This window comes from Arvicanthis niloticus, chromosome 18 (genome assembly GCF_011762505.2).
Source record: "Arvicanthis niloticus isolate mArvNil1 chromosome 18, mArvNil1.pat.X, whole genome shotgun sequence".
Taxonomy (NCBI): domain Eukaryota; kingdom Metazoa; phylum Chordata; class Mammalia; order Rodentia; family Muridae; genus Arvicanthis; species Arvicanthis niloticus.
This window is the reverse complement of record NC_047675.1, coordinates 33,223,711-33,295,799: the sequence shown is the minus strand read 5'-3', so window position 1 is coordinate 33,295,799 and position 72,089 is coordinate 33,223,711. Positions and strand designations below refer to the sequence as shown.

At 42.9% G+C, this 72,089-nt stretch overlaps 1 protein-coding gene across 1 annotated transcript; it reads right to left on the bottom strand.

The window, feature by feature from the left end:
• Positions 1 to 28,432: 28,432 nt before the first annotated feature.
• On the bottom strand, positions 28,433 to 64,437 carry Cyb5b (cytochrome b5 type B). Its single transcript, XM_034522696.2, has 5 exons — positions 64,176 to 64,437; positions 44,351 to 44,479; positions 43,870 to 43,899; positions 35,854 to 35,882; positions 28,433 to 32,544 (listed from the first exon to the last, which is right to left on the bottom strand). Exons 1-5 carry the CDS (start codon positions 64,341 to 64,343, stop codon positions 32,454 to 32,456), a joined length of 447 nt encoding a protein of 148 aa, XP_034378587.1. The 5' UTR covers positions 64,344 to 64,437; the 3' UTR covers positions 28,433 to 32,453.
• Positions 64,438 to 72,089: the final 7,652 nt, after the last annotated feature.

The window sequence follows — 72,089 nt, the reverse complement described above, 5'->3', positions numbered from 1 at the left end:
AACACAAGTCTCACCTTGTTCAGTAGTTCTTAAATCTAAGTCCCTTTTGTTTTGTAGTACAACTCCCACTAGGGAGATTATCTGTTGTTGAAGACACTCAAGGCTGTTCGTGTTCAGGCCTTGATCAAGTGGTGTGTCTGGATGTGGGCGACCTGAACCCCACCCCCAGGCACCTAGCAAACTGTGAGGTTGCACCTGATGAGTAGTGAGTAGGGGGTGAAGAAGATTTCTCTTCTCTCTCTCTCTCTCTCTCTCTCTCTCTCTCTCTCTCTCTCTCTCCTTCCCTCGTCTTCTCTCAGTATCTGGGCAAGTTCCTCAAGTTCGTATAGGTGGACCTGCAGGATAATCATTACAGGTTGCAGAAGCTTGCAACAGATGAGTTGATGCAAAGGCCAACAGTTCTTTGACATCAGAGAATGGCAGGGGAGCTAGCAGGAGTTGTTTTGGTAATAGGGGCGTTGGAATAGCATGTATGATGGAATTTACCCCATAAGACAGAGAACAGAGTTCCGGGCAGTGGTGGTGCACGCCTTTAATCCCAGCACTTGGGAGGCAGAGGCAGGCGGATTTCTGAGTTCGAGGCCAGCCTGGTCTACCGAGTGAGTTCCAGGACAGCCAAGGCTATACAGAGAAACCCTGCCTCAAAAAGCCAAAAAAAAAAAAAAAAAAAAAAAAAAGACAGAGAACAGAGGAGTCTCTGCGGGGGTGAGGGGAGATCATGGAGCTTGTAAAAGGGGGATATTGAAGAATTATCTTTTAAGGAGACCTTAACAGGGAAAGCTGAAAGCAATGCTGAGAGAGTGACGTGCAGAAGAAGCATCAAGAGTAGTTAGGGTGTGTCTAAGAGGAAAGAGGTCCTTGGTATATTGGATACATTGTTGCCAAGTCAGGATAGCCTGAATCTCTTGGGCTGCTTGAGTTTCTTGGTACACAATGTGTTGATGGACCAGGACTGGCTGTGGAGCCTGAATAGAGTTGTCAGGAAATGTGGAGATCCACACATGGATCAGGCAAGGTCCTTATAGAACTTGCCAGCCACTCCCGTGCTCCAGTGCTCATCCCAGGGGTCTGGGATGGATGGAGTGTGACTCTCCTGAATTATGTCTGTTTTATGATCCTGCTCTAACTTGCAGGTTCAATAATGGCAGCCTCCATAGGTCTCCACCTGTTGGAGACAGGAGTTCCTGTCTTTCATGTGTCTATATGGAAAACAGATCAAGGGCATGTTATCCCAGCTATAGCAGTTGGATTGTATCTGGAACTGTATGGGTTCTTAGCATCCTTTTAGAGGGCAATCCCTGTTTCTAGAATTTGATTTCTAGCACTGAATGTCTCTATCACAAAGACATGGCAGTGATGAGTGGGGAGTTTAGGTAGTGTGGGAAGCAACTGAGCGGTGGCAGAATTAGAACGGAGGATAGCAAAAACAGCCATGTGACTAGAGGAGAGATAGGCTCCGGTGGCCGTGAGGGGGAGGGGAAAAGGGGAAGAGGCAGCTTGGCATGGCCCAAGGTCATGGATGTCCTTCTAAGAGATCCTGTTACTCCATCAAGGGTGACATTGCCTCCTTCCCCTCTGTTCCTGACATGTCAATGAGAAGCAGCCATCTTTCTTGTCTGCAAAGTAATGTCGGACATTTCTGGCTGGGACCCAGATAGGACTCAGTCCTAAGGAAAACAACAAACAAAACTCCTTCCCGTTGTGAGAAGTGTGTCAGGTCCCTTCCATATTCCACTTAGGGGATTGTGTCATCATACTAAGACAGAAGGGATTGCTCCTGGTGTGCACCCATGGAGGAAAATGGGAGGATATTTGGAGTTCTTGTAGATATTAAATATATTTAGGGTGGCCAGGGCCTTTATCAATTGTATATTTTGGGGGGTAGATGCTCTTTTTTTTTTTTTAAGTTGAGCCTTTAGAATTTGATGTGTTCTTTCTACGATCCCTTGGCCCTGAGGATTGTAAGGAAGCCCCACGTGGTAGGCAATCTCCCTTTGTGAGCAGAAGGCCTTGGATTGGGAGCTAGTGAAGGTGGGGAAACTTGTCAGTCTTTATCTGTTGAGGAATGCCCATGATGGCAAATTCACTATGTGTGGCAAGTTAAGTTCTCTGAGCTGTCTCCTATTTGGGGTGTGGCCCATAAGAAATGAGAATACATGTCAATGAAGGGAGGCAAGGGTCAAGGCTTAAGGGAAGAAAGGGTGAGTTTAAAGGGGCTTATTGACATTAGGGGGATTTCTGGTCCTAGGAATGTGATGGGTGAAATAAGCATCTTCTGAAGAGGATTGTCTGTTCGTAATGTGAGGCCATCCCAGAGTTGTTAATGGGGGTGCCAAAAATTCAAAGCATTGGCAGTCCCGAGGACGGAGGGGAATAGAAAAAGGATTTTAATTTCTATTGCTAGGAGAGGGACGTTGGTGGGGATGACTGAAACGAAGGGCAGCCCCTCTGCAGGGATTCCCAAACCTGCATAGTTTTTATTAATTGCCCTTAAATCTCACAGTGGCTTCCACCCCCGGAGATCTTCACGGCAAACATGAGAGCCTTCCACGGCTTCGGGAGTGGGAATATGGTGGAGGTGGAGCTGTTCTCTTAGCAGTTCTGTGAGGGCTTCAAGTTTCTCCCTTGACAAAGGCTATTGTTCAACCTGGATGGGATCATTAGAAGGCCAGTCAAGGCAGGGGGTATCAAATGTAACCTGGCCCTTAGAGCTGGGGATAACCCTGACGGAGGGTTATTTCTACAGGCCCTTTCATCTATTTTAATACAGTCTCCTTCTGCTATCTTTGTCATAGCAGAAGCGACAATTGTTTCTCCAATGGAAGCCCTTGCAGCATCAGGGGCAGAGTGTCCTGGAGTAGTGGTATCCATGATTGAGGGGGTGGCTTTAGGGCATTCATTTTCAGTGCTTTTGGGGAGGCACACTTAAAGCAAGTGTTGGTTTTGTTTGTTTGTTTGTTTGTTTTGGTTTTTTGAGACAGGGTTTCTCCATGTAGCCCTGGCTATCCTGGAACTCACTCTGTAGACTAGGCTGGCCTCGAACTCAGAAATTCACCTGTCTCTGCCTCCCAAGTGCTGGGATTAAAGGCGTGTGCCACCACCGCCCGGCCAAGTCCTGTATGTTTTTACTGCTGCCTTATAGGATACGGCACCAATATCTTGGGTGGGCAAAATCCATCTATCATAATGTTCATCTTTCAGACCTTGGCAGGCAAGCCTGCATCCAGAAGTCATACCTTCCCAAATGATGTTTTTAAGAAGGAGGTCCCTGGGCTGCTGAATCGGGAAGTTTTCTTTCCAAGCCTGTTTTAGTCCTAAGAGTGGAATCGGAAAGGGGCTCTTCTGGTCTTTGGTGAAGGAAAGGTTGGAGGAGGCATGGTCACAATGGCACATATCCCTCCCTACCTTTCCTTATGTCCCTCCACAACACATGTGCATAGGAGAAAGGCCGGGCCATGTTCTTCTTTCCAGCAGACACTAGCTGAGCATGACTACGTAAAGTTAAAGTTAATTTCAAAGAAATAAATGATCCAGAGCCTCAGTTGCAGTGGTTACATTGCAAGCTCAGTGAGCACACATCACAAGTGCTTATAGGAACGGGTGACAGAGAGAAGACTCCCGTTACCTCAGAAACTGGTCCAGAATGTTCACTTGATGTCAATCATCACTCGAAATTTGAGGTGGCTTCTGGATTCCATCCTGAGCGTTTGTGGATTGTGGCTTAAAAACTGCTTTGAAAGCTCATGTCTTATGCCTCCAGCCATCTGTGGCAAGCTTGACTGTGCGATTCCTTAGCGCCTTTGCTGCGAGCTTTGCATCTGAATCTGATTTCCTTCCCAAAGATAGAGCTAAATGAATGTGTATTAAAAACAACTCTAAATAGGGCTGGAGAGAACTGGGAAGACTTAGCAGCTAGGAGTGCTTGCTACATAAGCATGGAAACCAGAGTTTAGACCCAGCACCGGTACAAAAAGCCAGATGTGGTCCTGCACGAGCCGGTAACCATGGTACTAATGCAGGTAGAGAGTGGGTTGCTGGGCTTCTTGGCGGCCAGCCTGGTGACATAGGGAGAGACCCTGCCACAGAGAAGCAAGAGAGAGGATAATAGAGGAGGAAGCAGGGTATCTTCTTGCTTCTACACATGAGCATGCTTGAACACCACACACACACCTATATAAAAGCCTGGTATGGTGGTCTCTGATACACCTCTATAATACTCCTGGAATTCACAACCCAGTACTTGGACCAAACCCAGAAACTCCAGTTCAGGTCTTTGTTGATGATGGATGGTAGTTGTGTTCAGACACTTTGAGGCCCAAAGGTGGGTCTATCCTCAGAGTCTCTCCTCTTGGATCCGTGTTTGTCAAGGTGTTTTGTCCTTACTATGATACAATGCCTAAGAGAAACAAGGAATAAAGATATACGCAGGCTCACAGTTCAGGGGATACAGGACATCATGATAGCAAAGGCTCGGTGGGAGCTTGAAGGTGGGTGGTTACCATAGCAGTTGGGAAGCAAGATGCTGGGCCTAGATCTGATCAACCTATCACCCTCAAACCCTACCTTTATAATCCTGGTCATCCATTTAGGCTCCATATCTAAAAGACTTCTCTGCCTCCCAAAACAGAGCCACCAACTCAAGGTCCAGTGTTCAAATACACAGGGTGGGACATTTCACATTCAGATCTAATACAGGGGTAGTAATGTGGGGGTGATTTTTTTTGATGTGTACAGTTTCTTTTTGAAGCAATGGGTGTCTAGAATTAGATGGCTATTCTGTAGGTAGACTGCAAACTACTGAGACAACTGCTTTAAAATAGTGTTTGGGATCTGGCCAGATGGCTCAGCAGTGTGTATCCTGCTCTTACAGAGGACCTGGGTTTTTATCCCATATCCTGACTCTGTCAGAAGTAGATGCCAGAACCTCATCCTTGAAAGCCAGATCTGAATGCTTCCACTTCTTCATAACAGACTTTATAAGTCCTACCGAAATGCATTGTGGGAGGTGCTGGATTTGTCAGTCCACCTGAGTTCATTGACTCACACAGCAAAGCTCACACTCTAAGAAGGAAAGGAGGATGGAAGTTAAGAGCCTGCTGAATAGCAGTAGGCAAACTCACTCTCCAGACAGCTCCAGGCACCACAGGGGGAGCACACAGGTATGCCATGTTCTTTGCAACCCTAAGTGGAGCTGCCATTGCTTGGGCCTGAGGGCCAGGCTCTTCCGGTGAACAGTCACTGGGAATGTTGTTCTAGCCCTTTCCTGACACAATTCTGGCCAGCCAGGTCAGGCCAACCTTGCAAACACTACTTGGTTATGGAGTACTCTCAAGGTCTGTGAGGCCTGAGAGATCCCTGAGTGGCACATGCGGTTTTGGCTGCTAGAATGATGGGCCAGCAGTCCTTCCTGCAATCATGGGTACCCCTGCCCCAAGCCTTTGTAGGGATAATTGTCACGGAGATGCAGGGCCAGGTTTTCACTATTTCTTAGAACGTCTGAAGCTGGAGAAATGGCTCAGTAGTCAGGGGACACACTGTTCTTGTAAAGGACTTGAGTTCAGTTCCCAGCACCCATGTTGTGCAGCTCACAACCTGCTGTAACTCTACACCTAGGGCACCCAACACCTCTGGCCTCTGTGGATACTGCACTCATATGCACACACAAACAACGCACACACAATTAAAAATAATGAGAAAAAAATCTTGTTTTGTTTTTGTTTTTTTTTTGAGTCAGGGTTTCTCTGTATTTCCGGTTGTTCTGGAACTCACTCTGTAGACCAGGCTGGCCTCGAACTCAGAAATCTGCCTGCCTCTGCCTCCCAAGTGCTGGGATTAAAGGTGTGTACCACCACCACCCTGCCACGGAATTAAATCTTAACAAAAATAATTTCTACGTCACCAGGATCTTGGTTCCTGGGTGCTCCTCCATGAAACACCCATAGCCACCAACAGTTTCTCGTGTCAAAAGGGCCCAGACAGATGGCATCAGCTCTGCCCTCTGCTCCATACTAATTGAGCTCACCCTAGTTTGCTTATTGCTACATAACAAGTCTATTTATCTCAAGACCCACATTCCCTCTTTCTCCTTTAGATTCATGGGCATTGTTAAATATTGTCTTTTACCGGGAAACCTTACAGAGACACACTCCACCCTGACTATGCTCAGCATACCTTCATAGTTTCAGCAAATCAGAAGACACCCTCCCCACCCCGACCCCCACCAAAGAAGACCACTGTAGCTAAAACCCAGGGAGCCTTGGTGTTGTTAGGGCCTCCCTGATATGCAGAACTGGTCTCGCCCGCCTCAGCTGATGTTGCAAGAATCAGACAGATGTGGGTCCCAGCTCTGTCATCTGTTAGCTGTGTGACTTTGGGCAATGCATCCGCCCTTTCTGGCTGTCAATGCTCGTATCTAAAAAAATGAAAAAACCAAACCAAAGATACAAACTGCAAGGAATGGATCCAAGGCTAGTGGCCAGAGTTTTGTGTAGTTTATTGTAGCATTAAGGGGGGGGGGGATCAAAGGTGTGCAGCTGGCACTTAATACATATTCAGACACGCGTGCGCACACACACCACTGCTACCTGCTATGGATATTGGCACTCTGCAGAGACAAGATGAGCCATGCACTTGCTCCCACTGAGGAGTCCCATCTTTATTTCAATTTTCTGCAAAAGAGCAGAAGCCCACAGCTTGAACAAGAGAGATATAGGGTGGCCACGGGAGGAACAGTATGCAGCCTAGGGATGTAGCTCAGGTGGTAGACTGCTTGCTTGGTGTGCACAAAGCCCTTCAACTGATCCCCAGCGCACTCTGACTAGATATGGGGACATGCATTAGCAGTCCCAGAATTCGGGAGGTAGAGGCAGGAGGATCTGAAGTTTAAGGTTATCGTTGACTACATAGAGAGTTTGGGGCCATCCTGGGCTACATGAGACCCTGTCTCAAAAGAAAAAACTGTGTCAGATGTGGTGGCATGTGCCTATAATTCAGCAATTGGATGGCAAGGCAGATACATCTCTGTGAGTTCAAGGCCAGAGCATTCTACATAAAGAGTTCAGGGATGCCAGGGTTGCAGAACAAGACACTATTTTAAAGTTATGAAGGGAAGAAAGAAAGAAAGAAAGAAAGAAAGAAAGAAAGAGAGAGAGAGATTAAGAGAAAGTCTCTATGAAATTTTATTTGTGAAATAGGATCTCTCTATGTAGTCCTGGTCATACTGGGGCTTATTATGTAGACCAGGCTGGCCTCAAACATACAGAGATCCTACTGCCTCTGCCTCCCAAGTGCTGGGATTAAAAGCATATGCCACCACGTCCTGAACTTTATGGGTTTTAACCACCATGAGTTTGTAATAAATTAGGTACAGGAGGGAAGAGAAACTCTTTTGCACTTTTGCACTATGTATGCCCATGTGAAAAAGAATCCAACAGGTCTTCGCTTGTCTTGCTATCAAAAAGGAGCAAGCTACAATCACCCCTCTCACCCAGATCACTCACCCACCCCGTCTCTAATATCCTCCTCTCTATGAATACACAAACAGCATACTCCTCTCTACTGTCCCCTGCCACGTTGTAATACAAACCCAACTTCTGCTTCCTTGAAAGGCTTACACACGATGTCGCCCTAGCTAACGTCCCAGCTCCTGTCTCCCTTTCCTCACTTGCCCATCTCTAATGTTTCTCTGTTCCTTAAGCAAGTCAACCATTCAAGTCTCAGGGCCTTTGCAACAGCTGTCCCCTCACTCAGCCTGGAGTCCTCTGAGTGGCTACTGTAGTTTGAATGCTGTAGTCCGGGCTCATCCATGGGGGATATGTTGCAAGACCCACAGAGGAAGTCTAAAGCGTCAGATAGCACCAAATCCTGTGTTTTTTTCCTATCTGTCCATGAGGAATAATTCACAAAGAGACTGATAATAACCACTGATAAGACCGAACAATCGTCACAGTGTACTGTGATCAAAACTGCAGAACTGTGGCCTCCCTCAGAGCATCTGCCAAGGGATCAGCAAGTATCCATACAGCATGGGCACATTGTGCAGAAGCGTGGGTCAGGAGCTGGGTGGACAGAGTGGCATTGCGTGACATTTTATCATGTTCCTCAGAATAATACACAATGTAAACATTATAAATTGTCTATTTCTAGAATGTTCCATTTCATTTCTTTCATGGCTGACCTTCAACTGGCTACAGAAAGTGAGATGGAGAGTGGGCAGATAAGTGAGCCCGACGGCGTGTCTCTGTCCCAGTTGTGAATTCTCAGAGACTTTTCTCATCACGTCCCTACCACACTCTGTTGCTTTCATCTTTGTATTTTCTACTTCCTACAATTACCGGCACTTGCGTGTCTCATTACCACATGCCTCTAGGTGCCAAGAACACAGCCTGGTGCACAGCAGGTACACAACCCTGTCTGTTAATTGACCTACACCTTCATCTTGCCATGAAAACAAAACCTGATGACGTCAAGGTCAAAGCCTCTCTTCATATTAGGGCTTCTAATATGTGAGTGTCTAGACAGTCCTTTTTATTTTTGGCATTTTTGGCAAAGTGACTTTCTGCTGGAATTTAACAAAACTAGACAACGCCTGTCTCCCTAGAACCTCCTCCTCGGAAGCTGGGCCACCTCTCCTTGAATCTACAGAGACTCTGGAAGCCCAGCTTCTGTATAATAGAGACAGATAAGACAAAGGGTTTACAAATCCCTCTGGAATATCCTGATGCCTCAAAAAGAGGCGTGGTGCCAGCCTGGAGCCTTTACCCAGAGGTGGCCTTAGCTTGAAGCCTAGACACACAAACTGATTCAGACAGGAGCCAAGCAGGACCCTCTGCCCCAACCAGTACTAAGAATCTTAAAAATCAGACTGAAGCCGGGCAGTGGTGGCACATGCCTTTAATCCCAGCACTTGGGAGGCAGAGGCAGGTGGATTTCTGAGTTGGAGGCCAGCCTGGTCTACAGAGTTCCAGGACAGCCAGGGCTATACAGAGAAACCCTGTCTTGAAAAACAACAACAACAACAAACAACAAAAACAAACAAACAAACAAAAAAACAGACTGAAAGAAATCTAGGGTAGAATATAGGGGGATAGGAAGGGCCTTTCCTTATTTTTCTTAACAGTTTTTTATCCCAAAATTGAGACAGAATTCAGGGCCCTATGCCTGTTGAACTACACACTCCTGGCCTATCACCAAGAGTCCTAACCCACTAGAAGTTAAATGCTGTTTAAGGCATAGAGGGGAGAGAGAAGAGAGGACCCCTCTTCTCAATCAAGGTTGTAATAACATCTGTGCCCCAAAAGGTTAAGAACGGTGGTTGTGGAAGGCGTATAATTAGGCTAGCCAGTCACCATCCTAAACATGACCCAAAACTGCCACAATCACGAGAAAGGAAAAGTGTTTCATGCTCCAAAGAAAACAAAGCCACTTCCAACAGGAATTGGTTGTCATAGTCTCTGTACTCGGAAAAAGAAAAAAAAAGAAAGAAAGAAAGATCAACAGAGCATCCGCCCAGCCTGCCCAAGGCCCATCCCTTAAGCCCAGGTCTCCAGGGAAGGCAGTGCCTTTGTTTTCCAGTCTGTGGGCAAATGGCTGGGCATAGAGCCAGAGGTGAGGGACCTGTATGGAAGGGAATCCTGCGGGGTGCTGAGCCTTGCAGGCTAGAAGCTGCTCACTGGTGGGCTCAGGCTTTGCCCGGACAGAGATACCCAGAGCCCACAGACCGGGAAACAATGCGCCTGCTGCAGAGGCAGCACCCTGGCCTGCTTTCTTCACGCAGCTCCTGCCAGGGATCTGGGCAACTTTCCTACCCGCCCCCCCCCTGCCCCGTGTTCCATCCAGCACCGCAGTCTTACTCATGGGCCTTGGTGCTTTTAGAAGTCGTTTGGGGACCTTTCAAAATTGGCACGGCCATGTTTTCTCCCTGGGGGCCCCCTCAGCTCTCAGAAGCTGCTTTGCTACGTTGGTATACAGGGACACTCCCTTCCTCTGACCCTTCTTGGCTTTGGAAGAGGAGGACCTGGGAGGTGGCAGACGTCCCAATAAATGCTGGAAGGAGCCCCGTGAGTGCTCAGGCGGCGGAGCCAGAGAGCTGCGCCAGCATTCGGGGTAACCTCCGGGGAGGGCGCAGTCGACACACATCCTGGCTGCTGAGAGCAGACCTTGGGTGTCTGCCCATTATCAGACTCTTCAGCTCAACCCTAGGCCTTGAGCCCCAGAGAGGCGTCCCTCCGCGTGGAGTTGTCCTTCTGTGCTTGCATAAAGCTTCTCGTTAATACATCCCCAGGGATGCTTAGTTTCCAACTCCAAGCTTCCCTATGATCATGAATGGCACCTTCATCACCAGGACTCATCCTTGGAGCCCCAACTTACTGTGCACCACTTAATTGGAAGGGCCCTTCTATCCAAAGTGCTTACACCCATTCCTTTCATTAAAGTCGGTCTCTTTCAGGATCATATTCTCTCTTCACACTCCGTTTGAAGTCACGAGGGGTTGGGACGCTCCATGGTCTCTTTCTTCTTCACAGGAGCTTGGCAGCCTTCTCTCCTCCACTGTATGCCTCGGGGAGTAGATGAAATGCCAGCAGCCTCCTGCAGAAGCCAGACTCACGCATGCGCAGTTTGCACTGACAGACCCCCATTGCCCAAGCTCCTGTCCCACTGGCTGACAGGTAGGTGGCCTGATGGGAGGCACACAGAGGAGAGGCAGAGCAGAGGACAGGAGGCAGTAGGGAGCTTGCTTGATGTGGAAGCCCCTCTTGGGAGTTCTCCCCCACAGTTCTTCCCAGAGATCATACCTTGTCCCAACACCCCTTTTCAGATCAGTATAGTATTGGCTGCCACCTGCCACCAACACTGAACTGCTTCCTTATGCCTTGAGACAAATTTTCTCTAGGCCTTTCCTACAGTCTGCACTGGGTACCTTCATTAAACTATCCATTGGGTGATCCAATTATTACTTTCCAGGACCAATGCTGGGGCCATGTCTGATTCAATGACCACTGTTGGCTCAACAACGCACTTGGCTGGTCTGCCTTAGGTACTCAGTCGGCCTGCTTCGAATAGGTGACTTTATCTTTTATTTTAGTGTGGTATTATTGGGAGTTGAATCCAGGGTCTGAGCATCTCAGGTAAGCTCATGTTGTCACTGATCTGTATCCCGGTCTTGAATTATGAAGGGAAGGAAAGGATGCTTGATCCCAGAGAGATTTGAAGGCTCCGCCGGTGAGAAGGTTATTGTAACTCAGCACCAGGAGACCCAACACTCTCCTCCAGCCTCCTTGGGCATCCACACATGTGGGCATACCTGCACACAGACAACAGATGCAAAAATTAGAATATCTTTGAAAAGAAGAATGCTAGCCAGGCATGGTGGCATACAACTCTAACCCCAGCACTCAGGAGGCAGAGGCAATTGGATCTCTGTGAGTTCAAGGCCAGCCTGGTCGACAGAAAAGTTCCAGGATGGTCAGGGCTACATAGACAGACAAGGTCTAAGAATAAAGTGCTGTGTTTCTATTTATAGTTTATATACTACAAAATTCACCCTTTAAATAATACAGTTTAGGACTTTTGCCATACTTATAAACAGTCATGACCATGACCACTAACTGAAGCCTTCACCACCCTATGCTTATAAACAGTTCCTAGCAGCGTGTCCCATCCTTGGCAAGCCCAATTCGCCCCAATCTGTGTCTGAACTTGACTATTCTGGACATGTCACCTAAGTCAGATCATATTGTATGTGATTTTTTTTTTTTTTTTTTTTTTTTTGGTGTCTGTTTTTTCTCTCACTTAATGTCATGCTTTCAAGATTCATCCAGACGTCAGTGTTTCCTTAATTTTTATTGCTGAACCATTTTCCATTGTGCACACACATACTATATTTCTTTCATCTCTGGATATTTGAAAGTGCTACTATGAATATTGTTGAATATGTTTTTTATTATTTTTATTCTATGTGTATGAGTTCTTTTTTTTTTTTTTTTTTTGGTTTTTCGAGACAGGGTTTCTCTGTGTAGTCCTGGCTGTCCTGGAACTCACTCTGTAGACCAGGCTGGCCTCGGACTCAGAAATCCGCCTGTCTCTGCCTCCCAAATGTTGGGATTAAAGGCATGCGCCACCACTGCCCGGTGTATGAGTTCTTTTGACTGTATGTGTGTATGTGTATCATGATCGTGCCCGGTACCCACCGAGATCAGAAGGGGTATCTGATCTCCTGGAGCTGGAGTTCTATATAGTTGTGAACCATCATGTAGGTGCTGGAAATTGAACCTGGGTTCTCTAAGAGCAACAAGTGCTTTAAAGTGATGAACCACCGCCGGGCGGTGGTGGCGCACGCCTTTAATCACATGATCACTCTTCGGTTGTTTTCAGGAAGGACCCTGTGTTTTAGGTCTCTGTGTATCCCACAGCAAGCATAATGCTTTCCTTTCCCATGTGACCACAGGCATTGACATCTGCATGGTGCAGTACCACACAGACCAGAGCATGAAACAACATCTTGACAATTGCAGATCTGATCTGCTTTCAGGTGCACACCAGCTGACCAGACTAACACAAACGGAAGTGCTCATAGTACCGTTGCTGACTTAAAAAAAAAAAAAATGGAAGCAATCCAATGTCCATTAAACATAGATTGCATAAATACCTTGTGGACTGTCCAGCAAAGAAAACTAAACAAACTATCGCTATTCGGAAGAGCCCAGGGGGACCTCACAGAGTGTGGAAAGATTCAAGTCCCAAAAGAGTATGTAAGGGGTGATTTCCTTCATGTGAACTTCCAAAACAAAGGAAAGAGAATCATGTGGCTTAAGGTTATATGTGTAGGTGGAAAAACTATTAAAATTATTCAAAAAAAAAAAAAAAAAAAAAAAAAAAAAAAACAGGATATAGGTTGTCCCTGGCAGCAAGAGGGAAACTCCCGTTACAGAAGGGCACAGGAAACTTTCGCAGATCGCAGCTGGTTCTCTCCGGATAATCGCAGCTGGATGGCACCTGCCTACTTCTCTTCTATTCTGAAGTTTGATTTGATACTTTAAAGATTAGGCAGAACAGAGCCTAGGTCCAGGTGTCAGAGGCCTGGATTCCAGACCAGGTTGACTATCAAAGAGCTAAGTGATACAAGTCAAATGACTCAATCTCCGTCTCAGATTCCATATCTCTAAAACAAAGACGATAGTTACAGTAGCTGCTAGCCCTCCCTAGGCTTCCTGTCTCTGGGTGCTATGCTAAGGGAGTCTACTTGTGTTGTCAGTAGCCATTCTGCAGCTCCAAGGCTGATTGAAGCCACCTTCAGGAGAAAAACAAATGTTAGAAGCCAGAGCCTGCCTGAGGGAATGCACACACAACTAGGAATGGACCCTGGGGACTCCACCTCTCAATGGGATACTGCCAGTTCCAAAGGCAGCATCTCCTCCCTTCTCCTACTGGGAATGGCTGTCTCCATATCCCAGTCAAGGTGAGAAAAATAACCACAACTCTCAGATTTGTATCTCCTCCATTTAAGACACCAGACAATAGAACCCAGCATGCCTCAGTACAAACTACAAGAGTCACAGGGACAAGACTGGTATTGATCTAATGTTGATCAAGTGTCCACCCCTGAGCCACTCAGTTGTAGTGACGGAGCAGAAACATGCAACACGGGACACGAACTGTGAAACTGAGCACACAGAAATCTCATTCTGTAGAGGAACACACATAACCCTAGAACAGGTGGGGAAGGGAATACAGAACAGACCAATGGATACTAACTCCTACTTAACCAAATCTCTGTAATACCCATCAAGGCAATGCAAATCTGCCCATTTTACAGACAAACAGACTGAAAACCATGCAGCACCCACGGTTCTTTTTATTGTTGTTGTTTTGGTTTTTTGAGACAAAGTTTCTTTGTATAGTCCTGGCTCTCCTGGAACTTACTCTGTAGACCAGTCTGGCCTCAAACTCAAAGATCTGCCTGCCTCTGTATCCTAAGAGCTGAGATAAAAGGCGTGTGCCACCACCACCTGGCTGCACATGGATCTTTAGGAGCAGCACTGTGCATATTTTGGGATCAGCAATTACCTGTAAATGGAGGGGGCTCTCATTTGCACCATGACGTGGTTAGCAGCAGCCCTGGCCTCTCTTAACTAGACGGCATTGGCCCTCCTCCAGATGTGACAATAAAAATGTCTGTAGTGGGGGAGCTGTAGAAATATGTTAGCAGTGAAGAGCATGCTTGCTCTTGCAGAAGACCAGGATTCAGTTCTCAGCACCCACCACATCAGACAGCCCACAGCCACCTTTAACTCCAGTTCCAGGGACTCTGACGCCCTCTTCTGGCTTTCTAAGGCACCTGCTCAGATGGCACACATACAGAGAAGCAGACATACACATATACATAAAGTGAAAATAAATAAATCTTTTTAAAAAATAACTTCAGGGGGCTCAATGTGCTCTGTCCTTAGTGTGTGTAAATCCCTGTGTTTGATCCACTCTAGATCATGTCAAATGTGCCATGGGGTTGGGAGCCATTGAAACAGGCCCATGAGTTGTACAAGGTGTTTCCACTACTAACACAGAACCAGGATCCAAATCCTGGCTGGTCTGATCCTAAAACTTAGTCTTAGTCATGGTCTCTCTCACGGTAATGTCCAACTTGCCTCATACAGGTGTGATGCTATCAGTGTGAACACACCTTGAAGAGTTAGGTGAAACACAGATTACCAAGTCTGCAAATTCTTCTTGTGTGTCTCACATAGAGCTGCTCAACAGGACAGGACTCTCCACCACCAGCCAACCACATTCCACATGCGGCTTCCTGATATGGTGGCTTCCGGAGATGGTTGCTTCCTGGGTCCTTTTCTTCATGGGGATTGAGACTTTTTAAGAAAATTATTACAATTTATTAACTTCTCCATGTATGTCTCTGTGTGTGGGTCTTCATGTATGTGGATGTATGTGTACCGTGTTGAGTATATACAAATCAAAAGGCAACTTTCAGGAGTCATTTCTCAACATCTATCAAGTGTGTTAGCATTCTGTCTAAACTCCACCCCACAGTTACCTGTCAGCAGCCAGGTAGGCCTGACCTGCTATAAAAGGGGCTGCTTGCCCCCCTCCCCTCTCTCTTGTTCTCTTGCTCTTCCCTTCTTGCTCCCGGTCTGTCCCCTTGCCCTTTCCCCATTCCCTTCTTCCTATCTCCCCCTGCCCCAGCCTCCACAAGCTCATGGCCAGCCTCTACTTCTCTCTATCTCTCTCTCTGTCTCTGTCTCTGTCTCTCTCTTTCTCTCTGCCTCTATTACCCTCTTAACTCCCCTTTCCGTGCCCTGAATAAACTCTATTCTATACTATACTGTTGTGTGGCTGTTCTCTCAGGGGGAAGGGATGCCTTGGCATGGGCCCACTGAGACATCCCCTTCTCCCATACCTTACCACACCTCCATAGAACATATCTCCCTTCTCTTTATCTTTTTATAAACACATCAAAGTGGGTCCCAGGAACTGAGCTCCGATTGTCAGTATTGGCTGTAGGATCCTTTGCAGTGAGCCATCCTGCCAGCCCCTTTCATGAGGATTGCTATTTCAGGTTCTTGTCCTTCTGTGTCTAATTCCAACTCTCTGTGCTCTGCCTTACCACAGCTGCCCTTGCTAGAACTATCTCCAGGTAACCAGTCCCTGTATAATTCTTTACTATCACTGTGGTGAAACACCATTACCAAGGCAAGTTATAGAAGAAAAGAGTTTCATTGGGCATACAGTTCTACAGAATTAGTATCCATGATGGCGGGGCAAAGGTGTGGTGACAGGTGTCTGGGGCAGCTGCTGAGAGAGTCCACATCTTCATCTACAAGCTGGACATGACACAACGGAAATGTACAAGTCTGGAAACCTCAAAACCTACCCTTAGTGATGTGCCTCCTCCCAGGCCACACCTCCTAATCCGTCCCAAACCAGTCCACTAACTGACGAGTGAGTATTCAAATATGGTTGCTTCCTAGGTCCTTTTCTTCTATGTCCTATGGGGGCTGTTTTCATTCAAACAACAGTCCTGAAAGGCCACTGACAAAACAAATTCCACCCCTTCCTTCATGAAAGAGGGCTGTTTTCCTCTAAACACATGTTTCCTTGGAGTGAATTCATCATAACTAAAACCCCTCCCTGGGACTCTTTTTGCAGGGTGGGGAAAGCCCTCCATGAAGTCTTTCATCTGTTGGGTTTTATTCAGGTTTTTAATTAGTAGTGGCTCAATTCTAGAAACCATGGAGTTCTTCCTGAGGCTTTCCCATCCAAGCCAGAAGGGAAGCTTCTAGGCTGAGAGAAGAGAGTTGGCCTTACATGATTGACAGGGAAACTGCACCAAGAGCTTCTGGGAGTTTTTAGAAGAAAACATATTAGCTGTCAAGATGGCTGACAGCTAAGGGTGTTTGCTGCTAAGTGTGACAACCTGAGTTCCATCCCTGGGTCCATGGTGGAAGAGAGAACCAACCCCTAAGAGTTGTCCTCTGACCTCCACATGGGTGCTATTACACACACACACACACACACTTCCCTACCCCATTCATAGATAAATACATGCAATAAAATGTAAAATTTTATTTTATTTATTTCTAGTTACCATTCATTCATGTTAGTTATTATTTTTCATGTTAATTATATCTAATTTTTAATTTTAAAAATTTAATTATTTTTCATTTTAATTGTGTGAGTATTGCATATGAGCTTTGGTGCCCTTGGAAGCCAGAGGCATTGGATCCATCTGTAAATGTAATAAGTATTTTTTAAATTAAAAAAAAAAACAAAAGAAAACAAAAACATATTCCTATAGGTTCATGTCGCTATCTGGCAAAATGACAATGATCCACCATCCATAGCCTTCTAGTCAAGATCTGAAAACTGAGACAGAAAAGTACATAGCCCTTGAGTACACAGTTCAATGAATTTGCCCAAAGTAAACACCCGCACAAAACACCACCCCAGTCAAGAAATGTCTAACATTCCAGAAGCCCCTCTCAGGCCCCCTCCCTGTCACTCCCCACCCTCCCCCCAAAGGCAGCCACTATAATTTTAATCCTCTGACCTCCATATTTTTATATATCTGATGGCCCAGATAATTATCTCTAGAGGCCAGAGTTAATCAGAAGCTGGGAGCATTATTTTCCCGTGAGTCATTTCTCCTCAGCATAGTTTATCAGCGAGGATGCTTCCAGCTGTAAGCAATGGAACCCTCAAACAAACAGTCTCAACAATAGGAAAATTTATGCCCTCTCCAGAAATGGGAGCCGCGCTATACAGCAAGCTTGGGGGTAAGTTGCATGAGCCTACTCGGCCAGGCTTAGCTTTTGTGGATTTCACAAGACGTTCGCCTTAGTTCTTTCTTGGGGCTCTCTCTTTTGGACAGGAGACAGCTCCCAGATGTCCCCTCACATCCCAAGAGAAAGAACTGGGTCACATGGGCAGCCCACCAGACCCGTGGACGGACTTATTTACTCCAGCTGTCTTTGGCTTAGCTCTTGGCGTGGACATTGAGATGTCTACTCCATCGCGCTGTGTGAAGAACCACGTCATGAAACTGAAGACGTCTGCTTTATATTTATCAACGCGCTTCCTATTGCTAAACGGTAACGAGGGCTATAAACAGTGGACTTGTGGCTGAACAGACTGTTGGAGAGTCAAGGTTAGGGTGAGTGACTGTGGAGAAAAAACAAATTGACCATGACAAAGTAAACACAGCAGCTCTGCTCTCTCTCTTCCTCCTCGGAATGCTAATGATCCTGCCTCTCGGAGCTGCCTGTTTGGGCACTGAGTCATGAAGATATTTTCTGAAACTTATTGGAATGGCGTCTGTTACCAGTTATGCTAAACACGGGACAGAATGTCTCAGTCTACGCTTAGGACAAATTCTACCTCTTTCAAGTCACATGCTGGCCTGCAGCACACAAGAGGTGTGCCATTTAAATGCTACGAGATATACCAATCACAGTCATGAGCTCCCCAAAAGAGCCATCAATATGTTCTAGAATATTCTGTCGTGCTAAACACAAAACAAAACAAAAAATCCATCACATTCCTTTAAAAATTATTAGTAGGAGTCATATATATGACTGTATATTTATTTTTTAAAAGATTTATTAATGTTCTGTGTACGGGTGTTTGCATGTATGTATGTATGTGCATGCAGTGCCCTCCCAGGTCAGAATGGGGCATCCCTGGAAACTGGAGTTACTGGTGCTTGGGAGCTGCCATGTTGGTACTAAGGACTGAACTCAGGTCAGCTGCAAGCATTTTCAACTGCTAAGCCATCTTCCCAGCACCGCCAATACTTCTTTTACAGAGGTAACTGAGAATGGATTATGTTTTTTCAATTTGGGAGTCATAATCTTATTAAAACAGTGACTGAAACCAGGTGTGGTGACACATGCCTTTAATCCCGGCACTGGAGGCAGAGGCAGGTGGATCTCTGTGAGTTCAAGGGCAGCCTGGTCTACAGAGGGAGTTCCAAGATAGCTAGGGCTACAGAGAGAAACCCTGTCTTGAAAAATAAAACAAAACAAAACTATAAGTAAGTAAATAAATAAATACATTAATACATAAATAAAATGCCGAACAAAACCTAACTGGAAGACTCTGCACTGGAGATATGAGTGGTTGGCGTGCCCTCATCGGTAACTGGAAATCAAACTAATGGTAAATACAAATAGTGATAGTTTTGTATTAAATGGTGAAGTTTGCATATCTGTGAATGAAAGTATAAACTTTTAATGGTGAGGTGCTGTGTTATATACATATGTAACAGTTAATACAGACGTGTACATGCATCAGGGTTCTCTAGAAAAGCAGAATTGACATAATGAATATACATATGTATACACACATGTATATCTATACACGCACACACATATATACACACACATATATATACATACACACACATATATATGTGTATATATACACTTATACACACACACACAAACACATATACAGAAACACATATATGGACAGTCTAAGAATCCAGTAGTTGTTCAGTCCATGAGGCTGGATGTCTCAGCCGGTCTTCAGTACACACCAGAATCCCGCAGAAGTGGGTTCTGATGCCAGTGAAGAAATGGACTTGCCCAAGAGAGTGAGGACAAGCAGGCCAGGAGCAAAAGCTTCCTTCTTCCATGTTCTTTACACAGGAGGCCAGCAGATGTCGTGTCCCAAATTAAAGGTGGGTCTTCCCACTTCAGATGATTTAATACAGAAAAACTCCTCACAGACGTATCCAGCTGACTGGGTTTTAGTTAATTGCACATGTAGTCAGGCTGACCCCAAGAACAGCCACTAGAATACATATGTACCAATAATGTTACATTTTGGTTTAAAAAGTTCTACGGGGCTGGGGAGACAGCAAACTCTTTACAGACTGAGTTTTCTCAGATGAGTCCCAGGCCCATCACAAATGTTTTTAATATTTTTGTTTTTAATATTTTAATTGTACCACATTTATAAGATACCATCAGCACATGTAGCCATTCTGTTCTGTAATAGGACCATTATAAGAAAATATATCAGTAGCATGCTTTATTTAAAAGTGACTACTACTTCTACTAAAGTAAAAAGGAAAACACTGTGGACCTGGAGAAACACCTCCATGGTTAACAGTACTGCCTGCTCTTCCAAAGGACCAGAGTCCAATTCCCAGCACCCCATGACAGCACCACACGACTCCAGTCCTAGGGATCCAACACCCTCTTCTGACCTCCTTGGGCACCAAGCATGTACTGTGGTGCAGACATACATGCAGGCAAAACATCTGTGCATAAATATAAATAATAAGTAGATTTTAAAGACAAAAAGCATATACATATAACGCTGTGTGATGGCCTTCCTTGTACTGTTACGATAGCTGCCATTTGAGAGCCCCTGAGTGTTTGAATTTGCATTCTTGTTAGGATTCAACTTTCCCTCCCCAGTGACCTGAGTCATGTGGTCTTCAATCTTGTGTCTGTTGGGATGCGTTTTTTATTCAGATCTCCAGTCCACCTCCACTTTGCAGTCTGAGGTAAGCGTTTGTGAAGGAAGTGAACTATTTCATTTCAAGATGCCCCGCCCCCTTCCAGGAGCTGGAGTGATGGTTCAGTGGTTAAGAATATTGGCTGCTCTTGCACAAGTCCCGGCAGCCACAGGTTGGCTCATATCCACCTGTCACTCCAGAACTCTCTACTGACCTCCAGAATAAACACGTGGTACCTAGATATGTGCACACGAAAACACTCATACACATAAAATACCCCAGTGTGGTCAAGGTTGCTTCTTAAAGACAATCAGGATAGCTCTTTACCACTCGAAAGCTCCACAAGGTCAGGCCAATGTTGTCGACTTCAACAGGAGTGCTCTTCCCCAACCTGCCAGGACAGAGTGCATCCTTTTTTACAGTAACTACCCCAAGCAAGCAACACAACACAATTCTGTATTACCGCTAGGCCAGCACTGGCCTGGGTACAACGAGGGAACTCAAAAGAGGAACCCCAGCCAACTTCTGCCCTCAGTTAAACAACACTGTAGAGGGGAAAACAAAGGCCAAACAGCGAAAAACACAGGGATGAAAAATAGAGAATTCAGTCAACCTGGACCGGAGTCATTTGAGGTTTCTTGAAGATTGAGAGACTGACACCAGGGCATCGTCACATGGGAGACGAACTGGTATCTCCTACTTCTCACTTCCTGCCTCTGGCAGACATTGCTAATCAATGCCCACGTAGTAGATCTACCGGCCCATCAGACCCAATACAGTGCTCCAAGTATCCTATCGACTGGAGCCAGAACTAGCGACAAAACCCATTAGGAGGCAGGGGTACGGTGTAGGTGGGTTCTCCCTATTGGCTTGCCAGAGAGATCTCTCAAGAAAAAAAAAAAAAAACAATAGAAATAGCTGGTGCAGCCTGAGAGGAATTTTCCAACATTCCGCTAATGAACAGCTAGATTTACCCCTAATGACAGGACGAGAAGACTCTGGTCTCCTGAAGTGGCTTTTTGTCCCCACTCAGCTTCTGCACAGACAGGCAGCTGGGACAGAGCAAAGTTACTTCCATTATCCAGAATTCAGGTCAAACTCAAACCAGAGAACTCATTTCTGTCAGGGTTTCACGTGGCAGCTTACAGAATAGGAAAGTACCAGTCAGCCCTGGCCAAAGACTTGTAGCACCTTTTGAATTACATATATGTGCTGTCTGTCAAAGAAAAACCAAGGTTAGAGAGATGGTGCGGGGTTTACAGCAGCTGTTGCTCTTGGCAGAGGACATGGGTTCAGTTCCCAGTACCCACATCAGATCCCCTGGAACTGGGGTTACCGATGACCTCTTCTGACCCCTGTGGGCACCAGGCATGCCTGTAGTGCACGTACATAATGCAGACAAAACACTCATATAGATAAACAAATCTTTAAAAATTAAAAATAACATCTTAGAAAAAATTGAAATGAAATTATTATTATTATTATTATTATTATTATTATTATTATTATTGACAGGATTTCTTTCTCTGGGTAGGGTTTCTTTCCCTGCTTATCCTGGAATTTGCTATGTAGACCAGGCTAACCTCAAACTCAGAGATCTGCCTGCCTCTCTGCCTCTCAAGCACTGGAATCAAAGGGCACACCACCACCACCTGGCTTTAAATGCTTTTACGAAGGGAATGCGAAGCTTTTAGGAAGGCTCTACCGCTCTTCTTAGGTTCACATTTGTCTGGTGTGAAGCATGCTGGGTGAGGTCACAGAGAATGCAGATGGTGTTCTCAGATAAAGAATGCGCTCAATAAACAATGCTTTTCCTGGGGCTCAGCAGTTAAGACCAAAAGACTCTCTTCCAAAAGACTCTTGGTTCTCAGTACTCATGTTGAGTGGCTCACAATCTCTGTAATTCAAGCTCCAGGGGATCTGACGCTGTTACAGTAAATATTAGTTGGGGGTTTCTACCCCACCTGGATCATTTAATTCCAAAAAAAACCAAAACAAAACAAACAAAAAAACAAAACAAAACAAAAAACAAAACAAAACCAAAAAATAAAACCCCAAAACCTCTATATTTATAATAAGCCTTAAAGCACTAGAGCTGGGCGGATATCAACCGTCTATCCTATTTTATCTACTGCCCTGTCAATAATCCAGAGACGTCACTTGCCAGGTTCAGCCTAGGCCTCTCCTACTCTGTCAAGCAGGCCCTCATGAGGCCGGTCCTCAGGCGCTCCTAATCCACCTGCTCCATGGGGATGTCTTCTCCTGCTCCCTCCCTTCTGGTCTTGGACTCTGACCCCAAGCCAGGGAATGGAAGCCCCACCTACCTCTCTTCTGCCATGCTACAGGCTGTGGGCATTATTATTCAACCAATCGTTTATAATTAAGGAACAAGGTTTGCACAACAAAAGTTGGCATGCGTGAGAATTCGTTCTGGCTTGCACAATCCCCCCCCCAAATATATACATAATTATGTGCATACATAATTTAAAACAATAAAAATAAATCTTAAAGAAAAAAAATGGTTTTCTTGCCCAGCATGTATAGGGCCCTGTGTTCAATCCTAGTACCACTAAGTAATTAATACATAAATAATAAAATTAAATAAAAAGACTGAAAGGCACATACCTCGAAAATGCAAACAATTATATAAGTGTATTTACTTTTATTACACTTATATGCTGTGTGTAGTGGGGGCATGTGTGTGCCCCAGTATACATGTGGAGATTAGATTCCAACCTTCTACCATGTGAGTTCCAGGGATCAATGTCAGGGTGATGGGTGTCTTTGCCTACCAAGCCATTCAAAACTGTCATTAATGGTTGGGGACACAGATGAGTTGGTAGACTGCTTGGCTAGCACACATGAAGCCATGGGTTCAGTCCTTAGCACCACATAAATTGGGTGTGGTGGTCCACACCCGGAATCCCCCCCCCCCCCCCCCCCCCCCCCGCTCAGATGGCACAGGCAGGAGGGCCTTTGTTCAAGCTCCCTGGCTACATAGGGAGTTTGAAGCCAGCCTGGGCTATATAAAACCCTGTCTCCAAAAAGAAACAAGACAGAACAAAAAGTCACACATCTGAACAGACACGTGTGTGTGTGTGTGTGTGTGTGTGTGTGTGTGTATTTCCCTTTGAAGCAGGGTCTCATTATGTAGTCCAGACTAGCCTTGAACTTGTGATTCCCAGTCTCCTGAGTGGTATGACTTTTGCTATATGACACTACTCCTTCCTGGTTGCCCTAACTGGTAATTTTTGCAAATAAAGGATTTTTAAAGTTGTATTTATTATATTAATCAATTAGGTCTTGAAATAAAGGCTCCATCCATAGCTCTGACAAGCCTGAACTTTTTTTTTTTTTTTTTTTTTTTTTTGGTTTTTCGAGACAGGGTTTCTCTGTGTAGCCCTGGCTGTCCTGGAACTCACTCTGTAGACCAGGCTGGCCTCGAACTCAGAGATCCACCTGCCTCTGCCTCCCAAGTACTGGGATTAAAGGCGAGCACCACCACCGCCCAGCAAGCCTGAACTTGTTATATAGGAAAGAGAGCCCCTGGACTTGCTGTGATCTTCCTGCCTCTGCCTTCCAGTACTGAGGCTATAGAATTGCCACAGCACCCTGTTAGCACAAAGCGTTCCTTGATAAACTTAGACTGAAATTCATTTGAAAACAGTGATGCCACCAAACGATCTTTGCACAGTGGAGTCACAAACATGTGTTCTCAGTACACACCCTCTAAGCTTGGAGTAGCAGCATCTGCCTCCTAAGGTCTGTTAATAATGATATTCAGATGCATATAAAGCACTTAACATATATGAGACAACACCATATGTGGTACAAGTTGCGATGCCCGAGCAAGACAGACTGGGTGCAGATTCTGACCCATAATTCACCTTGTAAATGTAAGTCATGTAACCTTTATACCTTAGTTTTTCTTTCTATAAACAGGGGACGATAAAAGTAGGATTGTTAAAGAGAACCAAATGAGGTAATGTATAGGGGTGTCTCATAAGCACTGTGTAAGTGTGAACTCATTTTTTAACAGAGAATTATCACAGCTAATTGTCAATTCAGACGTAGGCCTGACTCCAGTGTGCTGTATACTAAGACAGAGAAGTGGCAAACGGAACTTGACAGATTTTTTTTTTTTTTGTATTATTTTCACTGATTGTGTGTGTGCACGTGTGTGTGTGTGTGATTTTGAGATCCTACCTCATATAGCTCAGGCTGGGCTCAAACTCACTATGTAACTCAGAATGTCCCTGAACTTCTTTCATTTCTCTCCACCTCTCCAATGATACGATTACAGGTGTACCCCACCACCATGTCCTGTGTCATTGTCAGGGTCACTATGGCTCTGAGGAAACACCATGGCCAAAGTAACACAGGGAGGAAAGAGTTTATTTGGCTGATACTTCCACACCACAGTTCATCCTCAAAGGAAGTCAGGGCGGAAACTCAAGCAGGGCAGGAACCTGGAGGCAGGGCCTGATGCAGAGGCTATGGAAGGGTGCTTCTTCTTACTGTCTGGGTCCTTAAGGCTTGCTCTGCCTTCTTTCTTATAGAATCCAGGGCCACCAGCCCCAGAGGTGGCCCCATCCACAATGGGCTGGGACCTCCCCCATCAATCACTAATTAAGAAATTGCCTACAGCCTGAACTTATAGAAGCATTTTCTCAAGAGAGAGAGATTCTCTTCTCTCTGTTGACTCCAGCTTGTGGCAATCTGACATAAAACTAGCCAGGACACCCAGCTTGAAAACTTTATTTTGAGCCAATGCAACCCATGTACATATTTCTAAAGGTTAATAGTGTTACAGTCTCCTGCTAGAGCAGACTGACTCTTCAAGCTTTCACGTGGACAGCTACACACGAACCTGCCAACAAACCCTCTTGCAAGTAGCTGGGATTATTGGATGTGGCACAAGGCTGCTGCCTCTCCAGTTCTTTGTTTGTTTGCTTCTTTTTTAAAAATTATTTTACTGCCAGGCAGTGGTGGCGCACGCCTTTAATCCTGGCACTTGGGAGGCAGAGGCAGGTGGATCTCTCTAAATTAGAGGCCAGCCTGGTCTACACAAAGAAACCCTGTTGAGAAAAAAACAAACAAAAATTTTTTATTATGATTTTATATATATATATATGAGAGAGAGAGAGAGAGAGAGAGAGAGAGAGAGAGAGAGAGAGAGAGAGAGAGAGAGAGAATATGGGCATGCACAGGCATGGGGATTGGAACAAATATCCAGAGTCCTTTCTCTCTTCCCACCTTGACATGCATTTCAGGAATTGAACACATCCTGTCAGACTTGTGTAGCATGGACTTCTGCCTACTAAGCCATTTTTAAAAAGTATTACTATTATATGTGTATGGGTGTTTTGCTTACATGCATGTCTGTGCAGCATGTGTGCACCTGGTGCCCGCGAGGGTGTTGGAACCTGGGACTGCAGCTACAGATTTGAGCTGCCGTGTGCTGGAAATTTAAGCTGGGTCTTTTGAAGAACAACCAGTGAGTGCTCTCACTCAGCCATCTCTCCTCTCCGGCCCTAATTTTTCCTTTTTCTTTTTTTTTCTTTTTTTTTAATTAAATGATGCATTGTATAGAGCAGGCTGATCTCTTGTTATATAGCTAAAGATGATCTACTCTTTACCCTCCACCTCCTAAATGCTGGGAGTAAAGGAGTGTGTGTCATCACTCCCAAGTTACCTCATAAAGAAATGTGATTTTTGTATCAAGTTGACAAGAGTCTGACTTGTGGTGGCTGTTTTTGGTGTCAATCAATCTGATTTCATCTAGAATTAACTAAAGCTCAAACAACTGGTGAGAGATTTTTTTTTTTTAATTAAATAATTTGAAGTGGGAAGACCCACCTTTAATCTGAGCCACACTGTCTGCCAGCAGCCTATACAAAGGACATTGAAGAAGGAAACTCTGGCAAGTTCATTCCCTCACTGGCATCAGAGCCTCCTTCTTTAGGATTCTGGTGTACTAAAAACTAACTGACACATCCAGCCTCATGGACTCAACTACTGGACTCTTAGACTTTCTGTTGGGGGATGAGCTGGACTGTAATGGCCAGTAAGCCATTCTAATAAATCCTTGTTATAGATGTAGAATATACACTCATTCAGTTCTGTTCCTCTAGAGAACCTTGACTAACACATTACTCACTTTTTTTTTTTTTTTTCCTTTTTTTTTTTTTTTTTTTTTTTTTTTTTTTTTTTTTTTTTTTTTAAAGGCAGGGTCTGGTTGTAGCTCTGGTTGGCCTAGAACTTGCTTATGTAGACCAGGCTAGCCTCAAACTCACAGAGATCTGCCTGCTTCTGCCTCCCAGTGCAGGGATCAAGGGTAATGTGCCACCATGCTCAGCTCTCCTCCCTGCACTTGTTGGAAACAGGAAAGCTTCTGAACTGTTAAGAGTTTCTTCTAATATTTAACTCCATCTTGAAAAGAATGTGGCTTAGTTGTTCTTGTCACCACTTCCTGATGTTCTCGTTCTAAATAATGAGGCTTTAATAATCACCAGTTTGCACGTTCACATACAGTGACCCCACAAGAACTCCTGTAGGTTTTCCTTCAGCATTTACATTAGGACTATTCTAAATACAGTTCTGGAACATGTCTCCTTTCCTTTTTCCTTTTAAATTTCAAGGCTGGCCTCAAATTCAAGATCTACTTGCCTCAACCTCCCAAGCACTGAGATTACATCTTTCACTTGGATAGTCAGAAAGCATTTCCCTGACAGCTGTATATCTGAATACCTTTTAATCATAATCTTGTAAGTATGTGACATTTGGAAGGCTGGGGCAGGAGAGCTGGGGTCCTAAGTCAGCTTAGGTACACAGCAAGACTCTCTTAAATAATTAACAAACGTTGTGTGGTGCTACAACTGAAACTGAGTGTACAGTACTAGCTTAGCGTGTGTGAAAGCCCTGAATTGGATCCCCAACACCACAAAAAAAAATGTTTTGAAGGAAAATTGAGCCATTTCAAGCCTGTTATCACTACAGATACATTCGGTGGTGGCATCAATTATAACCCAGCACCAGGAAGGCTGAAGCAGACGGATGTTGAACTCAGAGGCTATCCTGGTTTACATGGTTAGGCCTTGTTGTAAGAAGCAAAACAAACAAAAATATCCAGGCAGGTTCAAGTTCTTTTCGTGACTTTCTGAGTCTGTAGTAAAATTTGAAAAAACCTGGACATCCATGTCACCTGTGAGGCTACAGTATGAATAAATAAAGATCAGTAATACCTGGAGCTATCTGTTACTTCATAATACATAACAGGTGCCATGCCATACAAATGATAAACAGTTTTACAACTATGTTCTCAGACTCCATCAGAAAAGCAATTGTCTTTCCAATGCTTCATAAAAGAATTGAGTTGTTATTCAAGTCTTATGTGTATGGGCGTTTTGTCTGTATATATGTATATATCACATATGAACAGTGACTACTAAAGTCAGAAGAGGACATCAGATTGTTGTCATGTGGGTACTGAGACTTGAACCCAGATCCTTTAGAAGAGCAGCCAGTGCTCTTAGCTTCTAAGCCATCCCTCTAGCCTCAAGATTTATTTTTTCAAAATGCATATAAGCGACTCAGCTGAGCAACTTGAACTACACAGATCAGACATCTATCTAGATAAATGCTGTCAGATGTATGCTGCCCATTACCAGATTTTAATAAATTATGTGGGGTCTTCTTACCTTAAACTTTTGTAAATGGAGTCACAGCCTTCTCAGATTATTGTGAATCAAGCAAGATTTGTCACAAAACTACCAAACAGCAGGAAGAGTGCCTTGATAATGAATTCCTATTAGCATCAGAGATTAAACATTAGATTCAAATGCTAGCATTAAGAATAGGGCTATCCCTTCCTGTGACTAATCTTGATTCCTGTGGTCGTGGAATCGCCGGAGCCTAATGAGTGATCTACTCTGACCTAATGCCGGCCATGCTAAAAGGCTATCAGTGTGTGATGGAGGTAATTACAAAATGGTCTATTTCCCTTGCTTCACACAATCACTAGAACCTCAACCTCTGTGTATAAATTTCCCCAACAGTTTAGCTAGTTCCAAGAAAAACAATAAGTTGAGGCCCAGCACCGCAGACAATAAAACATTACCTCATTGGCTTTTCTTTACTGGTAGAAATAGAACTCCAAACTGTTTTCTGCTTCCTACTTCATATCCAGTAACATCGCAAACCTGGATGGCTATATCTCTCAACTATCAAGAAATCTATTTCCAACAAAGAACCCTGAAGTGCCACCGTGCACCCTAACTTAGGTTACATGAAATGTTAACAGTGGTGCTGAAGAACGTTGTGCACCCCAACAGTCTTCATCCAGAACACCTAAGCAGCACGGCACCAACATTTCCTTTAAAACAAAAGTCTTTTTTTTTTTTTTTTTTTTTTTTTTTTTTTTTTTTTTTTTTTTAAAGCAACCGTAGTCAGGACAAGAAAAGGAAAACAGTATCTTTATTGTGTAGTTCTAACAAACATTCACTGTGTGCACATTCCAGTAGAAAGAGACAAAGATCTTTGTTCAAAATAAGCTGAAACCAAATAGGTAAACAAACTCCATCGTTGAATTCACAAAAGGAATGTAGTATTAGCCACTCGGTTGAGGGTACAGGAAAAGGCGAGTTAAGTAACCGAAAGGATGTTCTACCCAAGCAGCTGATCTAGACGATGCAGGCGTGGGCAAGGAGCGGCCCCTGAAATTCATGAGTAAGACACTGGGCGTAAGGCAGGTCACTGGCACATCCCTGCTTCTTCAGCCTCCCTCCTAGACCACTCCCACAAATCCCAAAGCTGGCAAAATGTGGCGGAGCTCCCCGTTACTTTTGGGACATTTGGCAACTGAAGCTCACAGCTTCAACACTTCAGGTTCTTGTTGAGACACGACAAGTCTGAATCCACTTCCCCTGGGGTAGGAGGCAAAGAACATTTAATGCTCTGTGCTTCAGTCCTCTCAGGTCAACTTCAGCCAGACGGGTATTACCTGAGACCGAAGCATGAGTGCCGTATGTGATGACACACGGCTGGTAAATCACATGTTTCCCTGCTCCCCATCAGCACCAAATGAGCCCCAATGGCAACTGTTGCAAGAGCCAGCCAGCTCAAGTGATGGCTTTGGACAGACTTGTCTCTGCTTAAGTAACCACACAAGGAGATATAAACAGTCCAGACACAGTGTCCCATCGCTTTCTTTACAAACGGGTACATCACTCAGTGATGAAAACCAGGCCCCAGGGCTGGGCAGAAACTTTGAGAATGGGCGTTAACAGCCTGTATCTGGGTAGCACAAATTTCTCTTTCATGTTCACCTGCCATTACCTGTATATGTACCGGCAGCTGGTCACCTCAAGAATAAATAACCAAATCCGCCTCTGCCTCAGGTCAGGAGGGGCTGTCAGTGGACAGGAACTGGCTCCTCTTGGTCTTAATAATGGTTTTCATGACCCTCAAATGTCAAGGCTTCTTTGACAAGTTCAGACGTTCAAAAATACACTTGTGCACATGTTGTATTGCTTTGTTGTTTACGAAAAGCCTTGACAAACTCTCACTTAAAACCTACCTTTCGCCTAGCTGTTTATGTAGGCAACAGAATTACAGCAAACAGACCTGAAAGGTTTGGGGGGCTTTGTTTTTGTTTTGAGACAGAGTCTCATTATGTAGCCTTGGCTGGCCTACAACTCAAGAGAACTGTCTGCTTCTGCCTCTCAAGTCCTGGGATTAAAGATTTTTTTTTTTTTAAGCAGCATCATTTTTTTTTTTATAATATAAAATGACATCACATTATCAGTAGTTCAAAAGAAGCCCTGGATCTAATGAATTTCATGGATAGCAAAGACAAAGTATGAAAATCTTTTCCGCCGGGCGGTGGTGGCGCACGCTTTAATCCCAGCACTTGGGAGGCAGAGGCAGGCGTATTTCTGAGTTCGAGGCCAGCCTGGTCTACAGAGTGAGTTCCAGGACAGCCCGGGCTATACAGAGAAACCCTGTCTCGAAAAACCAAAAAAAAAAAAAACCAAAAAAAAAAAACCAAAAAAAAAAAAAAAGAAAATCTTTTCCTTCTGGCTCTCAGGGGAGGAAAAGCTCGGCTATAATAAGCAGGTAAAGACACAGGTAAAATAGAAAAAAATGGTCTTTGTATTACTGTTTACTGTAGAAATATCAAAACACCAATTTTACTTAAAAATACAGTTCTTTTAGTTGGTGTAGTGGTTGTGACATGGTCTCTCTATGTAGCCCTGACTGTCCTGGAACTTATTAATGTGGACCAGACTGGCCTCAAGAGATTTTCTAGTCTCTGCCTCTCCCACATTGGGTTTAAAGGTGTGTGCCACCATGCCCAGCCGAAAAGGCAGTTCTTTATCATTTCCTGTACGCTGCGCTTTACTCCGTGTACCGTCGGGTTTGATGTTAGCTGGAACGCTCCCATCCTGCCTCAATGTGCCTTTGTTCTTTCCTTCTGCCCAGAATACTCCATGTGACTTCCCTATCCCAGCAAGTGGGGCCCGGCCTCCACGCACACAAGCCTTCCCAGCCTTTACGTGGAGGTGCTCTCGGCGTGCCACTTTTGTTACGGAATAACTATGCTGTCAATCTATGACACAATATTACAGACGTTCCTAAAGATTAAAGGTTGATTAAGTCTTCATCTCTGACATATAAAAGTCACCTAGAAATCACTCTAAAATATCATATCCAAATATGCAAGGAAAAGGCTAATGTTATTTTGATGAATTCTGAATTCATTTAACTGCTAAATCACAGGATACAAGTCCTGGGCTGAAATTTTTTTAAAATAGTTTGCATGAGCAGACTGGTTTACTGTGCAGTTTCCTGTCCTGTCAAACTCCTGGCAAGCTGGAAGGGAGGCAGGAGGACACTTCCCAACATCTCTGGTCCTTCTGGAATTCCATGGTTTCCTGCTGGATGTAACACCAGCCCAGAAGCTGACTGGTAATGAACAAAGATGTGAAGAAAAATCATAGAAACTAAGAAACAGCTGGGTACTGTCAGGCACTGCCACAGGGAGAGAGAATACAGTCAGAGGTGCCAGGAAAATGCCTGGACCAATGAGAAAAGGAATTTTAAACAACTGCCTACTTTCCAATGAAACTCATATCCAAGGGAGAAAAAAAGCTTCCAGATTTATCATTATCCTCAACAGAAAAGTAGGACAAAACCACCCAGTTGGAGCCATGGAGGTAAAACCTGTGAAAACAGAAGTCTCTTGATGTGGTCTCCAATCCGAAATGGCATGACAATGACATTTACATGTAAGTTATTTTACTGAGATAAATATGAAATCAAACTTGAGACTCTTACTTTAAGACAGGGTATCAGAAATTTGCTAATCAGTAAATAAAAAAGCAGAAAGCCTTTTGTGAAGCCCAATGGACCGTAGAGAAGTTCCATGGATAACCACACACTCATCTTTCACTGGTAAAGACAGCCAAGGTGAAGATGGTTAGAAACCAGTGTCAGACCGGAGAGCATATGTTGGTCACTTTTTAAACTGCTATCCTGTAGGTAGTGTTTAGTTCTCTTTGTAAAAGAGATTATTCTGAAGTTGGCCCTTCTTCAGCTCTTATATCCCTAAGAAATCAAAGGGATGTATAGTTTTGTGAAGTACTCTTGGGAAAAAAAAGAGGCTGGACTGAGGGATAGGAGGAGCTATCAGCTACACTCTTTGGGGGGTGGGGGGGGGTAGACAAACACTGTTGTTGTACTTCTATTTTTAAAAAATTACATCTGGTGTGTGTGTGTGTGTATGTGTGTACAAAGACCACAGCACACATGTGGAAGTCAGAGGACAACTTTTGGGAATTGGTTCTCTCCTCCTACACTGTAGGTAGGACTCAGGGACTCAGACACAGGTCATCAGGCTTTGCCGCAACTGCTTTTATCCAACGAGCCATCTTGCTGGCCTCTTACTTCTAACAATCATAAATAAGATCATTTGGCAGCTGTGTTTGAAATAAGAGACACAACTTCATGAATCAAATCCCTTATGATGAATGACAAAATTAAATCAGAATTTAAAAAAAATTAAATTTACTTAAAAGAAAAATGGGGAAAGATTCGTAACTAGACTGCTGTTCCCTTAACTATGTCTACTGTGAATTCATAGTATGAGAAACCATGCACTGTCCCCAAAGGCCACGCCACTACAACATAGGAACTCTAAGTCATTGGCATCAACTCTTGAAATGAAGGGAAGGAGTGGGAACCAGTGAGAAGAATCCTGGCAAGGACACAGTGTGAGCAGGTGCTTTGGGCGTGAGGCTCTGGCTGATGAAAGACTCTGGTCCTACATTGAAGGAGGATAGATATCTGGTCAACCATCTTGGCTCCAAGGGGAAAGAAAACAACTGGCAGGATTTAAGGAGGGAGCACCCTGCAGCCTCCAAACAAGTCTCCACCTCTCACTCCCAGGAGTATGTGCTCCAACTTCAACATGGCCTCCTCAGGAGGATTTGCTGTCAGCCCAGAAGTGACGATACAGGAAACCTATAAGAATGGCGCCCACGATGGGAACAATCCAATACGGCCAGGAGCTAGAAAAGGAAGAAGAAAAAGCAATATGTTAAGAATATTTTATTCAAATAATTGAATGTTTTTCAGTGCTCATGTTTAATACACATAAGACAGGAGTCTTGATTTATCTTGAGTCTTCTCTTAATTAAGTTGCTTTTAAGCTGGGCAGTGGTGGCGCATGCCTTTAATCCCAGCACTTGGGAGGCGGAGGCAGGTTAATTTCTGAGTTCAAGGCCAGCCTTGTCTACAGAGTGAGTTCCAGGATAGCCAGAGCTATACAGAAAAACCCTGTCTCAAAAAGCCAAAAAAAAAAAAAAGTTGCTTTTCCCATACAGCATTTGAAAGGAAAAACCAAACAAACAAAGCCAACCCTACATTTATTTGTGTATGTGAACACATGTGCCCAGGCCTGGCATGATGCACATTTGGAGGTCAGAGGACAACATGTAGGAATTGGTTCTCTCCTTCTACTACATGAGAACTTGAATCATCAGACTTGGCAGGTGTCTTTTCTTGTTAAGCTAACTTACAGGGCCCTAAAGCTCCCCTCCCCGCTTTAAAAGGATGTGAAAAATAAAAAGGATCTGACCTGCAAGGCATGGTTGTGTCTGCCTTTAATACCAGCACTCTGGGGGGCAAAAGCAAGCAAATCTTTGAGAGTTCAAGGCCACACAGTGACATGTCTCAACAACAACAACAACAACAACAACAACAAAAAAAAAAAAAAAAAAAAAAAAAGGATGTAGCTTAGCGGTGGAGTCCTTATCTACCATGCATAAGGCTCTGGCTTTGAACCCTAGCACTACAACATATCAAAAACAGAATGCACAGTAAACTGTCAAAACATGCATACAAGGTGGACATAGCAGTACATGCCTACAAACCCAGCACTCTGGAGGCTGAGGCAGAATTGTTGCAACCTAAAGACTATCCTGGGCTACACTCTAAGTGCCAGCCCAGCCTCAGCTAAGCATCAAGATGCTGTCAAGCAAGCAAACAAAAAGAACAAAAAAGGAAACAGACAAAGACTTTCCAACGGGCTGGAAAGTAAAGACGGGCAGATCCCATGCATTTGCCAGTCTAGCTAGGGTACCACAGGACAGTGAAAGGCCATGTCTCAAAGGAGACAGTGTTTCTGAGGATGAAATACACACCCCAGCCATACACATGCAGGCAAAGACACACGCATTTAAAAAATTTTTTTATACATACATACCATTCTAGGTGTTTTTATATAGACATATTGTTATTTCTGAGCTATGGGGTTATAGCTATTAAAATTTGCCTTTGTGATTTTTTTTAAAAAAAATATTATACTATAATATTAATTTTTATGTGTATGGTGCTAGGAGCAGGACCCCATGAGGAAAATAATCATTCCATATAGATTTTTGTATTATCTATCCTATTACAAGTTTAGAGGAAATACTATCTATCCATAACCAATACTTCTCTTTCCCACCAAGGAAACATAACATAATCCTTGCATCCCAAGTAAGAACCTGGTAATGGGAGTCAGGTGGCCAGACTCTCAATGTCTCGTTTTGCTTTGTTTAGGACTTATTATTTATTTTATGTCTATGAGTGTTTGCCTGCATGCATGTATGTGTACCATGTACGTTTATGGTACCCTTAGAGGTCAAAAGAGGGCATGAGATACCCCTGGAACTGGAGTTGTGGATGGCTGTGAGCCACCATGTGGGTGCTGGGAACTGAACCCAGGTCTTCTGCAAGAGCAGCAGTGCTCTAACCACTGAGCTGTCTCTCCAACCCCTTACTGCAGGAGGGTTCCCTTAGGAGTTTCAGAGCAGACACCACTCTCCTTAAACAATAGTGTGTGTGTGTATGTGTGTGTGTGTGTGTGTGTGTGTATGCACATGTGTCTTGTGTCTGACCCCCTTAAAACTCTTCCTTAACAGAGCTTATTAGTACAGCGGCAAGCTCCTCCCAACAAGTGAGAATGGCAAGCAGGCAGCTCTGCTTTAAAAGCTAATACGGCATGCATAGCACAAACTATGGAACACGAAAACTTCTAAGTAATTGAGGCTTCCTGAAGAGTAACCATGAAAGAGTTGAGTCCAAAAATAGGACCCTCAAAAAAACTCTGAAGAAAAATTCTTCCATAAGAATGGTTGGCAGCAACTTGACTTTTGCTACTGTCTGTCACTGTGCGTGTCCAGTGCACTCACTCAAGGACACTGAGCACCAACAACTTTGTGCCACAAACACCATTTTCTTCTTGGAGACACATCCAGGTTACTGCAGATAACGGTGATTTGTTAAATTTTTTTGGTTGTTTGTTTTTGTTTTCTGCTTTTTTCGAGACAGGGTTTCTCTGTGTAGCCCTGGCTGTCCTGGAACTCAGAAATCCACCTGCCTCTGCCTCCCAAGTGCTGGGATTAAAGGAGTGCGCCACCACTGCCCGGCTGATTTGTTAAATTTGTATTGCTTAGTAATATTTTATTATATGACTGTACTAGAACTCATTGAATATTTGAAATTTCCCCAATGTTTGAATGTCTTGAATAATGTTGCTGCAAGCATTCTTTTTGTCCTTGTTTTGAGACAGGGTCTCACTATGTAGTATCAAGTGGCCTGCAGCTCACTATGTAGACCAGGCTGATCTTGAACTGATGCTCAGGTGCTCTTAACCGCAGAGCCAGCTCTCCAGCCAATAATTCTTTTAAAAACAACACTGATTCTTTGAAAATTTCATACATTCATATAATATATTTGATGATATCCTCCCACCACTACTCTCCGGCTCTGTCCAGGACTTCTACCCTGTTTCCATTTCAGCTTCACATCCTCTGTTTAAAAATAATAACTTCTCTCCCCCAAACCAATTAGTGCTGCCCATATCTGCATAGAAATTCTTTGCTTTGGTTTTCCTTCTTAAAACTTTAGTTATATGGCACACACCTTTAATCACAGCACTCTGGAGACAGAGGCACAAGAATCTCTTGAGTCTGAAGTCAGCCTGGTCTACAGAGCAAGTTCTAGGGCAGCCAGGGCTACACAGAGAAACCTTGTCTCAAAACAAACAAACAAACAAACAAATAAACATTTATGTATATGTATATTTTGCCTACATGTCTATCTGTCTACCACATGTGTACCTAGTACCCACAGAAGCTAGAAGAGGGCATAAGACACCTCCTACCCCACCCACCCACACACCCCATGCTGAAGTTACCAGGTCCTCTAAAAAACAGGCAGTGCTCTTCTCTACTGAGCCATCTCTCCAGCCCCAAGACATGTAGTTTTAAGAAGAACCTCTTGCCAGACATGATGTAGAGAATAAGGAAGACCATTAGGGAGATACTAACCTTTGGCATGAATTGTTTTTTGAAGGATCCTGAAGAAGTCACATGTTCAAAAATGACAAAAAGAAAGAATTAGTACAGTGTACACAAGTCTTCTCGGATATCTAGAGAAACTGTAGATAGTAACAGAATTTCTTTCATGCATTTTGATACCTACTACTTTAGTCAATAGGTAGACTTGGAATCTTTTACTTCTTATAACACATTGATATTTCTTAGTGAAAAGTCACTAATGAGAACATAGAAATGATGTAAATGTAAAAATATCAATGACAAAACTCTATTGAAATGGACTAATACTTTGAGTCACAGCGACAGACCTCTTAACTAGGCTTACCATCAGCATAGCTATGACCACATTTTCTGAAAACATTTTAAAAGGCCCTCAAAAAGTCTTCTCTTGTAAAACTATCTATCAGCTGTCCAGTGCTCCTGGACATGCAGACAGCTGTTTCCTGGCTTACAGAGATGACCCAGCTTACTCTTTGCAATTTAAATTAGGGACTTAGGGGATTATTTAACACTTCTTTTTTTCTTTTTAAGATTTATTTAATGTTATGTGGATAGGTGTTTGCCTGGACGTTTGCATGTATACCAGGAGCGTGTTGGACACCCAAGAACTGAATATAAATACTTATAAACCTCTTTATCTACGGGTGCTGGGAATCAAGCCTGGGTCCTCTGCAAGAGCAGAATATGAGCCATCTCTCCAACCTGAAATTATTAACAATCAAATGGAAGAGAAGGTAAAAAGAAGAAAACCAAATGAATCTTTGTTTTTCAAGACAGATTTACTCTGTTCAGGGTAGCCTTTTAAGACCCTCCGGCTTTAGCCTTCTAAGCAAGGAGATTACAAGTATATTTCACCATAACTGCTTCCAAAATAATCTTTAAAATCAGATTTGGGGGATGGAAAGTTGACTTAGCAGGTAAGAGCACTGGCTGCTCTTCCAGAGGATCTAGGTTCAATTCCTAGCACCCAGATAGTAGCTCCAACTCTGTAACTGCAGTCCCATGGGAATCTGACACCCTCTTCTGGCCTCCACAAGCATCAGCATGCACATGGTGCACTGATATAAAAGCAAACAAAACATCTAAACACATAAACATAAGTTAAATGTAAGTAAAACCTTGGGGATGAAAAGCAATGAATTACTGATCTATGTGTCAAGATGGCTGAACCCTCAAAACATTACCTAGGCTAGTGAGAAGGGGCAGACACAGAGACCACCTATTCTGTAAGTTTCCCCATGCGGACAGAGGAGGAGTGAAACAGAAAGCTGGGCAACAGAGAATGGAATATGGCTGCTAAGAGGTCTGTGGTTTCTTTGTGGAGTGATCAAGTTGGTTGAAAACTGATTATGATTGTTATCTTAAATGAACTACAAACACTGTCATGCAGATGAATTCATATGCCAAGCCTGAACACACACAGCTTATACATTACAAGCCTTTTATCCTCTTCTATAACTGAAGTTCTGGACATGTGCTAACTACAGTGAGCCTTGGGCTGCAGCATCAGGAGAAAGAGCATAGAGCTAAGCCCCCAATGTGCGGATGTAATCAATTCTAACACATGAGAAATCATGTAACATGTCATGGTTGGTTGGTTGTTTTTAACAAGTACCTGAAAGTAACCCTGTTTAAGAGCAATCCATTTCTGAGAAGGGGAAAGAAGAAAAACTTGCATAGCACCCCGGAGGAAGGAGAAGAGAGGCGTGCACTTCCCTCAGGGCACTGGCAGTCAGCCTTGCGCAGCTGCAGCTCCCTTTTTAGTCAGGCATAGTGAGTGATACTTAAGGCACAGCCACTGACAGTCAAGTCCTTCAGTCAGTTCCGAAAGAAGCCACCTAAGTTAATTTTGTTGTTCAACTCTTTCTCAATTTTATAAAACTAAAAAAGAAAAATAATCATTTTCCTGCCAGCTCACACACTTCCCACAGTCCTCATGTCCATGTCAGAACGCTGATGAATCTACTGTGTACTTAAGTGACCTTCCGACAGGCTATGGATGGACTTAGTGTACCCTTTGGTGTTCAGGCACATCTGGCTGAGAAAGTCCATGCCAGACATCAGTGCTCTTCACTAAGGCTTTAGTAATGAGAGGTCAGATCAGATCCTACACTCTTACAGCAGAAGCCCTACCACACAGCCAGTGTGCATGCTTCTTTATTTTCCAAGGAGTATACAACACAACTTCTGAGTCTGCTATGATTTTAGTCCAATATTATCAATAATAAAAAGCAACTGCTTAGCTGAGCATGGTGACCCAGGTCCTCTGAAAGAGCCAATGCTCTTAACCACTATGGCATTTCTCCAGTCCCACATCAAGTTTTTCTAAAGCTACTCATAGTGAAATTATGTGCAGTGTCTTCCAGTTCACTAACTCAGCTTCCTCGTCTGTAGAACAAAGACTCAGATGAGTCCGAATTCCAACATCACTATTCCAGCACAGCTTTCTGAGTCGGGGCACCTTAGCAAGACCTTTAAGATCAGTGTTCTGAAGGGCAGGAGAGGACACACCACTCCCACACACCCAGGGAGCCTGCAGGAAGACTACCCATGTCATCTTGGACTCTTTCACTAGCTCCACAAGACACTGTTTCCCAGACATTTTCTCTAGAAGCACTGTACACTGACTACTGACTTAATCTGAAAATAAGAGTAAGAAAGAAACATTAATCTGGCAGTCATGGGCAGAGATGCTGTAGTCAATGAAGGAGAACTGCACAATGAACTTTTGTTTATAGAAAAACGTGAAAGAGCCGGGCGGTGGTGGCGCACACCTTTAGTCCCAGCACTTGGGAGGCAGAGGCAGGCGGATTTCTGAGTTCGAGGCCAGCCTGGTCTACAGAGTGAGTTTCAGGACAGCCAGGACTACACGTGAAAGAGAACACACACTTAAGGGATGTGGTAAACTTCATCACCAGAACATGAAGGTAGGAAAGAGAAAGCCAAATTTATGATTACAAGGTATGACAGTAGAGACAGGGTACTCTATCTCTGGCTAATCAGAGATTATAATTAGGCTTTCAAAAGCACAAATAACAGATAAATAAAATGTGTAAGGAGCTTGCATAATTCCTAAGCTGGGCATTTGCTATTCCAAGAGAATTCCAAATATTTAAAATTTAAGCCTTAAGACATCTTCAACAAATCCAACAGTGTGGTTTCCTCAGCTTTTTACTCAATGCATTTCTGTGGCCACTAACTTAAGAAAAATGAGTTGGGAATTTTTGACTTAAAATACTTCTGGAAAGGATTTTCTTTCCCTCATCATATCATGGCTCTTACATCATAAGGTACCACTGTATCAATTTTATTAGGGCATATTACTTAAAAAGTTAGAGGACAGAAGACTTAAGATATAAACATTTTATAAATCTAGTTATATAAGGTCATATATTATATATGATACTAAAATGTATCAGTTACTGCAAAGTTTTTCAATAAGAACTTTATTTTTTCCTGTTGATTTTGAGTATATTATGTCTATATGAGTATGTATCTATGAGTACATAGCCCTGGGAGGCTAAAAGAGGGTGTGGGTCCCTGGGAGCTGGAGTTACAGGCTGTTGTGAGCTGCCTAATATGGATGCTGAAAATCAAACTTCAGTCCTCTGAAAGAACAGCACAAACTCTTAACTGCTGAGCTATCTCTCCAGTCCCAAATAATTTTTCTGGATGAAAATACAGTTCAATAATTACTATCTCATAAAGTATATGACCCTGTAGTTAGTGTAGTTATATATAAAAATACTTCCCTGTTGGCAGGAAAAAAAATACAAAACAAGAAAAACTCCCTAATACAATTTTCTAAATTCTTTTAAGAACATACTATCAGATTCATATTGATAAACTGTCTCAAAATAAGAACAAAAAGAACCCCGTGATAATACATATAACCCATCACTGGAACAAAAGCCTGGGTGTAGTTCAGTTGGTAGAATGGTTGCCTGGCACACAGGAAGGCCTGGGTCTGATCACCACATTGATCATGTATGACTACCACACAAGTGACCCCGGAGCTTCAGAGGTGCTGAAAGGAGGATCAAAGGGTCATCATCTGCTAAGTAGTGACCTTGAGGCCAGCCTGGGCTACATGAGATTTTCTCTCATGGAAAAGCCCTTCCAAGGTGAACATCCCTATTTGAACCTAAAGGAGAAATACATGCCCAAGCAATTCTAGTTGGGAAGTATGAAAGTGCACTGTCTGGCTTCTCATGCTCGGTTTGTTTATAGAACTTCCTAAGAGACATTAATGCCTGACACTGTTCAGAAAACAGCATTTTGTTTTTCAAGAGTGACTGGACCAGGACATTTTATCCTTAAGTCCCAAAGACCATAGTTGTCTGGCAACTTGGTTAGTGGCAGTTACTATTGATCCTAGGAGGCCTCATTGCAAACTCCAGTAAGTTAGGTAGTTAAGACAGGAACAGCAAAGAACTGTTTTTTATTTTTCTGAAACAGGTTCTCATGTAGACAGGGTATGGTTAAGGAGGTCTTGAAGTACTTACTCTCTTATCCCCACCTATCAAGTACAAGTCTCTTTTTATTATTTTTTATTTTTAAAGACAACAGTCTTACCATATGGCATCAGCATACCCTAAAGAGTGAAATTATTTTTAATTTTAATTAGTTATTACCAACTAAAGCAGGCGCCATGGCACACCTTTTATCTCAGCACTCGGGAGGAAGAGGCCAGCAGATCTGAGTTCTAAGCCAGCCAAGGCTACAAGGGAGACCCTGTCTCAAAGAGAAAAATAACTTGTTGTCAGCTTTATAAATTAAAAATCTTTAAAATTTTTATATTGTAGTATGTCTGCCATCGAATAGGGTGTTATTGATCTAAAATGAAACAATGGTGACCATTATCAGTTATTTCCCAGACTGTAGTAAAAGCAACATGAAAAGCTATTTCTAGAAGAATTGAGAAATGAAGACTGGGCACAGTGGTCTATGCCTATAACCCAGAGCTCCAGAAGGGAAGGCAGGAGGATTGGAAGTTCAAGGTCATCCTCAGTAGACACAGCAGACCCCTGGCTGGAAAGCTGACTTTCCCTGGGAAGAAGGCAGAGGTTGTCTGAGGGGAAGCAGTGCAGACAAAGGGGGGGGGGGGGGAGGAATGAAGATGAAAACTCTATCCCAGAAAGCTGAAGGCTGTGCTTTAAAAATCATTTTTTTTACAGATTCAGAAATCCTGAACTACAGGAAAGGAAGCTAATTAATAAATGAGCTTCCCTCCCACTTTGGGAAGGAAAGTGATCTCTGCATCCTAGGACAGAAGTGTCTGTTTCAGCCTCTGTGAGGAGCCAGATCACTTCTCAGCCTTTTGGCTAAAATCAAGCACAGGGATAAACCTGAGGGATCAAAAATTTCTTCCTGGAAAAGAAATCAGTTTGGAATATAATTCTATGAAAACATGGTAGGTAATCTTGAAATTTTTCCAAAAGGTTGTCTTTGCCTAATCTGCCTGGAGGGTAAGAGACAGCCTGACTGGAAACAAACAACAGCCAGAATCATCCTAATGGAGACAGGTCCCTTGGGGAAAGTAACTGGAGAAAAACAGGCTTGAAAGCCCAGCTCTTGGCTCCTCCCTAACCTGGGAAGGGCTATACTACATTTCCAGATCTAAATTATCATACTGCTTGGTGCTCTGAGGAGACTTGTTCTATGCTTCTTGCAGGGGATAAAGAAAATCCAGGACCAGTTTTATTTCAGCTGATCAATCTCTAATTAATTGTTTGGCTTACAGAAGGCAGGCAATGCTTGCACAGGAGCAAACTCAGGATCGCTGGGTTTTCATACAGGCAGGAAGACACATTCTTCAGCAGAAAGTGTGGTGCTTGGCTTCCTTCCTATCATCTAGGCTATTTAAAACGCAAACCCAGGAGGGCTGAAGAAGTGGCTCGCTGGTTAAGAGCACGGGCTGCTCTTCCAGAGGACCAGGGTTCATTTCTCTGCATGCTCATGGCAGCCCTCAAGTGTCTGTAACTCCTGTTCACACCAATGTACAAAAAATAAAATTAAATAAAATATCTAAAAACCAAAAAGCAAAGCCAGCTCAACTCCAGAGATTCTAAACAGGACTAGTGGAAGCCCAGGAAAAAAAGACACTGGTACAAGGAACAGAGTTTCTGAAACACTGCTGTGGATCCCTCACAGACGCTGTGCAAACATTGTGTCTCCTGTATTAGCAGTAAGAACACCAACAACAAACAACTGATAAGACTTCTAGACACTGTAACTACAAAATATCTTTCTATTGTTTTAACATAAAGAATGCTTTCATGATTGCCTTGGAGAGCTGGGTGAAGACTACTAGGTTCAAGGTGAGTTGCCTGTGAAATGTTGAACTCAGGTGGCGTTTTCTAGACATGTTCAATTATGATCATATTGGCTCAAATTTTACCTTAATGACACAAGAGGATTCAAGACAAGGTAAGGTGTGAGGAGGGAAAGGGAAAACCAACTTCATAACTTAACAGTTCGAGCAGTAGAGGAGATAGAAGAGTTAATTATATATACACCCTGGATTTCAGAGCAACAGAAGGTACACACTGCCAAGCAAGCAGCCTCTTGAATTGAAAGAATTCTTGTGCCCAGGCCAAACTGAATTGCTGTGTCAAACCTGCTCATTATTTCCTGGCTCAATGAAGACTGAGAATCTAGAAGGAAGAAGTGGAGACTACTGTGTCCCCGACGAGCTAGAACACCTAGACTGCTATCCCTTTCCTAGAGGGCATGTAACAACCTCTAAAAGACAGAAAGCAAGGGAACTAGCAAAGACCATGGGAGGTGACACTGCCCTGCTTGTAGGAAGCAGAAAAAGCTTCCGAGCTTTCCTCGTGGTCCTTAAGTCAGGCAAAGCACATTGAGGGTTTTAAATATTCAAATAATAAACCTTTTGTGTTGGTTGAACCAGTTTGTAAACTGGGAAGGGTGTGGAACAATCTGAACATACAGGATTTTAAAAATTAATTTGAGGAAAGAAGGACAGAAAGAAAGGCCTTTATATTAATCAGAGTATCCGTCATATATTTTACATAGGTAAGAGTAAGATGTCTTCCCAAACAGAACCCATAAACTAATTTCTTTCAAAACCACTGTAAGTGTACTTTGGAATCTCAATTTTAAAAGCTTAGGTGCATTAATACAGTGTTTCTCAGTCAAGGCTGGCTCACACAGAAATGTTAAAATGATTCCTTCTGTTTAACATTTAGCTTTCCCTTTTTCCGGACAGGTATAAAGTCCAAATTCCTTAAAAATAGTTTTGGGAGCCAAGCAGGGTGACACAAAACTTTAATCCCAGCACTCAGGAGCCAGAGGCAGATGAATCTCTGTGAGTTTAAGGCCAGCCTGGCCTACAAAACATAGGACACTCAGAGCTGTTACACAGAGAAACTCTATCATGAAAAAAACAAACAAACAACAACAACAAAACCCAGAATTGTTGTTTGGATAAAAGTGAAGATGAACTCACAGAGATCCACCTGCCTTTCCCTCCCTCGTGCTGGGACTGAATGCACGGACCACATTCTCTGGCTCTTTTTTATTTCATGTGAGTGAGTGTTCTGCCTATAGAAATGTCACGTGCACCAGTGTCAGCAGAAGCCAGAAGAGGATGTTGGATCCCTGGGACTCCAGTTATAAATGATATTGATCTACCATGAGGGCGCTAGGAATCAAACCCTGGTCTTCTGGAAGAGCAAACTGTGTTCTTAACCACTGAGCCATCTCTCCAGAGAAGCTTTTGTTGTTGTCATTTTGGTTTTTTGAGAAAAGATTTCTCTGCGTAGCTCTGGCTATCCTGGAACTCACCCTATAGACCAGGCTGGCCTCAAACTCAGAGATCTGCCTACCGCTGCCTCCTGAATGCTGAGATTAAAGGTATGTGCCACCACCACCTGGCTTCTCCAGCCAATTTTAACTTCTCTTATTAAAATTATTTTTAAAAGCAATTTTACTCAAGTTAATAGAAATACTAGAAACACACAAGACAAAGTAGTGACTTCTTACCTTGTCACCACCTTTAGGTTTAAGGTCACTCTGTTTAAAAAGAGAGAGAGAGAACAATGTTCAAAATGCATCTAAATGAGGTCTAGCAATGTGTTAGTTCCTTCAGAGACTTCAGGGTCTGAAAAAGAAGCCCAGGTCCACCCTTTAGCACATTAGGATCCCATATTAGAATGCTAAGCCCAAAGGACTCACAGGTACATAATGAACAACTTTAGTAAGAAACTTGCAAGAATAACCAAACCACTATTTTGGGAACAGGTGTTATTAATTACAAGAATCAATCAATAAAAGAAGAAAACCAGTTTCCTTGGCTTTTCAGATACTATGTACAACAGAGGATGGTTTGATGATTCTGGAGAAAACCTGGCCTGAGAGCTAGGCTGAATGAATTTTTAGTCTAAATAATTCATTCTCTTATCCTGTTAGTGGCTGTCAAGTAGTTTTCTCTGCATAAGCATCTGAGTGCTACAACAGTTCTTACCGGATGGACATCACCAATGTAGTACTGCTTTAGCATCTCCCTGGCATCAGGGGAGTGGCCAACATCTTCAAAGCTTTCAGTTGCATCAGCACCAGCTTGTTCCAGGAGAACCTCTTCCCCACCAGGATGCTAGAAGAAATAGCATTTTCTGAATAGAGGGCTCTCTGAAAAGCACACTGAAGTTTTTTCTGTCCATCCCCTTTCTCCCTTTGGTGAACAAATTGTGTGCCACTTGGAAGGGCGTATCAGGAAGAATACAGCAGCATTTTCTACAATATTCTGCCCCAAACTGCATAATATGTGTATTAACTGCATAGTAACCTTTGTCAACATTAAAACTGCAAAAAAACTCACAGCGAGAACTCCAGAATTTCTGGAATTCTTTGTTCTACTCTTGAAATGAACTCCTTTTTGGAGATGGGGTCTCATATGGTACAGCTGATCTGAATGTACAGCCCAAGATGAGCTTAAATGCCAGATCCTCCTGATCCCTTGGACTGCAGGTGTGGATGACCACGTACATGTTAATGAGGTGCTGGGGACTGAACCCAGGGCCTCGTGCATGGTAGGCAGGGACTCTCCCTACTGAGCTATATTCTTGCCCATTTACTTTCTTTCTTCTTTCTTTTTAAAACACTTATCTATTCTCTTGTGTTTATGTGTGCACCTGCATTAATTCTTCCTGCCTCAGCTTCCTGGATGGTTAATCTCAAAACTTTTTGTAAAATTAAAATTCTTTTCTTTCTTTCTTTTCTTTTTCTTTTTTGAGACAAGGTTTCTCTGTGTATCCTTGACTGTCCTGGAAGTGGCTCTGTAGACCAGGCTGAACTCAAATTCAGACATTCACCTGCCTCTGCCTCCTCGAGTGTTGGGATTAAAGGAATGTACCACCTTCACCCAACTTAAAATTTTTTCAAATTAAAAAAAAAAAAAAAGAAGAAGAAGAAGAAGTAGTAGGTAGGGGAGGGGAGATTCGTTCTATAGTTACATTGCTAAACACCGGGATGACTTTGTGCCCGTATCTGCAAGCTACAAAGAACAAGAGCATTCAGCCTTACAGCTAGTGCTATTACATGGGATAGGCTATGAACACTTGGGGGATGGCTCAGTAGGAGAGAGCCCAACAACCTGATTTTGATCCCTGAAACCTATGAAGAGAACCAACTTCCAAAAGTTGTCCTGACTTCCCTCTACTCTCTGGAGCAGCTTACACACACATGTGCACACAGAGAAACTAATAAATAAAGTTAATTTTTAAAAACTTGGCACCTGCCAGACATGACAACAGATACCTTTCATCCCAGCACAAGCAAGCAGATCTCTGAGTTCCAGGCCAGCCTGGCAAACAGAGTGAGTTCTAAGGCCATCCAGGGCTGCAGAAAGGCCCTGCCTCTAAACAGACAGACAGACAAAAAGTAGATACACGAAAATGCCAGCAGGGACTCTGGTGGCTGCACAAAGTGAACACTGTGTCTTTTGAAACTGTATTCAGCAGTATATCCTATTTAAAAACTTTATTTTCTAAACTAACACACAGCAGTCCCTGACTTCAATACTCAGCAAACATTTGCTTACTAACAAATTTAGAATTTTCATTAACACACTCAAGCCCGTGTTTCTGAAATACTCATGTCTTTTTAATTAGTTACTTTTTATAACAACCACTTAAACAGCGCTAATATTTTAAAGATTAATTCAAGAGAAATACAAAGCCTTTCCAAGCCACCTACCAGTCATAGTCACTCACTCGTCAGCTCCCTGAGGATCAGAACAGCTGCTATTTTGGTCTCCTAAAAGGTCTCCACCCAGGAGAGCCCAGCGTTTAACCATGCTATTTTAGTGCAAGAGAGAGACTGCCACCATTCAGTTGTTCCGACTTGAGAGAAAATAAAGTCATTGATAGGGAACTACATCCCAGTTTGCTCTACATCTAAATTGTGGAAAATGTTTCCCCTTTATCCTATTCCAGCAAACGGGCTTTCATAGTCAGAGGAAATGCCAAGCCTGGTGGCCTAGGCCCCTTAATCCCAGCATCTCAAGAGGTTGAGGCAGGGCATCCAAACTCAAGCCAGCTGGGGCAACTTTGTCAGCTCCTATATCAAAATGGAAAGCAAGCTGGATGTGGTGGTACACACCTTTAGTTCCCAGCACTCAAGAGACAGAGGCAGAGGCAGATGGATTTCTGTGAGGATGTAAGAGCTGCTCTTACAATTGAGTAAAACCGGGAGTGAGACAGGTGGTCCTCCCAAGGGAAGAACACACCAGTTGGCTATCTACTGCCAAATGGTCAGCCCTGAAAACATATACATGTATACATACATGTATGCATATATACATACATACATACAAACATACATACAGGAAATATCACACAGATTCAACAGGTTGTTTTTAAGAATATATATGTATATACAAATACATATGTGCCTATAATAATGACTGATTTAAAACAAAAAGGGCCACAAATATGAAGGAGAGCAGGAAGGGGTATTTGAGAGGGTTTGCAGAGAAACTACTATACTTAAAATACAATCTCAAAAATTAACAACAACAAATTTCTGAAAAACAAAATATGATTTTTTTTTTTAAAGTTGCCCTAAACCTGGTATCTACTGTTTGAAAGAGTCACTCTAAATAAAGGGGAGGCTGTACAGTATATGGACATGCAACAGGACCATTCTTTCCTGAGCCTTAAAACTAGAAAGTAGAGGAAATAATAAATGTGTGGCTAGTAATTCACAAGAAAAAACGCCAACTTAAAAATGTTTTAGGGGGCTCAGCAGTTTAGGAGGCTCTTGCAGAGGACCCAGGTTCAATTCCAGCACCCACATGTTGATTCACAACCATCTGTAACTCCAATTACAGGGAATCCGATACTTCCTTCTGACCTCTACAAGCACCAAAGCACACATGCATGAAGGTAAAACACTGACATTTCATTTATATAAAATAAATGAATAAATAACGACAAAAAATAGTATCATGTAAAACAATCTTTTTTGAAAGGGTGGGAGTTGAGACAGGATCTCACTATGTAGCCTGGCTGTCTAGGAACTCACTATTTAGTCCTTGAACTCACAGAGATCCACCTGCTTCTGAAAGATAGAAAAATCATAAGTTGATCCCCTGAACCCTACTCTTAAAAGCAAAGACATAAAAACCTGTAAGTCAAACACTGTGTTGCCTCAGTCCCAGGAAATTAGCTGACCATTTGAACAGATGGCCCTAACTAAACAAACCTTAAGATTCATGGTGTCAGGATGCTATGGGCCCGAGATTAGCCTGGCCGCGCTTTGAACTAACAGCCCTGAGACAGTTGGTGCCAGGATGCTAAAAGTTTGAGATAAGCCTGACCCCCTTGAACTGGAGCTCATGATATATAGTGTGAAACTAGTTCGAAATAGCCAATTATAAAGTGACACATCATGCATCTTAGGAATTTGAGATCAAATGTATCGATGACCTAGTGACCTGTTCCCCCTCCTTCCCCCTTCCCTAACTCCACTCTCAGCCTTCCCCCTTCCCTAACTCCACCCCCACCTGGTTTGTAGATTCACCCTTAAAAGCTGTAAACTTTTTATGTTCGGGGCTGCTGAATCTCTCAGCCCCTGCGCGGGCTTGAAGGGAAGAGAGCCCTGGCTAGCCAGTAAACCTCTTGCGTTTGCATCAAGTTGTGTTTCTCGTGAGTGATTTGGGGTGCGTCTGCAGTTCTCCACGGATCGTGAGTTCTTTTTCTAGTGGGCCTTACACTTCTGGCTCCCAAGTGCTGCAATTAAAAGTAATTTTAAAAAAAATCTATAAAAATTTAAAAATGAAATGTTTTAGGGCAGAGAGATGGTTCAGTGAATACATTCGCGAAAACCAGAAGTCATGCGAATGCCAGGTGGACACAGCAGCCCCTGTAACTCCAAAGCTGGAAAGTAGAAATAAGGGATCACCGGAGCATGCTGGCCAGCTAGACAGCCATATCGATGAGCTCCGAATTCAGCTGAGCATGCTGGCCAGCTAGACAGCCATATGGATGAGCTCTGAATTCAGCTGAGAGATCCTGCCTCAAATTTAAAAAGACTCTCAATGTCAATGTCAGCCTCCACACTCACACAAAGAGCACACACAAACATACAACCCACACTGCACACATAGATACATAAAAATGTTTTAACTTTTTTCTTCTGTTAACTCTAGAAATAACAGGCAGAGAAACGGGAAACAAGCTACTGACAGAATACTTTAAAAACCTTTGGAAAAGTATTATCAGTTATAGCTAAATATGATGTACAGTCAGTCCTAACTTTAAGCATAATATATTACTTTTATGGATAAACATCTTACCTATTTATATTTGTGTTGGTTTTTTATCATTTTCTTTATTTACAAAGTTCCTAAGTTTCCTTACTAAAGATTTATTAACTATAGATGAGCAAATGAAATGTCCCTGTTCATTTCAATTGATATGAAGGAAAACTGAGTCAAAATTTTAATCACAAAAATCCTGTTCACCATGAATACCCAGTGCCAGAACAGACTCAGTAAATCTCTTTGAATACTGTGTAAGGAAAATAAATAACTCTAATTTATTACTACATATTCAAGTATTTTCAGGATCAAAGAGGGGTTATAGTACAAAGGTTCTTGCCTTGGAGTTAAGAATCTATCAACTTGGGCTGAAAAGACGGCTAAGTACTTAAAAACACAGGCTGCTCTTCTAGAGGACCCAGATTCTGTCCCCAGCATTCACATGGGGGCTCACAACTGTCTGTAATTTCAGTTCCAGATCTGATGCCCTCTTCTGGCCTCCTCAGGCACCAAGCACACACATGGTGCATAGACATACAAGCATGCAAACAACCATACACATAAAATAAATTTTAAAAAATGATACAGAACATATCAAATTCACAGAAAGATCACTGCGGCCACACAGTGAGCGAATCACTCAGCTGAACTAAAGACTTATTCTGCTTAAGCTGGTTTACACAATGTTGTAAAATGAAGGGCAATGTCCGCAAACACAGAGATATGAGCTGCCCTGGGACACTCTACCTGGATTAAATGTCCCAAAGAAGTGACAGAGTGACACTTCTGTCAAGAAGTAGATGTAGGGCCAGTGAGATGGTTTATCCAGGAAAGCATTTGATATGCAAACCTGACAAACTGAGTTTAATCCCCAGAACTCAGGGTGAAAAGAGAAAACCAACCAGAAATGTGTATGCATAAATATCTTAAAATATATGCAGATGTGTTACAGATCAAATTATGAAACGGAATTAAGAATGATAGTTATTTTGAGGTAGGACAAAAGATAAGAGGAAAAATATGGGTGACAGTTTACTTGGGTTCTGTTGTGATTTGAGATAGGATCTCACTATGTAGCTCTGGCTGTTCTGGAATTCACAATGTAGACTAGGTTGGCCTCAAACTCACAAGAGATCCACCCATCTCTACCTCTCCAGTGCTGAGATTACTGTGGGGCACAATGCTTCACATGTAAAAGCTTATTTGATTGATGGTTAAGGTCCTAATTCTTGGTTTTGGCAATAATCACCATACTAGCTACCTTTGTATCATTGGATCAAAAAAAGTAACAGAAAGACCAGGGAGGAGGAGAGACTTCTTTTGGGTCGGTTTCAGAGGATTTCTGGTCCATGCAGGAAGACATGGTGGCAGGAATATGAGACACAGGGACTAGAACTAGAACCCACAGTTGGTGTCATTTTCAAAAGGCCAGCTCCAAGTGACCATTTTTGTCAGCTTATAAAGCCCCACTTCCTAAAAGTTCCACAGCCTCCCAAAATAGTGTCAGCATTTGGCAGACAAGTGGTAGAAAGCCTGTAGGGGGCATTTCTAAGTCAATGCATAATAACTAAGATTTATATATGAGTGCATAAAAGGAGTGCTTTATAACTATATTATGCAAAAGCGAGACATCAGCACAGCGGTCACTTTGGGGAGCGGGAGGGGTACTAATTAGGAAGAAACACCAGAACTTGGCACACAACTTCACAGATGTACAAACTTAGGAAACACTCACTAAGCATGCTTTTAGGCTTTGTGCATTCTTGTGTTACAGTTTTTAAAATATGTCTTCAGAACTATGCAGCTGACATCAGAGAAGAGGAAACACCTGGATGTGTTTACTGATTAGACACAGGCAGAGAGTTCTGAATGTTTTTCACTGCATAGCATTTTCTTCAAGCAGCATTTTAGATGGAAACCCAATATATACAACCAAGTACAAGTGAAGAGTGTTTCAGCAACCTTCAAGAATCCATCTAAACACCATCCACACAAACAATCGACAAATGACAAATTGAGCAACACCAGTAGCAGGCACAAGGTGGTCCCTAATTTCAGAGTCACAGGACTTGGAGAGCTGCTTGTAGACTGCCATTACTTAAAACTGCGCTACTGTGCTATCTTCAGAGGTCAGATAAGGAAAAAAGAATTGAGAATAATTCACAAGGTGCTCTACTCCACCCGGCCCCAAGTCCTATGGTAGATGAGAATACATTCTAGACCTAGCCCAAAAGTTAGGAGAGATGGGACCAAGTTCAATTTTAGCCCAAACAGCTCTTGTCTGCCAGTTTTTGTTCATGTTCACTATCAATTTAATAAGATTTAGACTCACCTAGAAAATACAGCTATAGATGTGTCTGTGAGAATGTTTCTAGAATATTCCTAAGAATATGAGTGACAATGTAAGTGACTGCAAACATGTGACCAAACATGTGACCAGCCATCTCTCACATCAGTCATCATGCTTTGCCTGCCACGATGGCATATTCCCTCAAACTGTAAGTCAAGATAAATCCCTCCTTAATGTCAACCATTTCGTCACAGAAAAAAAAAAAAAAAGTAACTAATACAGTAGTGATAAATATTGTCTTGGCTAGAATAATAAGAAATAGAAAGCCAAGCATAGTGGCACATGACTGCACACCCAGCACACGGGAGGCAGAGATAAAGAATATGTACTGTTCTTGAAAGGGCAGAGATCAGTTCCCAGCACCCTAATTGTATGGCTCACAACCTCCTGTAACTCCATCTCCAGGGGATTCTGGAATCTGCAGACACCTGTACTCACACATGCACATATCCACACAGACACACATATTTACATAATAAAAAGATAAAAATTCTTAAAGATACTATAAGACAAGTTCAGATGAAGAAACTTAGGTAGAGTGCCTCTGCCCTACTCCCCAGTTAAGGGCAGAAAGGAAATAAATCTAAAACACTGCCATAAAAAAGCATGGGAGACATTTGCACTGTGGTGGAGCTTGGTTTCCACGGCCTCTTCTAACACGTTCTACTACCACAGAGACCTGTGCTAGGAGTGGAGCAAAGCAGCGGCTGACTCAGGTTAAACAACAGTGTAGCAAACTTGAGAAGTGACCTCAAGTCATCTATGCAGCACCCTGCTTGCTGTACTTTCTTTTCTTTTTTAATGTACATGGGTACTATGCCTACATATGTCTATGCATCATAACGCGTGTGCTTCGTGCTCGTGGGGACCAGAGGGAAGGTATCAGATCCTGAAGTAGAGTTATAGATGGTTGTAAGCCGCCATCTAGGAGCCAAACTCGGGTTTTCTGAAAGAACAGCAAATGCTGCTGAGCCATCTCTCCAGCCTACTGCTGTATTTACAAACTTTCATTTTTCTTCACACAAAAAAATTGTGTTACATTTATTTTGTGCATGTGTACACCTCAAATCACTTGTATGGAAGTCAGAGGACAACTTGAGATGGTCAGTTCTCTCCTACCATATGGATTCTGGAAACTGAACTCAAGCTTTGCAGCAAGCACACTTACCCAACGAGCCATCTTGCCACCCCAGCATTCATTTTCCTTTTATTTCAGAAGAGAAGAAAAGACAGGCAAGTGGGAAGAGGGAAAAAGAGGAACAGGGACTACTGCTCCTGGTGAAAGGTTACAGTTAGAGAGAGCTCAGTGGCAGAATGCTTATGTAGTAAGGGCAAGACCCTAGGTTTGATCCCACCACCACATGTACAGCACCCAACACACATTCCAAGGAAAAAACAAAAGAATCAGCACGCCACTAGGAGTGTAAAATGCATCAAATTTACAAAAATTATAGTTAAAAGTATACTTGACTTAATTTAAAAGAAAACTTAACAATCTAAGCATAACAACATTTTACTCTGCTTGCTTCTAAAAAACAGTTCCACCATGAGCAAAGCATTCAACTGCTTTAAAAAAAAAAAAAAAAAAAAAAAAAAAAAAAAAAAAAAAAAAAAAAACACTATATTAGCTAATAAATACAATAAGCAGAGTTTTTGCGCTCCCAAATCAGGAAGACGTTTGTTTTCTTTGTTTTAAGATAGGGTCTATTTTACAGCCCTGGCTGTCCTAGAACTCACTATGTAGTCCAGGCTGTTCTTGAACACACAGAGACCCACCTGCTTCTGCCTCCCAAGTGCTGGGATGAAAGGCACGAGGCACTATGGAAGTGATTGATTTATAGCATCTTTTACCCTTGAGCCAGGCATCTTGCCCACCCAAGTGATTTGTGCTGTGAAGCAATTCAATAGCCTCCATCTCAAGCCTTTGTGTAGAGAGCATCTGTAACTTATGTTTGCCTTCATTTTTGGAGTTTGTAATGTTGAGAAATTGGTATCACTCAGTAAAAACCATACCTCAAATTTTTAGCTTTGTGGTAAACAGTATAATACCCTCTCACTATACCAGGCAATCACAGGGAGCCATTTTCCAATTGGCCATCCAACCATGAGGGCAAACAGCTGAAATTGTTCATATAATTTGTAGTGTAATTTGTAATATACTACATAGTATCCAACAAATTATAGAAGACATTCAGTGCTTATTATCTTTTATAAAACAAACATGCCAGCACTCAGGGAGACATAGGCAGTCTGAGTTTTAGGCCAGCCTAGTCTATACAGAGTTCCAGGACAGTCAGAGCTACATAGTGAGACCCTGTCTCAAAACAAAAACAACAACAAAAACAAAAAAACAAACATGCCACTACTTTATAATTTCATCCTCCCTCTTTTTATTTGTAGAATCAACAACAACAACAAAAAAGCAGATCTCAACTTAAGGAAGGGAGGAAAACCTCCTTTTCAGCCACTCGGAATAAAAGCCATGATGCTCTGTGGGAGCCACGAATTGTGTAATAACTTATTCAGCTCAAGAGCAATCTAAAGCATGGCATAAGACACATACAGGATTTTCTTATTACTCAATATTTGCCCCATAGGTGAGCTGTGGCATTTCAAGCTTGTAATATGATACCCAAAACAAAAGTTGTATTCACCCTGCTCCCAAGAAAGCCAATGAAGGCAGATCAGAGTCAAAAGCTCAACTTTCTATAGGTGACTTCAGGCAAATAATATTAATGCCAATAAGTCAGAAATCCCCTGAGTTGAACAACCCTTATATCTAAGGCTCAGGGAACATCCTGGAAAGGGGCCAGAAAGACTGTAAGAGCCAGAGGACCAGGATACCTGAAGTTAGGTAGGAACTTGGTACATATGAAATCTCAACAATATGGTTGCCTGAGCTAAATCATGTAATAACCACACCAGAGTTGTCATACCAACATGAATGGGGACATTTCACAAGACCCCACTTCTGGATCAAGAGCTATGGGTGGTCAATGGCTGCTGAGAGAAGTCAGTCTTCTCCAGGGAGATGCCTCCTGATGGGTTAATCAATCCCAAGTGGTCAGTCCTAAACACACGTGTATATATAATAACACTAGAGGGAATTACAGGAGGAGTTAGAGGGAAGAGAGTGAGGGACAGAGATGATATAGTATACTCATGTATAAACCTATTAAAATCTTTTTTTAAAAAGGAACAAAAGTAATCTTTTTTGGTTTTTGAGAGAGGTTTGTATCTTTAAAAAAAGAGAGAGATTTATTTATTTATTCTATCTGCATGTATACCTGCATGCCAGAAGTGGGCATCAGACCCCATTACAGAGGGCTGTGAACCTCCATGGGGTGGCTGGGAATTGAACTCAGGATCTCTGGAGGAGCAGCCAGTGCTCTTAAATGCTGAGCCATCTCTCCAGTCCATTATTTTTGCTTTTGTTTTGAGGCAGGGTTTCTCTGTGTAGCTCCGGCTGACCTTAAACTCAGAGATCTGCCTGCCTCTGCTTCCTGAGTGATGTGTGTCACCACCACCCAGCAAGAAGATTGGATAGATGGATGGATGGATGGATGAATGGATGGATGGATAAGTGGATGGATAGACAGATTTGTTTTGTTTTTGAGGCAAAGTCTCTCTACATAGCTCTGGCTATCCTGCAACTACTATATAGATCAGTCTGACCTAGACTCACGGAGATCTACCTGCCTTTACCTCCCGAGAACTGGGATTAAAGGTGTGTGTCACCATGCTCTATTTTCTGGGTTGTCGTTGTTTTTTGTTTGTTTGTTTGTTTGTTTTTAGTGATCAGTGAGGATAGGAAAATTCTCAGTCAGTAAAGTGCTTTTCACACAAGCATAAAGACTTGAGTCTTTATGCACTCAGACTAATGACCTGAGTCCATTCCCTGTGAGCCACATGATAAAGGGAGAAAACAAGAACAGATTCCTAAAAGCTGTCTACTGACTTCCACAAGTGTTATGACATATACATGTGCTGCACACGCATACCCACATTTTGAATGAATGTTTAATCATAATAAAAATTTTAAAGAAAAATAAAATGTACTAACATATCAGATCACATTAACTAGAAAAAGGGAAAAAACAACTCAGTCATCTCAGTTACAGAGGAAAACATATGACAAAATTCAACACCCTGATAATCTTAGAAAACTAGAAACAAGGAAATTTCAACAATAAAGAACACTTATGAAAAACATACAATAAAACACTCAAAAATGAAAGACTGTTCCTTAGATAAGTAACAAAATCAGACTAAAATCAGTTCTAAGAACTGCTGTTCAGTACTGCACTCAAATACACACTTGCATAAATACAAAAAAAAAAAAACAAGAAAGAAAGAAGGAAGGAGGGAGGGATAACAAGGGAGGGAGGAACACAGAGGAAAAAACAAAACAAAACAGAAGAAAATCTACCAAGAATCTGCAAGAAACATGTTAACAGCTCATAAACTAAGTCAACAAAGTTTTAGGGAACAAGCTAAAAAAAATGTGTTACCATAAACCAGCAATGAATGATCCAAAAAGAACAAGAGAAGGAAGAGGATGAGGAAAAATAAAGAAAGCAACTCTACTTAAAATAGCATCTAGAAGAATTACTGAGTTCAACCATAAACCAAGGAAGCCCAGGCTGGCCTCAAACTTAAATCAATCCTCCTGCCTCAGCCTCCTGAGTACTAGGATCACAGGCGTTCTGAACCACCACAGCTGACTTACATGATTCCATGTCTATGGATGCCTATTGTAGTTAAATTCAGAGACACAGACAACAGAACAGTGATCTCTGAGGCTGGAGCATCAGAGAACTGGGATTTGTTGCTTAGTGAGTAGCGTTTCAGTTTGGATGAGAAAGCTCTGAAGATGGACAGCGGTGGCAGTTCTTAAAGACTGTGAGCGTACTTAATGCCAAACTACATGCCTAAAGTGGTGGAAATGGTGACAGCCACGTTTAAAAACCATCACACGAAGAAGGCTTCTCATCTAAAGAGTACAGTGCAGGGCTGATGAGAAGGCTCAATAGGTCATGATTCCTGCTGGCAAACTGAGTATGATCACCAGAACCCACAAGGTGAAAGAAAGGAAGTGACTCCAGAAAGTTTTCCTACAGTTAAGATGGAGAGCTAAGGGTGCACAGCTGGGTCAATCCTCAACACTAAAAACATAAAAAAGGTCGAAAGAGCCTCACACATACACACACACATAAATATGCACACATATATGTATCACTTACTGTTATGAAAGAGAAGCTAAATATACATACCAATAGTTAACATAAGCTCAAAATCTGCTTTTATCTAAATCACAGCCAAAAAAAGGTAAGAGTGTGGGATTATTCTCAGTAACCTAGATTGGTTGTCTATACTAATTAAAAATACTAGACAATAAAAAATTTCTTCTTCGCCGGGCAGTGGTGGCGCATGCCTTTAATCCCAGCACTTGGGAGGCAGAGACAGGCGGATTTCTGAATTCGAGGCCAGCCTGGTCTACAGAGTGAGTTCCAGGACAGCCAGGACTACACAGAGAAACCCTGTCTCGAAAAAAAAAAAAAGTCTTCTTTGGCCTAGGGTGCAGCTCAGTCGCAGTGGGCTCATCAAGCATGCAGAAGCCCAGAGTTTGATTCTTAACACAACACAGTAATAACAGAACTCACACGACGATGGAGAGCTGTCTCTGCAGTTAAGAGCACTCCAATTTGGTTCCAGTACCACATTGGGCACTATCCCAGCCTCCACAGGCTTCTGTACTCAGGCGCAGAGATACACATACATACACAAAATTAAAAATAAATCTGAACCAAACAAATCACACAATCTGGAGCTAGAGATACAGTTCATCCATACAGTGTTTGCCTAGAAAGCCAAAGGTCCCCAGTCCAACCTCTACACCAAAATAAACAAAATTCTCACCTAGTTTTTCTCACCTAGTCTAAGTAAAACATAAAGCCCACGTTCCTTAGCACCTACTTTGCATACAAATCTCTGGTGTGTTTGGTTTTGGGTTTTGTTGTAGTTCAGACAGTTCCCGATTCAAGATCTTCCCAACTAAGCTTAGTAGATACGGGGATTTCAGCTAAGAGACACCACAGCCAGCTTGCATTTAAACCTCAGGTAAGCTACCACATAAACCAGTAAAAGAAGAAACAACTGACTGTGTGGTCTATTTATTTCTAACTCAAGCAAAAATAACCAAGTAAAGCACTACAGCTATTAGAAAACTTTGTCCTCTTGTGAAGGATCTCAGTCAATTCAACCATCCGAAGAATACGTGATAGGGAGCAGAAACAGTCTTAAATGCAATTACTATACTAAATACTACTGACATCGGACACAAAAATCTATGCTTTAATAAAGAAATGAAAGGACAAACTACTAATGGGAATCATTCCCAATTATTAAGTCTATGGAAAGAACAGAGGACTGGGGGGCTGACAAGAGAATGTGAGGAATGACAATTACAGTGTAACATTCTAGCTGGAAAAAAATTATTCAAGTTCTCTGTAGATGGAAATTCCATACTGATGCAGTAAAAATGTGACAGTGGAACTCTACTGAAGCCCACCTGACTTGGAAAATGGAATGAGAGTCATTAGCTTGAGGAAGCTGCAGAAACAGGCTGGATGATAAAGAGCAACTGCTAGCCAAGTACACGCTAACACCAAAGCCAATATGGAGATTAAAATATGGCAAGGCAGAGAAAGATAACAGAGCTAGTGGGTCACAGGAGGAAATGATGCCATTTGCTTGGAGATCAGAGTGAGCCTGGGAAGACAGGGGTGTTGCCTAGGAAACTAGCCTGATGCCAAAGGGTGTAACCTGGCAAGGTCACCAAACTACCCATATCCCAAATTCAGGTCTAGGAATTCCAATATAACTTGATAACCTTAACTACCCCATGCCCCACTGCTACAGAGTCTCACGAGTTTAAGTATCTTCATAGACTATCACAATTTTAATTGGCTAATTATGGTGGGTGAGGCACACACATGCCAAGCACGTATGTGGAGGTCAGAGAACAACACTGTGAAGTAGGTACGCCTTCCTCCTTATGTAGGTCCCAAGAATCAAATTCAGGTAGTCAGACTTGCACAGATGCTCTACCAGCTGAGCCATATAGAACCTACAACTGTTATTTTTATTTGATGTCTTCTCCCCCATTAGACTAAAAACACTTAGGAACAGGGACTGCAGTTGTCTTCTATGTGACTGAGAACAAACAGAGCATATACCTTAGACATAGGAAGATTGGGAGCACTCACTCCGTTCTCATAGGTGCATATATGCATACGTGAGCAGGCATACATGCCTACGGCCACATATAAAATGAATAAACAAATGAAGAAAAAAAATACTGATTGGGTCACCCTGCCTGCACAAGGCCAGGGATTAACCTTGGCCTCATCTTACTTCAAGTCTTCTTTAGATCAACCCACATGAATACTGAGGGAACACTGAATGCCTTCTGTATATATGCCTACCATCTAGGTAACAATTGGACTGTGGGTTTGGGAGGTGTTTGGTTTTTGCTTTGTTGTTGTTTTTATCATCCTTGGGAAAACAAGGATGATAAATGATTAGTCAAATTCAAGATTTCTGGGGATCCCTGGGGGCTGATTGTACTACATAGAGCCTGCATTCACTGCCTTCCTTCAGGCAAAGCCACTGTCTTCTAATATGACAGTAACCACTACCAGCTCCTCCCTGCTACTCCTAGGCATCTAATTTACCTTTAACAATTTCAAAGCACCTGTTACTCAGCATTCCAAAGAATGCTGAGTATGCTGGAATATGTGAAGTCCTGGGTTTGATCTCCACCACTAACAAATAAATGTTGCTAGAAACAACAATAGTCCTTGAGATATTGTGGTGGTTTAAATGAGAATGCTTTCTCTACACCCCCTCCTAAATATCTGCATGCCCGGTCACCAGTTAGTCAAACTGTTTGGGAAGGAATGGGAGGTGTGGCCTTGTTGGAATGGGTGTGACTGGGAGTGGGTTTTGAGATCTTAAAGGCCCACCTCAGGCCCTAGTCTTGCTCTCAGTCCCCCTCTCCCTCTCCCTCTCTCTGCTAGCAGCCTGTGGATCAGCTACTGATCCCATTCCTTCCTATCATTATATTCATAGATCATCCCTCTGAAACTATAAGCAAATCCCCAATCAAACACTGCCTTTTATAGCTGCCTTGGTCATGGTATACTGTCACAACAGTAGAACAGTAACTAAAACAGATACCAGGTTTTTTTAAAAAAAGAAAAGAAAAGAAAGAAACACAGGGCTAGAGAGATGGCTCAGTGGTTGAGAGCACTGCCTGCTTTTTTCTAGAGGACCCTGGTTCAATTCCCAGCACCCATATGGCAGCTCACATGGTAATTCCAATTCCAGGGGATCTGACACCCTCAAGGAGACACACATACAGGCAGAACACCTATGCATTTGAAATTAAGAAAAAAAAGAAAGAAAAAAAGAAATTCAGGGGCCAGGCTGGTGATTCATACATACCTTTAATCCCAGCATTAGGGAGGCAGAGAACAGGGGATTTCTGTGAGTTCAAGGCCAGCCTGGTCTACACAGTGGGTTCCAGTTTGAAAAAAAAAAAAAACAAAATGAAACAAAAACAAACAAAACAAGAAGCAAAAAATGCAGGGGGCTGAAGAGATGGCTCAGTGATTAGAAGTGCTTACAGAGGATTCAAGTTTGGCTCCCAGCACCTACATCAGGTAGTTCTCGACTGCCTGCAACTCTAGTTTAAGAGGCTCTAACACCTAGCCTCCACAGGCACCTAGCACGAGCTATCTACCAAGCCAGACATCCTGGCCTCTGTATAGTTCTCCAGCTAAAGAAGTCATCTTCTCAAGAAGGCTTTTCCAGAGCAGTTTGTTGCCCAGTACTGGAGGCTGATTTCAAGGCCTTTGCCACACTGTGCTTTGCCAATGAGACCAATATGCCTGGCCTGACTTCTTGTATCTTTCCTTCATAGACAGAGACAGAATTTAAAATCCTTTCATTTGGTTGTTTTCTTTTGTTTTCCCTAGAATAGAAACTTCAAGAGGGCAGAACTCAGACTGCAGTGAGTCACTGCCCAGCTTAAAGCACTCTTCTGAGAAAGCTACTCACACACACCACTCACACACAAGAGACTCACACACGGGCCACTCATACACAGGCCACTCACATACAAGAGATTCACACACAGGCCACTCACACACAAGAGACTCAAACACAGGCCACTCACACACAGGCCATTCACACACAAGAGACTCACACACAGGCCCCTCACACACAGGCTACTCACACACAAGAGACGCACACACAGGCCACTCACACACACAAGCCAGTGGCTCTAATTTTTTCACTTCATTTTTAAAAAATTATTTTACTTATTATGTGGGGTTTATGTGTGGTGGGGGTGCGATTGTGCCACAGCCTGCAACTAGAGATGGTGCTACAGCCTTGGTCTCCCCTTCCGTGGGCTCTGAGGATGGAGCTCAGACCACCAGACTGACACAGCAAATAATTTACCACTGAGCATCTCACTGCCCAAGTGCTTTCACTTATGACACACAGAAGAAAAATAATTTCACATTATAATCTAATAAATACCATATATATAAACACTATATGTAATATTACATATAATTAGCTGAATATAGCTTCAGAAAAACCAGACACTGGATAATAGAGATATACTTTGATATTTTGAGGCCAATGTTATAAAATATTTTTACTATTTTTTTCTATGATTATTTTTCTAAATTACTAAATAGTGAAAAAGGGAAAAAACATTGATAAAGGGTAAGGATGTAGTTTGGTAGTAGAGGGTTTGCCTAGCATGCACAAAGCCCTGGGTCAGTGCCTAGCATCCCACAAACCATGTGTAGAAGTATACAACCTACAATCTCAACACTTAGAAGGTGAAGGCAAGAGGATCAGAAGTTCAGAGGTCATCTTCATGTTTATGCCACCACATCTGACTCTGAGGTTTGTTCCTTCCCCCCCCCCAAAAAAAATGGTTCTTTGGCTGGAACTCAGGGCCTTAGATGAGTACAGGGCAAGTTCCGACCTCAAGACCTCCCGTGCCATTCTCCAGGAATGCTCTCTGTGTGGACATTCACATGGATAGCTCTCCCACTTACTCCTGGCCTTCAGTCATCTTCATGACACTATCTCTGGCCTTCATAACAAAAAATGTCAACCCTCTTCTTCATGGTCTCACCACACACAGATTACACCGTCCTCTCGGCACCTATCTACCATGGAATACAATTCATTCACTTACTGTTTACTGTCTTGTCTGTTCCACTCTAGAGGGCACAGCTGTTTATTCACTACTGCATCCTTAGTACCTAAAACAGTAGCTGGCACCAAGCAAAGATTTGTTATTTGATTGAGCAGATGAAGAAGCCTGAACAGGGTTAGAGATAATAGAATAAGTTAACTGGGAACAGCTAACTGCAAGTTCAGCACAGTAATTCAAGCATGTCCTCAGCACTGAGGAAGGTGACACAAGAGAATTGCCACAAATTCAAGGCTAGTCTGGGCACCATAAAGCCAGCCTAGAATACAGGTAAAGCCCTGTCTAAATAATAATAATGACAACAATAAAAGAAATAGCTAACTACAGGTAAAGATCTATATCTCAAACTTAAGGAAAGCTTTGGCTACAAGATATCATCTCTAACTACATGAGAACATGGTAAAATAGCTGCCAATGTTTCCTTATCTGGGTTCTTTCAAACTCATTATTTATGCTCAATTAATCAAGAAATTCTGGGATGTGGACTGTCTATATATTATATATTATGCCTTAACAGAAAATATATTAAAAGGCAAATACCAGAAGACAGAGTTAAGACTAGTATTTTGAAGTAATAATATATGGACAAAAGAAATCAAGGGATCTTTTAAGCCAGGCTCTGTCACTCATCAGACATTTTGTTTGTTTGTTTGTTTTTTCTGAGACAGGATATCACTGTGTAGCCCTGGCTGCCCAGCAAACAATTATATATGATCAGAATTTCACAAAAACTGTTTCCGATATCCATATTAATATAAAAGTTACTTCGATCCATGTTGCTCTCAACCAGTTTTTTTTTTTTTTTTAATGAAGTTAGACCATGTTTAGTCTCAGCACTCAAGAGGCAGAGGCAGGCAGATCTCTGTGAGTTTAAGGCCAGTCTGGTCTACACTGTGAGTTCCAGGACAGCCAGGGCTGTGTAGAAAGACCCTGTGTCAAAAAAAAAAAAAAAAAGTTGGCTCAGGAGTGGTATTACACATCTATAAGTCTAGTACTTGGGAGGTAGGGGAAGGAGAATCAGGAGTTCCAGGTTATATAAGATCCTAAAATAACAAGGGATACAACAAACAGCTGCACTGGGAGTATGGGGGTTTGGTTCAGTGGACAGTGCTTGCCCTGTACTCATCTAAGGCCCTGGGTTCCAGCCAAAGAACCATTTTTTAAGGGGGCGGGGTGGGGTGGGGGGTGGAACAAACCTCAGAGTCAGATGTGGTGGCATAAACTTGTAATCCCAGCTCTAACAAGGCTAAATTAGGAGGCCTACAAAGAGTTTAATGCCTAGCCTGGGCTACAGAGTAAAATCACGTCTCAAACAATGATGCTCAGGGGTAGAGTACTTTAGTTGCCTAGCATGTGTAAGGATCCTGGTTCATTTTCCGACCTTGGGTAGAGGAGAGTAGTCTACTATACAAATGTAAAATATTACCAAACTCTCGAATTTTTCTCATTGTCTACTGGAAAAAAAAAATATGAGTACAATATCCTCTTTGCAAAACTTCACACTCAGACTCTGGAGGGAAGAGGTGACTCTGGGGAACTAGTTCAGAAGTGGTATTTGCCTGGCATGTGCAAGGCCTTCATATCCAACATCCAATACCACACACGCACACAGAATAAGTTAGCTTTTCTCAGAACAAAGCTGTGTTATAAGATGTCAGACATAAGGGTAATGTTCTACAACAAAATAAAATGTTCACATAAAACCAACCTTCAAACTCATCTTTAGTGACTGTCATTGGTTCTCTGGGTTAAGAATGACAGACAGCAAAGGAACAAAAGGGTACATCTTAGGGGCGTGAAATGCTGTGTTTCTTTAGAGGTGACTACATAGTCAAGTACATTTGTCAAACCCTAGCTGAGATGAAATTCAGTTGACGGCGTTTGCCTAGTAAGTATGAGGGATTGGATCCCTAGAAAGGCACATACAGGAAGACTACAAGGTCTACAGAGACTATGTAATCCAGCTGAAGAACAGCCTGGGGATACATCAGATCCTGTCACAAGAAGAGGGAAAATTATCTGTTGCCCAACAGTCTCAAAGAGATCTTGGATAAGGAGATTTGATTTGAAGAGCTAACAAAAGGGCTGAAAGCCAAGTGTTGGTGTGACCCACGGTATTTAATCCCAGCATTCAGAAGGCAGTGACAGAGGATCTCTGAGTTCGAGGCCAGCCTGGTCTACATAAAAGTTCCAGGACTCTCCGACTCTCCCTCTCTCCCTCTCTCCCTCTCTCCCTCTCTCTCCCTCCCCCTTCCTCTCTCTGTCTCTCTCTCCCTCTCCACTCCCCCCCCCTTGCCTAACCAGGAACAGGGGAGGGAGGAATCTCAGCTCACTCATTGGTTAAGAGTACATACTGTTCTCTCTGAAGATCCAAGCTCAATACCCAACACCCCACATCAGGAGGCTCACAACCTCCTCTTGCTCCAGCTCCTAGAGTGCTGACCTCTGGCACCAAACGCAGATGCATATGCCCCTACGCACCTACACACTTTGATTGGTTTTGCTTTTTAAAATATTCCTGCCTCCCCCACAAGAAAATAAATGCCCCAAAAGCACTGTTTTCTAAGCAGCGCTTCCTGGAAAGTAAGGAGCAGTTCTGAAAAGGATTCGAGTGGATTGGGTCGTTAAGTGTGTGCCCTTGAGAGTTCTCGGCCTCTGCGGCGAGCCTCAGTTTCTCTTTATGCAAAACGGGTCTGGCGTGTGATCTAGCATACTGCAAGTGCTCCATTCATTAAGAAACGCACGTTGTCACCCGAGGCTGAGACTGCAGTCCCTCTCAGAGGGTCACGGTCCCTTCCGGGCGCCAGACGGCTACGCGTGGCCTCCTCCCCTCACCCCGGCAGCGCGCGGAGGCCTCCCGCCTCCCAGGCCCGCACCTCGCTGAGGAAGCGGGTGATATCGTAGACTCGTCCGTGGATCACCATCCACGTCTCCTCCGCGGTGTTTCGCTTCGCCACCTCCTCCAGCCGGTAGTAGGTGACGGAGGGGTCGGAGCCCTCAATATTCCCGCCGCTGCCGCTGCCACTGGCCTCTGGGGTCGCCATTGGATCCGAGTCCTTTTCCGCCGGTATCAGGGATTCTGCCGCTAACTTCCTTCACGCTGGGCCCGCGCTCGGTCCTCCTCGGCTTCCGTAACCGGGTAAAGCCTGGTCCGACGTCCAACTGACCAATCAGCGTCGTCCACCCCCTCCAACCTTGCCAATCAGATACCGAGATTTTGGACCTAAACGCCTAAACGTGGCCGGGTGACAGGTGTCACCTCAGGAGAGCATTCTCTTTGCTCGGCCCTTGGACAGGCAGGGTCATAAAAGAAGAGAGGCGGTTTCCAGAGTCTCTTTTCCCCTCCTGCCACCCTGGGTCCCCGAGTCTCTGGAAGCAAGTTTTCCCCTTCTATCTTCCCAACCAGAATTGCAGCCCCTGGCGTTACAAGCTATGCTTTCCCCTAGACTCGGTTGACTGGTTCCCTTTAGGCACCAAAAAGCTCACCAATTAAAATGGGCATGGTGACCTCTACCTTCCTTGCCCAGAGGTTTGGCACGCTGAATGAGAGTGTGTTAACAGAGGTCTGAGCTCAGCAATCGCTGTGTAAATCGCAACTGACGTTGGACTCCAGGGCTCTTAGGGTGCTTACAACAACAGTTGGGGCAAGGGTACGTGTCTCAAGTTTACTCCACCACTGACAAAATAATCTCTAATCGAACCAGTGATCAGGGCCTATCTACACTGTTTTAGTTTCTAAATGGCCTAAAATAGGATTTACTTCAGATGACCCCTGCTAAAAGTCCAGGTAATTTGGAATTCTGAGCTAATGTGCAAAGTTGTGAGCCTTTATCTTTAATTGCCGTAAAAACTAATATGCTGATCATCCGAAAATGTTTTCATGGCGTTACTTCACAGCCTAGCACTCATGACTCTGTAAACTATTTGCAACATCTTTCACTAATATTTTTATTTGTTTATTTATTTATTTTGAGACATGTGTTGGTATGTAAGTCTGGCAAGCCTGGAACTCACAGAGATCCATATGCCTCTGCCTCCCAGGTAATGGGTTAAAAGTACACCACCATGTGCCGGGTCCACTTTCCATATCCTACATCCCTAATTACACAAACTATGTGCTGTAGTTTGCTCTGATGGCTGTCATAAAATACTGACCAAAACTAGCTTGAGGAGGAGTAGAGGGTTTATTTGGCTTGCAGGTTAAAAGCCTTCACCCAGGAAAGTCAAGGCCAGAACTCAAGGAAGGAACTGAAGCAGAGACTATAGGGGAGCTTCTTACTGGCTCACTTTCAGGCTCTTGTTGAGCTACCTTTCCAATACTGCCCAGGCTCACATGCGTAGGGATGGTGCAGCCCAGGGTAACCTGGGCCATCCTACAGCAATTAGCAATTAAGAAAATGCACTACCGACATGCCCACAGGCCAATCTGCGGGAGGCAATTCTTTGAGGTTCTGTCACTATGAAGGCAAACCCTCATGATTCTTAGGATTTTCCACAACCCCTAAATTCAACCATGTAAGTTCATTTCCAGAAAAAAAAAATTTCTGAAAACTTACTACATCACAAGTTTTATAATAGAGTCTGGGGGAAGAGTGACAATACAAGAAGCAAGCTCTTTCTTGTGTTTGGTTCTCATCATTTTGTGGGGGTATGAGGTTTACAAATCTGTGTGCTCACTCATACATGCACAAGGTCGCTAGAGGAGTGTGTCAGGTGTCTTCGTCTGTCATTCCTCTTCTGGTCCCCTAAGAGAAAGTCTCTCACTGAGCCTGGAGCTTGCTGTTTTCAGCTATATCAGATGGCCAGCAAGCGCTCGGAATCTGCCTTTCTCCATCACCACCCCAGAACTAGAATTACAAGTGTATGAAGGCCTGTCTAGCTTTTAATGTGAGCGCTGGGGACTTGAACTTTTAAGTCAGCAAGTGCTATTACCCTCTGAGCCTCTATTGTCGTGCCTTTTCCCCTACTTTTAAAAATTACATTTATTTACTTATGGGGGGGGGTCCCTATAAAGGTCAGAGGACAACTTATAGTGATCACTTCTCTCCTTCTACCATGCAGGTTCCAAAGAACAAACTCAAATCATCAAGCTTTGTGTAAGCTTTTACAAGCTGAGCCATCTCTCTGGCTCCGTGCGTGTGTGTGTGTGTGTGTGTGTGTGTGTGTGTGTGTGTGTGTGTGTGGCACGCGCGCGCGCCTCAGGGTCTTATGTAGCCTAGGCTGGCCTCAAACTGACCAAGTAACCAAGCCAAGGGTTGCCCTACCTCCTGATCCACCTAGATCCATCTTCCAAATCCTGGGATTAAATGTGTGTACCACCACTTCCAGCAAGAAACAAACTCTGAAGGCTCCCTTTCTACCCCATGGGGGAAAGTAAGCACAAGGCTGTTTTTTAAGACCTTGAGAGGCTAGAATGGAAAAACCTCTTGGCAAAGGGAAAGGTTGGAGAAGCTTATTTGGAGTCCTTCCAAACCAAAAGTAGATATGCCTTTAGGGTCCCGGGACTGGAACTGAGATTTCAAAGGCTGTCAAGAGGAGAGGGGTTAGGACTTCCTCTAGTAGCAGGGACCCCCACCATCTTTCTCAAAGGGATGTTGGTAAACAATAGGACCTCAGAGAAGGAATATACTGCAATCTGGGAGACTGAACAACCCTATCTTCAGGGTAACAGATCAACAGACAGACTTGAGCGCCAACGTGGGAAACTGTCCTCTCTGCCACAGATCTCTCAGATAGCAACCAATGTGAACTGAGTGCAGAGGAAGCTTCTAGAATGTGTTGCAATGTGAAAAACATTGAGTGGGAGATGAATATTCATAAGTGACAGAGGTGACCATTATTAGGGTAAGTAAAATTATTAGATTAAAATATTTGGGGCGGGGCTGGAGAGATGGCTCAGTGGTTAAGAGCACCAACTGCTCCTCCAGAGGTCCTGAGTTCAATTCCCAGCACCACATGGTGGCTCACAACCATCTGTAATGGGATCCGATGCCCTCTTCTGGTGTGTCTGGGGATAGTAACAGTGTCCTCACATATATGAAATAAATAAATCTTAAAAAAAAAAAAAAGAAAGAAAGAAACTGATTGACTAATGCAATTGAGATTTCTATAAAAAAATAAAAAATAAATAAAAAAATAAAATATTTGGGGCATGATAACCCATTCCACCATTAAGCCCTGCACTCTGGAGACAGACAGGCAGATATCTGTTAATTCAAGGCCAGCCTGGTCTACATAGTGAGTTCCAGGCCAATCAGAGTTACACAATGAGACTCTCTCTCCTAAATAGGTAAATAAAAGTTTCTGAATTGTTATTTAAAGGGGTTTTGGGGGGAAATGGGGGGGAGTTGTTTTAGTTTCTGTATTTATTTTGTTTTGTTTTGTAATTCCAGCAGGTAAGATGCAAAAATATGCAATAAAATCCCATACTTTTCACTTGGGCTCATTGATTGTTAATATTTTTATTTTATTTGTCTATTTGTTTACTTAGACAGGGTTTCTCTTTATGTATCCTTAGCTGTCCTGGAACTCACTCTGTAGACCAGGCTGGCCTCAGACTCACAGAGATCCACCTACCTCTGTCTCCTGAACACCACTACTGTCTGGCTAATATTTTTTAATGTTTCATCTCTCTCCCTTGTTTTTAATATTCTTGTTTATAGTATTGACTTAGTAAAGACATTATGATCTTTACTTCCAAGTAATTCTGCACTAACAATCATGAAAAATATTATTTAGGCAGCTGTGGCAGCTCATGCCTTTAATACCAGCACTCAGGAGGCAAAGGCAGGTAGATTTTCATGAGTTCAAGACCAGCCATATCTACTACAAACCAAGCTCTAGTCCAGGCAGGGTTACATAGTAAGACCTTGTCTCAATATATATAGTATTTAAATTCATCTACTCAGGAGGCTAAGGCAGGAGTCATTTGAGCCCAAGAATTCAAGTGTTCAAGGACACCCTGGGCAAGTCAGTGAGACCCAGTCTCAAAATATAAATATAGGACCACTGAGATGTCTCAGCACAGAGGTACTTTAAGCATAGTACACACATATAGAGAAATAAAATGAGTAATTATAAATGTTTTTAAAGGCCAAAAAGATAAACACAATAATAGCAAATCCTATTATCTACTACTCTATATCATTTTTATAATATTTTTGAGGGGGAGTATGATACAGACAGTAAGGGCCACCACATATGTCTTTGTTTTGTTTTTAAATTAAAAAGGGTCTTGAATCTGTCGAATGTTTTTTGTTCTTCTATTGGGGTGATAATGTGATTGTTTTTCTTTATTCTGTTAATACTGTGAATTTTTTTTTAAATTCCTGCATTTCTGAGATAAATCATACTTGGTTATGTTAGTAATTAGTCATATATATGTGTATAGATATAAAATTCAAATTCAACTTGCTCGTCTCTTTTCTCTTTTCTTGCTTTCTTTCTTTTTCCTAGAGATAAGATATGGTGATTTAAATAAGAATGGCCCCCATAGGCTCATCTAAATTACCAGAGAGTAGCACTATTTGAAAGGATTAGAAGGATTCGGAGATGTGGCCTTAAGGAAGGAAATGTGTAACCACTGTAATCATGTTCCCAGTTAAATGTTTCCTTTTGTAAGAGTTGCCTTGGTCATAGTCTCTTCCCAGCCATAGATCAATGACCAAGACTTGGGGTCTCTATTAAATAGTCCTAGCTGTCCTGGAACTTGCTATATAGACCAGGCTGACCTCAAAGTTGCAAAGCCACTCACCTCTGCCTCCTGAGTGCTGGGATTCAGCTCCTTTGTCCTTTTTTTTTTTTTTTCTTTTAACATTTGTTTCTTTTTTCTTTATTAGGGGAAGAATGAAGTGTCCAGGTGCACAGGCAGTTAGAGGACAGCTTTCGAAAGGAGTGGGTTCCAGGAACAACACTCAGGTCTCCAGGCTTGGTGGTAAGCACCTACACTGGCTGAGCCATTTCACTGCCCGACTCCTTGGCTTTTTGAGACATAGTATCACTATGTAGCCCAGGATGGCTTTGAATTTTGAACTTTCTATTATCCTGCCTCTTATAACCTCCAGATGCTGGCGTTAAAAGCATACACCACCACACCAGCTTCAATGTGCTCATTTAAAATATATATATACTACATTTATTTATTTACTGGGGTGGAGAAGATCACATTCATGCCACAACACATCTGTAGAGCTTTGAGGGCAACCTGTAGCAATCGGTTCTCTCCTTCTATCCTGTAGTCATCATGTCTGGTGGCAAGGGCCTTTACTGGCTGAGCCATCTTGAGTCTTGCTAATGTTTCATAGAATCTTTAAATTTGTATTCATGAAAAATATTAGTCTATAGTTTCCTTTCCTTGGCTGCTTTAATTTTTTCAAGCTCTTTGAGAAGTATTTAGAGAACCCACAGCAGCAGACTGTTAAAATTCTCAGTACAGTGTCTGCTGCAAAATCTTCAGGTAGGGTTTGCTTACATCCAAGCAGATCAAGAAGTGGAATTACATAGGAGACTATACTTTCTAGATATTATAGGTGGGATCTGCTTCTTAATGTTAGGAGAAAGACAGAACCATTTAAAACACTTTAAACATCAATATTTTAGTACTGTTATTTTTATGTATTAGACAATTCTCTCCCCAGGCCATTAAGTCAAAGAGATCCTGACACATGTGCCCTGTAATTTACTTCAGAGCATATATTATGTGTGAGATCCTGTTCCAGGAGAATCATTTTTTATTTTGCAAGACTATTTTATTGATTTTTTTTTGTTTGTTTGTTTTTTTTTGTTTTTTTTGAGACAGAGTTTCTCTGTGTAGCCCTGGCTGTCCTGGAACTCACTCTGTAGACCAGGCTGTCCTGGAACTCAGAAATCCACCTGCCTCTGCCTCCCAAGTGCTGGGATTAAAGGCGTGTGCCACCACCGCCCGGCGATTTTATATTTAAAAAAAAAAAAAAAAATAGAATTCAAACAGAAAGCCATTGTGGTGAAGCCCAATCCATTTCTCAGGAAAGAGTAAGAAGCAAAGGATCTGTTCCATGTGGGCAATGAGATGCGTTCTCCTTCCTGTTAGAAAAAAGGGCAGCAAGGGGCGTGCTTCTGGACAGAAGCTAACACAAAATTACCTTTCAGGAATGAACTTTTTAAAGAGAGAGGGCCTCTCAACCCTGAGGGTCATGATCTGGCTTTGACTGCTAAAGAGAATTAGAAAAGCAATCCAGGCAGTGGTGGAGCACCACTATAATTCCAGCACTCAGGAAGCAGAGGCAGGTGGATCTCTGAGCTGGAGGTTAGCCTGGTCTACAGAGTGAGTTCCAGGACAGCCAGAGCTACACAGAGAAACCCTGTCTCGAAAAAATAAAGAAAAGAAAAGAAAAGAAAAGAATAAAAGTACATTCTATCAGAGGCAGCTGGTGGAACCTCAAAGAGAAGAGAAAGTTCTCCTTTAAAACCTTTCGAGAAATAACATTAAGAGAATCATTAAGAGAAACAGCTTAAAATAACAGTAAAACAGAGCCACCGTGGGCAGAAGGATGGGAGGAGGCTCAAGGCAGAGCCTCCACAAAGGAAAAGAACCTGACTTTTATATTCTTTCAAGGGGTTATAGGAAGTTTTACATCGTGTAACTCAGTATGAGACTGCATAGAGGAGCCAGGTATTGGCTAGAACCATAAGTTAGGGACTGTAAAACCACAGCACAGGCAACTTCTAACTCAGAGAAGGGAGCTTGGGGCAGACTAATATTTTTTAAGCTCTGTTATCTGGCTCCAACTTAAGGGGGAAGGTCAATGGCCTAACACTTTCCTGACACTCAAAACCTCCTCTTTAAAGAAGCTATCGTAGTCCATCACTCTCTTTTTCCCTTCCCAGGGCCAACCTTGAGTCACTCAGTAGCTGATATAAAATGTCAACTAGGCATTGATAAGAATGTTTTCTCTCCTCTCTTGCTCTCTTGCTCTCTGATCCCTCTGTCCCCCCACCCCTCCCCCCTCTCCACTTCTCTACTCTCTCCCTCTGTCTGCCTTTCTCTGCCTCTATTACCCTCTTAACTCCCCTCCCCATTCCCTGAATAAACTCTATTCTATATTAAAAAGAAAGAAAGAAAGAAAGAAAGAAAGAAAGAAAGAGAAAGAAAGAAAGAAAGAAAGAAAGAAAGAAAGAAAGAAAGAAAAGAATGTTTTCTCTCTTGGGCTCAGCTGCCTGGTTTTAGAACTTTCACTCTTCCTTCTTCCAGGGTTTCTCAGCTTATTTTTAACAGGCACTAAGTCTGTTCACATTTCAGAAAGCAAACACAGGCTGGAGGGGTGGCTCCACGACAGAGCACATGCAAAGCCTTGTGTTCAAATATCAGTATGTGTTACTGGCCTCCGGCTGCCCTGGCAAGCCATTCTCGGTCATTCATCTCAACAAGCCAATTGAAAGAACCAAGTAAAAAGTGGAAAGCAGAAAAGGGAGAAGATGTACTCAGTGTGGCCACACTTGAAAGAGGGACAAAGAAATCTGGCAAAACACACTGGACATTCCATCTACTGGGTCCTAACATGAGGTTGAGATTTAAGTAGGGATCCAGAGTCGTGTGTGTCCATTCAGTCCAGGCTAAAGAGTGGTCCCAGGTTAAAGAGTGGTCCTGTCCATCACTGAACTTCAGTCTCGTCTTGCAAGGTGATATAACAATTTATTGGCACTGTGAAATATCTCTCTGGGAAACAAGTTGTTTTAGTTACTAAGATTTCTATTATTGTCGTGGAACACCATGGGCAAAAGCAAGTTGTGGAGGAAAGGGTTTATTTGACCAC

What these genes read in the sequence shown, in the direction of transcription:
- Cyb5b (XM_034522696.2), bottom strand. Translation starts at nt 64,343, where the DNA reads ATGGCGACCCCAGAGGCCAGTGGCAGCGGCAGCGGCGGGAATATTGAG. An exon ending in ACATTGGTGATGTCCATCCG is followed by an intron (nt 43,900 to 44,350) that starts GTAAGAACTGTT and finishes CTTTTTAAACAG; the next exon opens with AGTGACCTTAAACCTAAAGG. An exon ending in AACCTAAAGGTGGTGACAAG is followed by an intron (nt 35,883 to 43,869) that starts GTAAGAAGTCAC and finishes TGACTTCTTCAG; the next exon opens with GATCCTTCAAAAAACAATTC.